Source organism: Cryptomeria japonica, chromosome 4 (genome assembly GCF_030272615.1).
Source record: "Cryptomeria japonica chromosome 4, Sugi_1.0, whole genome shotgun sequence".
NCBI lineage: Eukaryota > Viridiplantae > Streptophyta > Pinopsida > Cupressales > Cupressaceae > Cryptomeria > Cryptomeria japonica.
The window spans coordinates 560,075,775-560,147,863 of record NC_081408.1 but is presented as its reverse complement, the minus strand read 5'-3'; positions in this window follow the sequence as shown (position 1 = coordinate 560,147,863).

Here is a 72,089-nt window from a genome sequence, read left to right as displayed (position 1 = left end):
TGGGTACGTGCAAGGAAACCCTCAAACACATCGATACCTCTTGTACACGAGAGGGTAAGTGTTGATAAACACTAGTACCCAGTCGCTGGTTTATACAAGAGAGATCCAAAATATGCCATGCTATGAAAATATACCCCAGTATGCACCTATTGTAAACATACCTAGATATGGAAAATCCGAGCAGTCATAAATAGATGCAGTCATAGGGAAAAAGATGCAATTCTAAATGAAAAATCCAAGAAAACAAACAAGTCATTCACTCATGACCAACTGATACCTCTTGCCAGAAGTAGGATTGGGATGGAGGATTAAGTTGTCCGACTAGGGAAGGATTCATCCCTAGGGCAAAGGATAAAGCGGGTGGACTTTTTGGATTGGGCAAGTGATCATATGGCCTTGGAGATTAACTTGCAGACTTAGGATTGTTCTAAAGACTTCATGAAGCTCACATAGAGGCACACAATCTTAGTTGATGGGATATTCCTTATTCATGATTTAGGCAAAGACTCATCATCATATGCATGATTTGTTCAGAGGTGGAAGGGAAGGAATGTTGGGATGGGTGGATTGGATGGGAGGGTGATTTGGAGCACCGATTTGATAAACAATGGATCTGGTTTATTTACCTTGGCACTTGCATGGAGGTTTTCACCAAGGTACTTATCCATAGAGCCACAAAGTGGTTTTCACTGATGGATGAATTGGTTTTTTTGTTTTTTCAATTTTTTTTTTTAATTTTTTTTTTGTGTCACAAGGCGCCTGTTTATCAGGTTTTCAGCAGAGTGACGATTTTTTCAGGATCTTTTTCTCATTTTTATGTATTTTTTCATGATTTTTTTATTTTTATTTTTATTGTTCTTTTTTGTGTCACAAGGTGCCTGTTTGCCAGGTTTTCACCAGAGTGACAATTTGTTTTAGGATCTTTTTCTTATTTTTATGTATTTTTCATGATTTTTTTATTTTTTTTATTTTTTGACAATTTAAGACCTTCTGAGGACTAGGCATAGAATCTTTTGAGGTGCATGATATTTATTGGAGCATCCAGAGGATCGCCTTTAGGAGTAGCTAATTGATAAGCTCCTGATCCATATTTTCTTGTGATTACATATGGTCCAAACCAATTAGGCTCAAACTTGCCTTTATTTTCTCTTTCTTGAAGGTTTTTCTGATTCTCCATGAGGACAAGATCACCAATTTGGAATTCTCGGGTTCTGACTTTCTTGTGATAACCCATGCATAGACAATTCTGATATACCCAAAGATGGTTCAAGGCCTTAAGGCACCTTTCATCTAACAATTCTAGGTCTTGTAGGTGGGTAATTATGTATTCTTCATCTGGCAGGATATTTTGCAATGATACCCTTAGAGAGGGGATATTGATCTCAAGGGGGAGTACAACTTCAGAGCCAAAGACAAGGGAATATGGGGTGGCACCTGTGGGTGTGTAGATGGAGGTGCAGTAGGCCCCCAAAGCAGGATGGAGCTAGAGGTGCCAATCACAGCCAGCTTCATTGACTATGTTTTTGAGGATTTTGATTAGGCTTTTATTAGAAGCCTCATCTTGACCATTGCCTTGGGGGTAATATGGGGTGGAGAAGTGATGTTGGATGTTGAATTTCTAGCAGAGTTCTTTGACATCCTATTTTTTAAATTGTCTGCCATTATCTATAATGATAACTTTTGGAATGCCATATCGACAGATCAAGTAGTTCAGGATGAATTTGGATATCTACTTTCTAGTGGTAAAAGTAAGAGGGATAGCCTCTACCCACTTGGTGAAGTACTCGGTGGCGGTGATAATGAATTTATACCCATTGGAGGATGAGGGGTGGATTTTTCCAATGAGATCGAGCCCCCACTATGAGAAGGGCCAAGGTGTAATAAATGGCTGCAATTATTGTGATGGTGCATGAATCTTGTCGCCATGTTGTTGGCAAGGGATGCATTTCTTCACATAGTTATATGCATCTACTTCCATTTTAGGCCAATAATATCTTGTTCTCAAAAGCCTTTTAGCTAAGGTGAGCCCACTTGAGTGTGCCCCACAGATGCCTTCGTGTACTTCACGTAATGCTCGTTCTGCCTCTTGTTTATCTAAACATCTTAGGGGGGGGCATCAAAATGCCTTCTAAATAGGGTGCCTCCAAGGATATTGTAACAAACACATCAATGAATGAAGGTTTGTTGTTGGGTTTTGGTAAGGTGTGGGGGAATGGAGTTGTCTTTTAGGAAATTGAAGGTTTCTTGGTACCAGGGGGACTCGGGACCAACGAGCACACACACCATTTCAGACTCTAGTAGATCGTATACCGGTATGAATAGTTGCTCGACCAAGAACTCACACTTATGTCTATGTGCTAGCATCTGAAGGAGGGAGCCAATGATGGCCATTGCATCTGCAACCCTATTGTTTGTTTGTAGGACTTGATCAAACTTGATTGTTGTGAAGTGTTGCTTAAGATCTTCAACCATGCTACGATAGGGAAGGAGTTTGTCATCTTTTGTTTGGTATTCATCATTGACTTGTTTTATGACAACTTTGGAATCACCATAGACTTGTAATGCCCTTATCTTCCACTAGATAGCCAAGCATAATCCTGTAATGAGTGCCTCATATTCTGCGATGTTGTTGGTACATGCAAAAGATATCTTTTATGACTTTGGGATGCCATCTCCTTGAGGTGTGATCAGCAGTATTCCTGCCCCCGATCCATTTTGGGTGTAAGAGACATCAAAGTACAATTTCCATGTGGAGGATGTGGTGACAGTCATAATGAATTCATCTGGTAATTCTGTGAGAATAGGATGATCACCTAGAAGTGGAGCGTCAGCCAGCTGGTCTACGATGACTTGTCCCTTGATTGCTTTTCTGTCTACATATTCAATCTCAAACTCGCTTAAGAGCATGACCCATTTAGCGGTTCTGCCAGTGAGGGAAGCTCTTGACAAGAGATATTTAAGTGGATCAATCTTAGCAATTAGTTTTGTTTTGTTGTTCAGCATATAGTGTCAGAGTTTCTGTATGCTAAACACCAATGCCAGGCATGCTCTTTCAATGGGGGTATAATTGAGTTCATACCCTACTAGTGTCTGACTGATGTAGTAAATGGCATGTTCCTTCCCTTAATCATCTGTTTGTCCCAACAATACCCCCAATTCCACTACAGTAGCACATATGTATAAAATAAGAGGTTTTCAAAGAGTAGGAGGCATAAGCACTAGAGGTGATTCCAGATAATCTTTTAGTTTTTCAAAGGCCTTTTGACATAAGCAGTCCCATTTGAATTTTGTATCTTTGCGTAATAGGTGTGCAAATGGATGTCACTTATCTACCAGTTGTGAAATAAAACGTCTAACAAATTGGAGTTTTCCCTGGAGGCTGCACAGCTATCTAAGAGTTTTTGGTGGAGGTATTTCCATGATGGCCTTTACCTCTACAGGATTGACCTCGATGCCTCTGCGAGAAACAATGAAACCTAGTAGTTTTCCCAATGTGACCCCAAAAACACACTTCTTAGGATTTAGGCGCAATTTGTATTTTTCCAATCTTTCAAAGATTTGCTTTAAGATAGGGATGTGTTCTTGTCTCGTCTTTGATTTGCCTCGTAGATCATCCACATAGTCCTTCATAATTTTATGCAAGAGGTCATGAAAAATCACTGTCATGGCACACTGATATGTGGCTCCAACAATTTTGAGGCTAAAAGGGATGACTCAGTAACAGAAGATCCCCCATGGTGTTGTGAATGCAGTTTCATGTTGATATTCGTCTGCAATCCTAATTCGATTATATCTAGAGAATCCATCCATAAGCGATAACATCTCATTCCTTGCTATAAGGTCCCCAATCATATCTATGTTGGGAGTGGGAAATCATCTTTAGGACAAGCCTTATTTAGATCTCAGAAATTAGTACAGATGCAGATACTCCCGACAGGTTTGCCAATAGGTACAATGTTGGATACCTATTTAGCGTAGTCTATTGGTTTGATGAATTTTGTGTCCAACATTTTTTGGAGTTCTGCCTTGACTAGGAGTGCAATATGGGGATGCATTTTGCGCAACTTCGGTTTCATAGATTTTGCGTCTGGGCAGACAATGAGATTATGGACCACCAAGTCAAGATCTAAACCTGGCATATCGACATAGGACCATGCAAAATTGATTTTTACCTCTGTAAGGAAATTGATGAAGTCTTGTTTCTCTTTTTCTATGAGGGACTTGGAAATGAGCACATTTTTTGGAATGTCTTCGGTGCCCATGTTGATACTATCTATTTCTTCTATCAGCAAATTTGACCTATCTTGAGGAAGGTCACCAATGGTAGGGAGGTCAAGTCCCTCATCGTAAAGTGCCTTTTTCAGGTTTTCACTTTTGGATATGCCCTTTGTTTTTATTTTTTGCTTATCCAAAGGTGCCTCGGAGAGGTTTTCACCTAGGGAATCATGTTTTTTGCTTTGATTATCTTTTTTGTGGGTAAGGGCATTGACTTGACTACCAAAGTATCCCTTTTCATGTAGTTGAATACTTTCTACTCGATTGCAGTCTTCCAAATTTCGCATAGTCAGGAGAGTAATGAGAGCATTATCAACGGCGCAAATATCTAAAGTGGGTTTGTCTCGTTGGCCCCAGTCTAAGAGTTCAAGATGGACAAGATGTAGTTTGTGTGAAATGGGAGAGGTTACAGGGGTGATGGCATTGATGTGAGTGTCAAAGAAGATATCATTTTTGTATTCATAAGGCATTTCATGGAACTCCTCTTCATCAAAGCTTTCAATATCCAAGGAAGGACTTGAAGGGGCACTAGCAACAGTAATCTTAAGCACCGAGGTGTACCCTAAGCTTATGTTGTACTTGTAGGAGATAAGATTTATGGGTGCTTTTCTTCCTTTCTCCTCTAGTCCCAAGCCGTGTCCTTTGTAACTCATTTTTTCAACTATAGCTGATGCTTTTGGATACATTTTTTTAGATACTCTTGCTGGATCTTCATCTTCTTCCCCATATAACCATGAATAGACATCTGTGTCGAGGCTCTCCTCGTCAAGTGGGCCCCATTGCTGGAAAGTGGTATCTTTTCATTGTATGACTGGCTTCTGATCTTTTTTGAGCTCTTTTGGTTTGTCAAATGACTTAGGAGATAGGGGGAGGTTGCCTATTAATAAGACATCCTCCAATTTATATTCTCCATAGCCATTATCTAAGATCTTGATTTGTGTGTCTCGTTGGGATGAGGTGGAGGCAACATTTGATGTGTCAGACGGAGAAGTTGGCAAGGGTCTATTTACTGGGCAATGATATGGATGTTTCCCCTCTAAGAGCTTGCAATATTGAAAAGGTTGTGGATCACCTTTGATAGTGATCTCTCTTCTATTGAAGGGGAATTTGATGCATTAGTGATAAGTGGAGGGTACGGCTTGCAAGGAGTGAATCCATGGCCAACCGAGGAGGATGTTGTAGGAGAGATCAAGATCTAGTACTTGGCAAGGGGTTTCAATTGTGATAGGGCCCACTTGAAGAGGTAAGGTGATCATGCCCTTTGAAACTCTTTCCGCATCATCATATGCTTTTATTGTGATCCTTCCTAATGTGTCTACCAGGTCCTAAGAAAGTCCCAATTTTTTTATTAACTTGTATGTACATAGATTGAGTCCAGATCCACTGTCTATTGGGATACGTTTGATCTTGTGCTTCTGGATAAGGGCTTTAATGTGAAAATGTTTATTATGGTCTTCATCTGTAGGAGCATCATTGGAAGTGAATACAAGGTGTTGTTGGGCAGCAAGATTTCCAATGAGAGCTTGGAATTGGGTAGCATTGATATTATTAGAAACGCGAGACTCAAGGAGGGCTTGTTCCAAAATTTCTTTGTGGACAGGGGAAGTCTTGAGAACTTATAGAATGGAGATCTATGTGGGGGTCTTCCAAAGTTGGTCGAAGAGGTCATATCGGCGGGTGGAAGACATGGGTGGAGGGTTTGGTGGGGGAGGAGCTCCTTGGATAGTGACTTTACCTCGATGCGTGGTTACATTTGCAGTCATTCTGAGGGTAGGGGGTGGAAGGTGTAGCGCCTTGAATGACTATCCTAGCAGGATTAGGTATTCTTTGGGAAGGGGGAGGATTAACTCCTTGGATAGTTATGACATTTACATGATTGTCTGCGGGCTCAATGTGGCCTACTAAAGAGTCAAAGATGGTTATGTGTTTAGTGTAGTCATAATTCACTGCGTTAGATGGTGAGCCTTTTCCCTTATCATGTTTCGGGAAAGGTTCCTGGTACATTTTGAGTTTGTCATTGTTATTACTAGGTTTTGCATTTGCTACTTCAATTTCACCCCTATCAATGAGGTCTTGTATGTAGATTTTAAGCTTCATGCATTTTTTCGTGTCTCATGCCCCTTGATACGATGGTACTCACAATATTCATTCTCATTATACCACCTAGGTTTGGGTTGATTGGGATCAAATAGGTGAGTGATTAGGAAAACCACTACATCTACTTGAACAAGCTTTTGAAACACCACTTCAATAGGCTCAGCAAGAGGAGTGAAGTCTCTTGGAGTCCTGTTATTGGATCAGGGTGGTTGCCCCTAGACTAAGACATTGTTGTGAGGCTTTTGGGATTGATTTTGATTGTTTAATTGATGATTAGTGGTGGTGGGTTTTGGAGGAGTGGCCATGGTTTGGACCCGTTTTGCATCAGTTACACTGTCATTGACTATGGCCTTGTCCTTGGACCAAAATTTTGGTTTATCATTATGGTAAGAGGAAGAATTTTGAGTTGATCTTTGGTAGTGTTTCAAGGTTCCTTCCTCTAATAAGACACGTTCGAGGGCTAGGCCCTTATCAGTCAAATTTTGGAAAGATTTAATACATTGAGATGTCATAGGTCTTGAAAGTTCAGGCACCAGGTTCTTTTGAAATAGTTCAATTTGGTGTTGTTCTAGCATGTCCCATTGGAATTTATTGATGAGATGTCTCCATATTTTCAAGAAGTTGGCGAAAGTCTCTCTGGGCCTTTGCTTTGTGTTACACAGGTCCATCATGGAAACATCATTAGCCATGTTATAGGCATAGTGAGCCATAAACTTTTATGCCAAGTCTAGAAAGGAGATAATGGAACCTCGTAGTAAGGATGAGAACCATGCCAAGGCATCTCTTGTGAGACTCTTATGGAAGAGCCTTCGAAGGTATAGGTCACTATAGGAGACTTCTTGGCATAGGATGTGAAATTCCCAAACATGGTCATGGGGGTCCCCTTTGCCTTCATACTTGGTGAATTAGGGATCTCAAACCCTGGGGGGGTAGGGTGCAACTGATATAGATGGGTCATAAAGACAAGGACAAAATTCCTCAAATGAGTATAGTTTCCTCTTATTAGTCTCTTCTTTCATGTCCTTGATGATGTGTTTCATGTCCTAAATTTCTTTAATGAGGTCTTGTTGTGGATTTTGGAAATGATGGATTGCATTCGCCCCTAGAATCAGATGAGTCATGGAAGGTGCACCACCACTAATGTATTGATGTGATGAGGAAGCGAGAATGTGAGATGTGATGACCAATTTCACAGGGGCTTGAGTGATGGTTGGTTACGGTCCATAAACTATTGTGACAGGATTAAGTGTGGCCTGAATGAGGTTAGCGACATTATTGACAGGAAGTGAATTTTGTGGAATAGAAATATATGGTTGAGTAGAAGAAGATGGTATAGAGGCATGTTGGAGAATAGATGAGATCGGATTTGATAGTGGTATAGATGGTAAAGAGGAAGAAGGTGGAATGGAGACCACAGGGGGAGGTGTCGCGGGTGTTATTGATTGAGTTTGAGTGATGGGCAGGGCCATGATTGATTGAGTTTGAATAACAGGTGCAACATTCTGCATGGGAGCAAGGTCTCCCTGTGGTTGTTGACCAAGGGTAGATTTATCAAAATAAGGTGGAAGTTGAGCTCCATTTTCAAGGAGGGTCTTTAGAAGCACAGTAGGATTGTGTTGGATAAATTTCTCAATCATCTCTTGGTTATAAGAGTCTTCTAGGAAAGTTTGCACTTCCAGAGAGAGTTCATCTTGTTTAACCATATTAGGATTTTGTGTTTGATTTTGAGTGCTAGGTTGCACACTTTGTGTAGGATCATGTGTAGGATCTTTATATAGGACACTAATGTCCAGCATACCATATTGTTTTTCGTCAATATTTTCTTTTGAGATCTAGTTGTGACCATACAAGAATAACCTTAGAAAAGATTGGAGAAGGAAATCTTTGATGAGAGGACTTAGCGAGACTTTTGGATTTTTGGATTTGTCTTTGATGAAAAGGGATTTTTCTGATTGGTAGGGTCCTTGGATTAGAACATGGATTTGATTAGGATTGACACCTTAGTCCTTGGATGAGGATCTTAGGTGGTAGATGAAACCACAAGTGAGGTAATGATAAATTTGGGTAGAATTTAGACATTGGAATGATGATTAAAAAGCCTTTCTTTCACTAAGGGTTGACTAATAACCCTAAGCAAAGCAAAGGCATAAGTTAAGAGTCTTGATTGACTCAAGGATAAGGCAAAGGTACTTGGAGAGGATTCTTCTTCAAGCACAAAAGCCAAGTGATTAATGATGTGGTCTAAATGGAACTTCACAAGGCATGCAACCTTAATGTGAGGTTAAATAGGATTAAAGGATGATTTGATTTGGATTTTGAGAATTGATTTGATAATTGAAGGTGATTGATTTCATGATTGATTGATGTGCTAAGTCCTTAGGAAAAAGAAGGATGATTGACTAAAGAAGGATGATAGTGATGATTAGAAGAAATTTTGTGACTAGGTTATCCTTGACATGAACATGACTCAATAGATGATTGGTTCGGATGGCAAGTTGTATGGAGGGACATGACCACCTTGATTTTGATGATAGTTGGTGTTGAAAGACAAACTTGAACCTTGATGGAGGGCACATACTTGTTGAAATGTGGCGACTGATCAGCAAAGTACTGTACACTTAGCACGTATCCTCACCGTTTTTCATTGATGAAAACCGACATTGTAATAAAACCCTAAAAAGGCTGACTTTGTTTGTTGCCCTAAAAACGCATGTTATAAGTGGCTAGGATGCTTAAGGCATTGTAAGGTTGATGTACTATTTTTGCTGGATAATAAGAAAGATTGGACGGCTGTGTATGGTGGACGTAACCCATTCTGGGTGAACCACGTTAAATCTTTGTGTTATTTGTGTCCTATTTTATTTCTTTATCTTTTGTATTTAAATCTGCATATAATTGTTAGTTCATATTTGCTTCGGATCTGCTTGAAACCCTAACAATTGGTATCAGAGCGAGGTTTTCTGTAAATTGGCAGGACTTTTAGATTTGAGTGGGAGCAATGGAGGATTCCAAATTCAAGGTCAAAAAGTTTAACGACTAGAATTATCAGTTATGGAAAATGGAGATGGAGGATTACCTGTATCAAAAGGATTTGTGGTGGCCATTGGAAGGAAAGGCAAAGAAACCGACCACAATATCAGATGAAGAGTGGGACATTTTAGATAGAAAGGCACTAGGATCCATTCGATTGTGCCTTGCGTCGTCTATAGCATTCAATATAAAAGAAGCAAAAACAACTATAAATTTGATGGCAACATTGGCTAAGTTGTATGAGAAACCCTCGACTTCGAATAAGGTATTTCTTATGAAGCGTTTGTTTAATTTGAAAATGAGTGAGGGAGGATTTGTAACAGAGCACTTAAATGAATTTAATACAATTACCAGACAATTGTCTTCGGTAAAAATTACCTTTGCAGAAGAGGTTAGGGCTCTCTTGATTTTATGTTCTTTGCTAGAAAGTTGGAATAGCTTGGTTATGGCTTTAAGTAACTCTGTCTCTGGTAAAAATGCTTTGGTATTTGATGATATTGTTGGTGTTATCCTAAGCGAGGAAATGCGAAGGAAAAGCACAGGTGAGACTCCAACATCATCGAGTAGTGTTTTGAATGTGGAGAATAGAGGAAGATCAAAGGAAAGAGGAAAAGGCCCTGGGAATGAGAAGTCACGAGGGAAGTCAAAGAAAGGATGCTCTCAATCTAGAGGAAAGAAAGATTGCTGGTACTGCGGAAAGCTTGGTCATCTAAAGAAAAACTGTTGGTCTCGGAAAAACAAAGAAGGAGACAAAAATGAAAATGATAGTAAGGAAGCTAATATTGCAAGTAATACTTTACAAGATGCTTTAATCTTATGTTTGGATAATGTTAATGATTCTTGGGTAATAGATTCTGGGGCTTCATTTCATGCTACACCCCATAGAAAATATTTTCTAGATTATGTTCAAGGTGATTTTGGACAGGTATATTTGGGTGATGATGAGCCCTGTCAAATTGTTGGAAAAGGAAAGATAAAGATCAAGTTGCAGAATGGTAATGACTAGTTTCTGCAGGAGGTAAGACATGTTCCTAATTTAAGAAGAAATTTAATTTCTGCAGGGCAACTAGGTAGTGAAGGTTGCATAGTTACCTTCTCAGACAGTATGTGGAAGGTCACTAAAGGATCATTAGTAGTAGCTAAAGGTGCGAAGGTAGGCACATTATATCTATGTACTGGTAACACTTACTCTACCTTAGCTGCTACAGATAAAGTTACTGCAGGGACAACAACAATAAAAGTTGCAAGAATAGATTTGATAATGTGGCACCATAGGCTTGGGCACATGAGTGAGAAAGGGATGAAAATCCTTCACTCCAAAAATCTATTGCCAAGACTAAAGAAGATTGATTTAGAGTTCTGTGAAAACTGTGTTTATGGTAAACAGAAAAGAGTCAGATTTCTCAAGGTTGGGAAAGAGAAGAAGAGTGAGAAGTTAGAGCTTGTACATTTAGATGTATGGGGACTAGCTCAGGTATCATCTCTTGGTGGCTCTTGTTATTATGTTATTTTTATTGATGACTCAACCAGAAAAACATGGGTATATTTCCTAAAGAAAAAATCAAATATTTTTGAAACTTTTAAGAAATGGAAAGCTTTGGTTGAGAATGAGACAAGAAAAAGGTTGAAGTGTCTCAGATCAGATAATGGAGGTGACTATTGTAGCAAAGCATTTGAAGATTATTGCTCCTTAAATGGGATTTGAAAGCAGAAGACAGTTCCAAGAACTCCATAGGAAAATGGTGTGTCAGAGAGAATGAATAGGACTATCATGGAATGTGTGAGGAGCATGAGATTGCATGTTGGATTGCCCTTACATTTTTGGGTAGGTGTTGTACATACTGTTGTCTATTTGATAAATAGAGGACCTTCAACCCCTTTGGATGGTGGTATTCCAGAGGAGACATGGACTGGTAGAAAGGTAAATTATTCTTTTCTAAAAACTTTTGGTTGTGAAGCTTTTGTCCATGTTGATAAAGAAAACAGAACCAAGCTTGATGCTAAATCTCAGAAATGTACCTTCATTGGATATGGGATAGATGAATATGGCTATCGGTTATGGGATTTTGAAAATAAGAAAATAATTAGAAGTAGAGATGTTATATTCAATGAGAAGGTTATGTATAAAGAACAGATGCAGGAAAAGAAGCATGAATAGGAAAAACAAAAATATGTGGTGTTGGATGAGATTCCTGAAAATGAAATGCCACAGGTACTTGATCCTCAACAACAATAGATTGTCCCACAAACTCCTGCAAGTGTTAGACGTTCTACGAGGACAAGTAGACCCCCTAAAAGATTTTCTCCTTCTTTGTATTCTATTTTATTAACGGATTCTGGTGAACCAGAAGAATATGAAGAAGCAATGTAGGTAGATGCCAAACAACAGTGGGAGCTAGGCATGAAAGAGGAGATGGACTCCTTGATGAAAAATAAGACTTGGGACTTAGTCCCTTTACCTACAGAAAAAAGAGCCTTTCCTAACAAATGGGTTTATCGGCTGAAGGAGGAGGAAGGAGGTCAGAAAAGATATAAGGCCAGACTTGTGGTAAAAGGTTTTGCACAGAAAAAGGGTATAGATTATGATGAAATATTTTCTCCAGTTGTAAAAATGACTTCAATTAGAACCGTACTTAGTCTTGTGGCTGCAAATGATTTACATCTTGAACAATTAGATGTCAAAACAGCTTTTCTCCATGGAGATTTGGAGGAGGAAATTTACATGTTGCAACCACAGGGATATGAGGTCAAAGGTAAGGAGAACTTAGTGTGCAGGTTGAAGAAAAGTCTGTATGGCCTAAAACAAGCACCCCGACAATGGTATTTAAAATTTGATAGTTTCATGGCTGAACATGGTTGGGTGAACTCACAATAATGGTTCCCACTTTTTTGCCACTTTTGACACTGAGATGTACATTTTTAAAATAATCTTCAACTTCCGAGAACTATAACTTTTAAACTATTAAAAATTTGAAGATGATGTAAATTAGTGATTTCTAGCATTTTATTTGTAGATTCTATATACATTTTTTTAAAAAATTTTTGAAGGATTTTTAAAAAAAATTTCCATCTCCCTCTAAAAGTAGTTTTTTACAACAAACTACATTTTTTAAGAGTGAAGTGCCTCCCGAAACGCATAACTTTTTTTCTATAAATGATAAAAACTCAATTCTTTCGAATTTTGGTTTGTAACATCAATATCCAGGGCTTGCATTTGGTTTTATAGTGATATGTTCAATATTTTTCATTTTATAAAGTTTTGAAGTCCGACTAGTCATAATTCAAACATAGGTTTACGTTTGAACACATAACTTGTTCTATATAAATTGAAATTCAATTTATTTTTTTTTGTTAGAAAGAAGACATCAATACCAGGGGCTTAGATATTTTTCAGAATTTTTTTGAATTAGTTTCTTATTTTTCCCAAGACGTTGAACAGAGAAGTTCATATTCGATGAAAAACCAATTTTCCATCAAATTAAAAAAAAAAGAACATAATAAATTCAAAATATAACAAAATTATACTCGTTAGAAAGCTTTCTTTGAGTTCTACTATCGAATATTTTTGGGTTATCAAGATTATTTCATTCATGTATTGATCCAGAGCTCCGAAGACATTAATTCTTCAGATTTCTAAATTTTTCTGGGAGAAACCCCTAGTTTGCAGTTTCAAACGAACACGAGTTCGAGCGAATTGGGTTCGCTCAAACCCAAAATGGTTCGAGCGAACCCCCATTTGCTCGAACCAATGAGCTCGATTTTGGCTCGCACATTTTTGTAACTGTCATGTTCAAGTGAACCCAACAATTTTTAACTGTCGGCTTTTGTTCGAACTCTGGCCGACGAATTTTTATTTATTTTTTCATTTGTGGAATCGTATAAATATCCATAATTTTTTTTCATTTTTTATCACCCAAATGATTAAAATAATTCGCATTTTTGGATGAAAGAAGACATTTGAAAATTATTTTGAAAGCAATAATTTGAAGGTTTTTTGTAAAAGCATGGGAAACAAGAAGAGAAGGCAAAATAAGACTTCAAGGAATTATTCTCCCGAAACGGAAGAAAGATATCGAGAACAAAGAAGACAAAGATATCATGATGCAAGTATGTATTTTTTAATTTAATATGTATTACGTATCAATTAATTATAATTCAATATTTTTTATCTAATATTTTTAATAGGATTAAAAATAATTTTGTTTTAATTGGAAAGCATAATTAATTTGAGATAATACATGTGTATTTGCAAATTTCAAATTCCATCAACTTGCTTGTTGTGTAATTGTATTTTTCTCCTATATAATTAATTTCATTTATAATAGATAAGACCTATTAAGTCATAAAATTCATAAGACAGGTATTATGTCATAATTTCTAGGTTCTAAATTATATATATTGAATATTTAATCTACATGTACAAGTAATTTCATGTGATAGGTCCTTTAATATCACATAATATATATCTGTCTTAAGGGTAGTTAAGTATATTAATTGTGAAATGTTTTTTCAAATGTGGTCATATTGATTTTAATAATAAGGCCTATTAGGACTATTACATTGATTATAGGTCTTAAATGTGACATAACTTTATAACCTATTAAACATGTTCAATAATTTAGGTGAACTATTTATATTCAACTTCACGTACATGCAAAAACATTTCAGATTAGGAGGTCTATTATGCAATAATAGGTCTTAAATATAAACACATGTGACAAATTATAGTCCACTTACATTATGGTCCATAACAAATTAATATGAGGTCACCTAAGTTATCATATGCATGCATCAAAATATTTGTACTTTTAATTTTCAAAATTGGAATTTCTAATTTATCAAAATTTTATTTTATGTGTTAAATTAGTGCTCAAAATTAGAGATTGAACTTTAATCCTAACCTGAGAACAAATTGAACTTTAAACCTAAACAGGTAATTTAATTAGAGTTATAAGTTCAATAAGGTCCTGAAAGTAATTAAATTTAATAAACCAAATTGAATGGGCTAATTTTAACATGTAAAGCTTTAAGCCAAATTCATCCCTATTCTTAATCCTAATTGAATAATCTCTGATTAATTCAAGAACCTTACACAAACTCTTAAATTATGTGCAGAACGGGCAAACGAACCTGTTGAAGAACACAATATAGTTGATGAACATAGGGAGGAGATTGTCCAAGTTGAACCAATGGAGACCTTTGAAGGAGAGGGGTCAGGCTCCTTACCTCCTACCACTGATATGGATGAGCATATTGTGGATCTAGCTAAACAGGTGAAGAGAAATATTTCTTATAAAAATTTAGATCATTTACTTGAAATGGATGTGGATGAGTTGAAACGTCTCAGTGAAGAACCTAGACATACTAAAAGGAGGTCAATGAATAAAAGTGGAAAAGAAATAATGTCGCATTTCAACAATCTTGATACTACACTAGAAAAAGCTCAATTGTTATCAATTGTACTTACTCATAAAGACTTAATAGATCCGATGAAATTGTTGGGTATAGATACAACAAGTCAAAAGAGGAAATCTTCTCAGCTACAAAAATCTATTGTTGATAATGTTAAGAAAGGTTTGGTGAACATTGGTAAAAAATCTCAAAAACTAGATAAGACCATTTCAAGAAGAGTGATGTTGACATCTTTAGTAAATGAAAGATTGCCTCAAAAAAGACAAATCTCTTCACTGTTAGCTGAGTTTGGTTTTAGTAGAAGGACAATATCTAAATATGTTAAAAGGAGAAAGATTTTGGATGATACTACCTTAGAAGGGAATCGGGCAATTATGTGTAGAGCTCCTCGTTCTAATAGAATTGAAGATGTTGTTAGGAACTTTGTGACAAGTTTATGGAATGATAATACTCGCCCTTCATCAAATAGTAGAGATGTTATCAAGCAAAGGATTGGTCCTGATCGTTATGATCTCCATGTAAAACATTGGATAGACACAACAAAACATGAATTGTATGTATTGTTTACTAAAACAAACCCTCATATAAAGATTGGACAAACCATGTTTGAACAGTTAAGTCCATATTATGTGAAGTTAAACAAAGTTTTCGAAACTTGTTGTTTTCATTATCACATCGAATTTGACTTGTACTATCAGGTGTTTTGAAAGATTAGAGAAGATAATGATGGTTATGAAAATGCTCCTCCTAAATGAACAAGTCAATTCATAGCATCCATCTTATGTGATAAATCAGATGATAATGCAACCGGTCAAATAAATTGCATAAGAGGAATTTGTGGACATGCGGGGACTTGGCTAAATTGCCTTTGAGAGATGAAGATACTGACATGAGGAAGATGGTAAATTGCAAGAGTTACAAGTACCAAAAATTTGAAACAAAATTTGGAAAGGAATCTACAAGACTAGATTATGTAGAAGAGGAAATACCTATTGGAACATTTATGGAAAATTTTCGTAAGTTGATAAAACCATACATATGCCATGGTTTTTTTGCCAAGTGGCAAGCAGAACAATTTAAAAGATTAAGAGACACTTTCCCACTTGGAACTATTCTATCTGTAGTTGACTTCGTAGAGAATTACTATTTTGCACATCAAAAAGAGATTCAATTAGAGTATTACTTTTCAAAGCAAATCACTATTTTTGTACATGTGTGTTATCGACATGCACAAATGAATTTGGATGGTGTTGATAGTACATTTGAAAATCTTGTCATCAAGAAAGAGTACCACTTCTATATCAGTGATGATAAGGAGCATGACACACTTTTTGTACAACATTGCTTTAAGAAGTTTTTTGAATATTTGAAAGATAGAGGCATAACAACAGTTAAACATTTTGTTTGGTCTGATGGATGTGTGGCACAATTTAAATCTTTGAGGCCATTTTATGCACTATGTAGATATCATCGAAATGACAAAATACCACATGTTTGGATTTTTTTTTAGAGTGGTCATAGAAAGGGTGAACATGATGGTGCAGGAGCTTGTATCAAACGTGCTCTAAGAAAGCATCAAATAAAGTACACAGGAGAACGTATAGAAAATGCACATGATGTTGTTGAATGGTGTAAGAAATACTTTGAGCAACCGAATTATCCTGGGGAATCATCATCGAGAACATATAAGCCCATTCCATATAGAGTGTTTTGGGAGATAACTGGTATGTGTTCTCTTTTAGTATTTTATTTAATTTTTTTTAATTTAACAACTTGATCTACATGTACATTCTTGTACACATGTACATTTTGCAAATGTGGATAGAAAATCAATGCATGGATGCAAGAGTGTGGAGAGGACAAGATCTTTGCATTGTGTCATGAGTACAGATAATCGCCCATGGACATTATACACTAGGGATTATTCATGTTTTTGTTTTGAATGCATTTTCGAAAACTATGTTGATTGCAAGAACCAAGAGCTTGGATATGTTAGTGAATGGAAAATGGTGCCACTAGATGTTTCTGACACATACGAGGATTCAAATGAGGATGAAAACTTTGAAGACATTCCTTTGATTTCTGTTGACTACGATCATATTTCAGGATTGATTAAAAAAGGTACATACATGACGTACACATGTAAACATTTCCTTAAAAATGACATATAACTTAGAATTTATTTAACTTGTGTCAAATTGCAGGAGATATTTTTGCAGTCATAGCAGAAGATGGAAATATAGAAGGTGTTAGTTATTATTTATTGCGTTGCACAGAAGAGAGAAAGAAGTTATCAAAATCTGAGATGAGTGATGGAATGTCATTTCCCACAGGTTTGAGTTCTGATTTGAATATGTACATGTACATGTACAAATCGCTTATGTGAAATTTTTTAATTTCTCATGTTTCTTATATACATGTACATGCAGGATCAGTTGTAGTGCAAGGGACATATTTCAAACAAGTTAAAATTGTTCAACATGGGATTCATTTCACTGAATACCAAATTGACAACAAGGTATATCAGTATAGTCACTTGGTCATTGCTATTGGCCTAATTCTTCAAACAGTTCCACGTCGAGGGTGGTCTCAAAAGTGGAGACTAGATAGTGAAGATCATGACAAAATATTAAGTGTTATTGAAGAGCGTTGTGAACCACTTGATGTGGTATGAACTATATATATACATTTAGTAATCCACATGAATTGAATTTTAATGTAAGTTCAAGATAAATTCTAGATCTCAAGTAACTTGTTTTGAAACTAAAGGATAAATATTTTTTAAGTTTATTTATACATTATATCAAATTAGGATGTATTTAAATGTGCATGTTTAATTGTATGTAATTGTATTTGTATTTAATTAAAAAATGCATATTTAAATTAGAATGTAATATGTACATTTGTAAAATTGATATTTAATATGGAATTAGGACATACACATGTTGTGAACTATTTAACTACAATATACATACCTAGAAGCTCACATACCTACACTATACATACCTAGATGTAATATACATGTACTGGATGTGAACTATTCAATACATGACCTATTAAGTTTAGTTTGTTCATTTCATACATACTCTTTTGTTTGAAAATCTTGAAACATGTATAATCATACATACTCTTTTACATTTGAAAATCATTTCATGTATAAATTAAATCTAATAGATAATCAAACATGTATAAATCTAATTAATACAATCAAGATAAATTCTAGATCTCAAGTAACTTGAACATTTGAAACTAAAGGATAAATATTTTTTAAATTTATTTATACATTATATCAAATTAGGATGTATTTAAATGTACACATGTTTAATTGTATGTAATTGTATTTGTATTTAATTAAAAAATGCATATTTAAATTAAAATGTAATATTTACATTTGTAAAATTGATATTTAATATGGAATTAGGACATGCACATGTTGTGAACTATTTAACTACAATATACATACCTAGAAGCTCACATACCTACAATATACATACCTAGATGTAATATACATGTACTGGATGTGAACTATTCAATACATGACCTATTAAGTTTAGTTTGTTCATTTCATACATACTCTTTTGTTTGAAAATCTTGAAACATGTATAATCATACATACTCTTTTACATTTGAAAATCATTTCATGTATAAATTAAATGTAATAGATAATCAAACATGTATAAATCTAATTAATACAATCAAGATAAATTCTAGATCTCAAGTAACTTGAACATTTGAAACTAAAGGATAAATATTTTTTAAGTTTATTTATACATTATATCAAATTAGGAACTACAATATAAATACCTAGAAGCTCACATACCTACAATGTATTCGATGTGAACTATTCAATACATGAACTATTAAGTTTTGTTTGTTCATTTCATGTATAATCTAATATAATCTAATATAATCAAACATGTATAATCTGATCAAACACAAACTAGGTATAAAGTATAATCTAGAGTCTAAACAAGTCGTTGTACATGCATGAAATATACAATCTAATCAAACATGTATTTAAATCTAATTTAATCAAACATCATGTACATAAATCTAGAATATAATCAAACATGTATAAATCTAATATAATCAAACATGTATAAAACTTATAAAGTATAATCTAGAATCTAAACTCCATGTATAAAGTATAAAGTATAATCTAGAGTCTAAACTCCATGTATGTGCATGAATATATATAATATGAAAGTATATAAAAAGATAAATGTAAATGAGCTATAAAGTCTGGAGCAAATCAACAGGGATCATGTCGGCTACGAACTAAGCGACCATCTGAGGGGGAGTCTTACAAAAGTAGAATTTATTTAAATATTAAATATATTATATCTATCTCTCTAGACGTGCATGTACATCAAATATATATACCAAAAACCATAACTAACCTGTACACTAACAGCATCTAAAGAATCTCTCCTACGCACATGCTCAGAGCTCAAGGAAGGAGTGACATGAGCTAACTGTCAATTTAAGGATTAGTCCACAATCAATTTAAATGATCTACAAATTAAAACTTAGAACTCTAGATTATTTATTAAACATGAGATCTATATATATAGATTTATCAGGTACAAATTTGCAATGTATGTATACATATCTTCTAAAATTTTAAACGCACATGTACATGTACATACCTGTGTATCACCTGGAGTAGGCTGTATAGTTTGATCCTGTCCGTGATCATATCAACAACATCACTCGTGCCTGCATATCTCTCTCTAGCTGTACGTATCACTGAGGAGTGCAAGGGGCTAACTAGATGAGTGGGCATCATGGATGAAGTGTCTGACTATAGTAGCATGTCCATAAATCCAGTATGGCTCAAATCTCTTAGCTGATCCTCAAATGAGTCCAAACCCTCATCTATGATATGTACCTGATCAGCTCGTATCTCCTCCTCAAATGAATCCAACCGGCCCTCATCTATGATATGGAGCTGATCAGCTCGTAGCTCCTCCTCTGCAGCAACAGAGTGATCTGTAGGTGGGTCAGTGCCTGAAGCATGCGTAGAGTGATGAGAATGCTGTGACTGCCTCGGGGTATGCATCGATGCCACTGTAGCCTGACCATCTCTGAGAATCTCCTCTCTAACATCACCCAATGGTATCCCAAGTTGAGATGAAATAAAACTATAAGCATGTAGTAGGTCCTTGGCTAAATAGTGCGACATCTGTACATGTCTACTACCTCCGACTATAGCTGCTACCTCATCTGGGGAGGGGATGCTAGTAGAAATATATCGATCATCTGAATCTAAAGCCCCCCCATGACTAGAAGATGCATGATCTATGGATGATCGCAAATGTGGTCGACTCATCATATATCTGCCCACCCTGTTAGAAGATATGGTGGCTGCTGCTGATGCAATCTGTCCAATCCTATCAATTGCTTCCCTCTGAGAAGCAATCACAACGTGATCTGCTATGGGTGCCATGGCTGGGACTACTATAGGAAATCTCTGGCCAATAAGGTCCCTATGTCTAGGTGGAGCTTTATCATGCCTATGATATGCATCTCTATCAGCAATCCTGCCCCTCCCCTGTCCATAATATCCCAGAATATCAAGGTAGTTTGGTTTCATCTGACAATGAACCTCAACAAATACCTATTGTGCAAATTATAATGGAATCTGGTCATTTTTAGGATAACGACCATGGGCTGCTAAGAATTGTGGGTAAATCAGTGATGCAACCTGTGGGTCGATACATCTGGTAACCTGATATCCCCTCACCTTACTCTTCTCCTGATATTGTGGGAAGCGTCTCTCCTTGATGGTCTCCTTCGAGACCACCCCCACCACATCAACAAAAGAATGAGGACCCCTCACCTCACTCCTCAACTATCTATATATATCTTCTATAAGCTTAGGTGAGAATGAGGTATGATATGCTAAGCAGTCCCTCAATGTCCGCAAACTGTCAAAAATGGACGTGCATGTACTCTTGTACATGCCATCAGTACGAGGGTCATCTAGTATGGCCCTCAACCTATGCAACTCCCAATCAGTATAATGAAAAATAGTAGCAATGTCGGGCAAGGGGGGATCCTACTGTGGAGGATCCTGCTGTGGTGGCTCCTGATGTGGAGCCTGTGTAGGTGGATCCTGATGTGGAGCCTGCGCAGGTGGATCCTGATCAAGAGCCTGCGAAGGTGGATCCTGATCAGGAGCCTGCGAAGGTATATCCTGGGATGCCATCTATCTAGGTACATGTCATAAAGTTAAAATAAATACGTAAGTAGAGAGAGAGAGAGAGAGAGAGAGAGATCATTTTCATGAGAGAGAGAGAGAGAGATCATTTTCATTTTCAAAAAATACATGTAAAAATTTCAAATATTTCAGTGAGAGAGAGAGAACATATATTTCAGATCTAGAGATAACATTTATTTCAGAGAGATAGAGAGATCTAACATGTGTACATATTTAAATCTTTGACATACATAAAAAATTCAAGAATAGAGAGATCTAACACGTCATATGTTAGGACACTATATGATCCTAAGGACAACATACGACCCCTTAAGACACTATGTGATGGACTAAGGGGTATGTCATTCACACTTGGATTTTATAAGGGGTCATATGTGGTTCTAACCACATATGACCCCTTAGGACACTATATGATCCTAAGGGGAATGTCATATGTATAGTAGGATGTTATAAGGGGTCATATGTGACCTACTAAGGGGTCACATGTGTGTTAATGCATGTGTGACCCCTTAGGACACTATATGATCCTAAGGGGAATGTCATATGTATAGTAGGATGTTATAAGGGGTCATATGTGACCTACTAAGGGGTCACGTATGTGTTAATGCATGTGTGACCCCTTAGGACACTATATGATCCTAAGGGGAATGTCATATGTATAGTAGGATGTTATAAGGGGTCATATGTGACCTACTAAGGGGTCACACATGTGTTAATGCATGTGTGACCCCTTAGGACACTATATGATCCTAAGGGGAATGTCATATGTATAGTAGGATGTTATAAGGGGTCATATGTGACCTACTAAGGGGTCACGTATGTGTCAATGCATGCATGACCCCTTAGGACCACATACGACCCCTTAAGACACTATGTGATGAACTAAGGGGTATGTCATTCACACTAGGATTTTATAAGGGGTCATATGTGGTTCTAACCACATATGACCCCTTAGGACACTATATGATCCTAAGGGGAATGTCATATGTATAGTAGGATGTTATAAGGGGTCATATGTGACCTACTAAGGGGTCAAACATGTGTTAATGCATGTGTGACCCCTTAAGACAACATACGACCCCTTAAGACACTATGTGATGGACTAAGGGGTATGTCGTTCACACTAGGAATCTATAAGGGGTCATATGTGGTTCTAACCACATATGACCCCTTAGGACACTATATGATCCTAAGGGGAATGTCATATGTATAGTAGGATGTTATAAGGGGTCATATATGACCTACTAAGGGGTCACACATGTGTTAATGCATGCATGACCCCTTAGGACAACATACGACCCCTTAAGACACTCTGTGATGGACTAAGGGGTATGTCATTCACACTAGGAATCTATAAGGGGTCATATGTGGTTCTAACCACATATGACCCCTTAGGACACTATATGATCCTAAGGGGAATGTCATATGTATAGTAGGATGTTATAAGGGGTCATATGTGACCTACTAAGGGGTCATGCATGTGTTAATGCATGCGTGAGCCCTTAGGACCACATATTCAACCCCTTAAGACACTATGTGATGGACTAAGGGGTATGTCGTTCACACTAGGATTCTATAAGGGGTCATATGTGGTTCTAAGGGGTCATGCATATGTTATAACACATGCATGACCTTTCAGGACCACATATGACCCCTTATGACACTATGTGATCCTAAGGGGAATGTCATATGTATAGTAGGATGTTATAAGGGGTCATATGTGACCTACTAAGGGGTCATGCATGTGTTAATGCATGCGTGAGCCCTTAGGACCACATATTCAACCCCTTAGGACACATAGGAAATGTCATATGTACAGTAGGATGTTATAAGGGGTCATATGTGACCTACTAAGGGGTCACACATGTGTCAATGCATGCGTGACCCCTTAGGACCACATACGATCCCTTAAGATACTATGTGATGAACTAAGGGGTATGTCATTCACACTAGGATTTTATAAGGGGTCATATGTGGTTCTAACCACATATGACCCCTTAGGACACTATATGATCCTAAGGGGAATGTCATATGTACAGCAGGATGTTATAAGGGGTCATATGTGACCTACTAAGGGGTCACGCATGTGTTAATGCATGCGTGACCCCTTAGGACAACATACGACCCCTTAAGACACTATGTGATGGACTAAGGGGTATGTCGTTCACACTAGGATTTTATAAGGTGTCATATGCGGTTCTAAGGGGTCATGCATATGTTATAATACATGCATGACCCCTCAGGACTACATATGACCCCTTATACACTATGTGATCCTAAGGGGAATGTCATATGTATAGTAGGATGTTATAAGGGGTCATATGTGACCTACTAAGGGGTCACGCATGTGTTAATGCATGCGTGACCCCTTAGGACCACATATGACCCCTTAAGACACTATGTGATGGACTAAGGGGTATGTCGTTCACAGTAGGATTCTATAAGGGGTCATATGCGGTTCTAAGGGGTCATGCATATGTTATAACACATGCATGACCCCTTAGGACCACATATGACCCCTTATGACACTATGTGATCCTAAGGGGAATGTCATATGTACAGTAGGATGTTATAAGGGGTCATATGTGACCTACTAAGGGGTCATGCATGTGTTAATGCATGCGTGAGCCCTTAGGACCACATATTCAACCCCTTAGGACACATAGGAAATGTCATATGTACAGTAGGATGTTATAAGGGGTCATATGTGACCTACTAAGGAGTCACACATGTGTCAATGCATGCGTGACCCCTTAGGACCACATACGACCCCTTAAGACACTATGTGATGAACTAAGGGGTATGTCATTCACACTAGGATTTTATAAGGGGTCATATGTTGTTCTAACCACATATGACCCCTTAGGACACTATATGATCCTAAGGGGAATGTCATATGTACAGTAGGATGCTATAAGGGGTCATATGTGACCTACTAAGGGGTCACGCATGTGTTAATGCATGTGTGACCCCTTAGGACAACATACGACCCCTTAAGACACTATGTGATGAACTAAGGGGTATGTCGTTCACACTAGGATTTTATAAGGTGTCATATGTAGTTCTAAGGGGTCATGCATATGTTATAACACATGCATGACCCCTTAGGACCACATATGACCCCTTATGACACTATGTGATCCTAAGGGGATTGTCATATGTATAGTAGGATGTTATAAGGGGTCCTATGTGACCTACTAAGGGGTCACGCATGTGTTAATGCATGCGTGACCCCTTAGGATGACATACGACCCCTTAAGATGCTATGTGATGGACTAAGGGGTCTGTCGTTCACACTAGGATTTTATAAAGGGTCATATGCGGTTGTAATAGGTCACGCATGTGTTAAGACACTATTTGATGGACTAAGGGGTATGTCGTTCACACTACAATTTTATAAGGGGTCATATGTGGTTCTAAGGGGTCACGCATGTGTTATAACACATGTGTGACCCCTTAGAACCACATATGACCCCTTAGGACACTAGATGTGATCCTAAAGGGAATGTCATACATGTACACTACTCTGTTATATGTGATCCTCTATGACCTCTTAAGGGAACGTATAGTGTCATATGTGGTCTTAAGGGGTCATGTTGTGCATGTAATAGGATGTGAAAATGGGTCACATTGTAGAGGAAATTTAATTTGTTTAAATTTGTTATCTAGATTTTCTAATGTTTATTTAAATTAATTTTTCTAACGTTTTTCTTTTTTTGCTAATGTTTTTCTAAGTTCTGATTTACTACAGGTTAGTTTTCTATGTTTTTCATAACAATTTTTTAAAATGTCGAAAAAAATATACATCTATACAATTATGTAATTTTAAAAACAAATTGACACATTTCAATCAAAACATTAAATTATCAAACATTTTTCTAAAATAATGAAAAACAATAAATTATCAAACATTTTTCTAAAATGTTGAAAAACAATAACTATATACAATTATTTAATTAAAATAATAAATTAACAAACAAATTATTTACAAATTTAATTAAAAAAAACATTATTAAACCAAACAAAGGGTTATTTTGTGCACCTGATATAACAAAGGTCGAAAACTGAAATAGGAAAGATGCTAACTGCTGTAGACAAAGTTTGGTGAAGTGATGCTGACGATTGGTTCGATCCAACCCCCACCAGACAGAAAAAGTCAAATTTGATAATGACCTTTTAATTGTCATTTTCGATATTTATAAATTTTTTTTAAAAACCCTAACCGCAACGGGTTCGAGCGAATGGGGGGTTCGAGCGAACCCATTAAAATATTAATATTAAAGTGGGTTCGCTCGAACCCAAAAGTTACGCAATGTTCGAGCGAACCCAAGTCAGAAGGTTGGTTCGCTTGGACTACCAGGGGTAGTCCGAGCGAACATTCCCATTTCGCTCGAACACGGGTAAATCCAAAATTCCCACTTTCGCCAAATTCCTTCGTTGGCAAAAGTGGGAACCAGCTTTGTGAATTCACCCGGTTATCATAGATGTCATTCTGATCATTGTGTATATTTTAAGAGATTTGATAATGGCAGTTATATTATCCTATTGCTTTATGTTGATGACATGCTTGTTGCTGGGTCTAACATGCAACATATAAATGATCTTAAACAGAAATTAGCCAGGTCATTTGCTATGAAGGATTTGGGTGCAGCTAAGAAAATTCTCAGTATGAGGATTACATGGGACAGGAAAAATAGAACCTTGAATTTGTCCCAAAGTGAGTATATAAAGAAGGTGTTGAAAAGATTTAACATGCAGGATGCAAAAGCAGTTAGTACACCTTTGGCTAGTCATTTCAAATTGACTAAGGAGATGTGCCCAAAGGCATAGGAAGAGGTTAATAAAATGTCTAACATCCCGTATTCATTAGCTATTGGCAGTCTGATGTATGCAATGGTATGCACAAGGCTAGATATTGCACATGCAGTGGGAGTTGTGAGCAGGTTTATGAGTAATCTGGGTATGGAACATTGGAATGCTGTGAAATGGATTCTTCGGTATTTGAAAGGAACTACTACGAAGGCATTATGTTTCAAAGGATCTAATGTTACTCTAAGTGGATTTGTTGACTCTGATCTGGTGGGTGATAATGATTCACGGAGGAGTACTACAGGGTATGTTTCTACTATAGGGGGAACTGCAGTCAGTTGGATTTCTAGGCTGCAAAAGGTTGTTGCACTTTCAACCACTGAAGCTGAGTATGTTGCTGCTACAGAAGCCAGCAAGGAGATGATTTGGTTGCAATGTTTTCTAAAGGAATTGGGTCAGACACAGGAGGATAGCCCATTGTATACTGATAGCCAGAGTGCCATTCATCTTGCAAAGAACTCTGTTTTTCATTCAAGGACAAAGCACATTCAGCTCAGGTACCACTTCATCCAGACTATTTTGGAGGAAGGTCAGTTACGGCTTGAGAAGATTCACACAAGTGAGAATCCTGCCGATATGTTCACAAAGGCAGTTCCATAGGAGAAGCTGATTTCTTCATCAATTTTTGTTGGTCTTCTTGATTGATAATTGTGGAATTTATACCAGTCAAGTCCTAGTGTTTTATCCAGTGGATGTTGCATGTACAGTGGTGTCGTGTAGTATCAGTCTCCAAGTGGGAGATTGTTGAAATGTGGCAACTGATCAGCAAAGTATTTTTTTTGCCATTTTTCATTGATGAAAACCGACATTGTAATAAAACCCTAAAAAGGCCGACTTTGTTTGTTGCCCTAAAAATGCATGTTATAAGTGGCTGGGATGCTTAAGGCATTGTAAGGTTGATGTACTATTTTTGCTAGATAATAAGAAAGATTGGATGGCTGTGTATGGTGGATGTAACCCATTCTGGGTGAACCACATTAAATCTCTATGTTATTTGTGTCCTATTTTATTTCTTTATCTTTTGTATTTAAATCTACATATAATTGTTAGTTCATATTTGCTTCGGATCTGCTTGAAACCTTAACAGGACTCTTAGTTCATCACTAGTATCAAACTCATTACTATGACCATGGACATAATTGTGGTAATGATGCAAGAATGTCCTATGTTTAAGAAAGAGTTATATTTTGTATACCAAAATTTCCGATGCCTAATGAGTTGTGCTTGTGTGAGCTTCTTTTTCTTGATAGGTCAGTGGATTGACTTCTTAGGATACTTATACAACTTAGGTTTATGAAACATGAAATAGATGGAGTTTTGACGCAATTTGGACTTTGTGTGGATAGTGACTTGGATGATTGTTTGCTTTTAGACAAATGTTTTAGCAAAGTGTTTGAGGATAATGATGTGTTTTTAGTCTACTCTTGGCAAGCAAGTATCAAGCAAAGAAAACACAATGATCAAATGAATTTTATCTCAAAGACACTCATACTCATGTACAACATTCTTAAGGATGGCAAGGACAATAGTCATTGGATCCCAATCGGTTTCCTAGCTACACTTACCCAGAGCGGACACTTAGATGTTTGACCCCACTAGCTCCCATCCATGACACTCACTTCTCTGGGGCAGCCAAACATCAATTCCCATGAACACTCCTCATGGTGAACTTTATGTCTCTACTAAGGGCCGTAAAAATATGGGCGGCTTAGGAGGTCCGACCTCTTGCATCAATGACTAGAAGGTTTTTGACCACTATGCACAAGGTGTTTAATATGTCTTCCTGTTAGGAGCTACCCTTTGCAGTTGCGCAAGCACAATTGAGGCCTATAGCCCAACAAAGCACCAAGAACTTAGTAGTCATGCAAGTGTGATTGAGATCTCTAGAATCCTACTAAGCACCCAATGTGAAAGTGAACTCTCATATAGCCCCAACCTTTGACCCTTTCATCATCAATGGCCTATTTATTATAGTGAGTTGGGAACCCCAAGTCTAGGTGTACTCACTTGGGTCACTCCCCTCTTACCTTCCCAAAGAGAAAGTTGGGAGGGTAGGCCCGCTAAAGGTAAGCATGCAACAAACATGAAAAACTTGGAGGGTCTGGATTTCTGATCATCTAGCTAGATGAGAGCATACTCTCCTACGTTTACTCTTTTCACAAAACACACAAGAAAATGGTTCATCTATCCTTTAATTAAATGTAGGTGTCTAATTAAAAAAAGACACAATATTTAGTTGGAACTCCTAGGCAACCTGCAAAACAGTTCGGATTAGTAGTTTTTTGTGTTTTCTAGGTCTTGGGCAATCGAGAAAAGCTGCAACACTCAAAAAAAGAAATTAGTAGTCACTGGCCTGCACATACAGTGCACGCGCTGAAATGCAGTTAGTCACACTAAAGCGGGCCTGCACAGGTGCCAAAACGCCTGTGTACGTGCTGCAGATGATAGAAGCAAAATAATAATAAGAAATTAAAGTAGACATAATTGTGATTTTTATACTTATCTGTCGCGTTGGTCTAGATTGGTCACACTAAAATGCCTGCGCCCATGCTGAAATGCCTGCAACTCCACTGAAACGCTTGCGACAGCATTAAAATCCTGAAAACAAAGAAAAAAAAGTTAGCAGTTTAAATTTTGAAATTCAAATTTCAAAAACCAAATTTTTGCAAAGGGCCAGAATTTTTGAAAAGGGTCGTGCTGGTTAATTTCCCCTCGTGCCAAAATGTGTCCACCCACGCTAATGCACCTACGCATGTGTCAAACAGACAAAATAGATAGTAATTTTTTTAAAATAAAACAAAAAGTGGGATAAATTTTGAATTTTGAGAACAGTCTCACTGATGCACCTGCGCACACGCTGAAAAGGTATGTCTGTCGCGCCGAACCCAAATCGCTCACACTGATTTGCAGTTTGTCAAGTTGTTCTGATACCTACGACTTGCAAACTCACAAAAAATTAAAAAATATTAGTTTTTAGGGATATGGGTCCCACCAGGCATACTAGAATGAAGACGGGAAATGCAAGCAAGTTGGATTTGGATAGTTAGTATGCAAATCAAAAACACTAAAACATAAGAACATGAAGCATAAATCAAATCACATAAAAAAAATATGAAGACAAATTATTTTTACCTTGCAAAAACTTTACCTTCTCCCTCGGATGGAGCTTGGATGAAGTCAAAGTGCACCCAAGTGCCTCCAATGTGATGTCGATTTGCTCCTAGATTGCTTGATGTGGTTGGCTCTCCAACATTATGCACAAATGGATGTGATGGATTTGAAGGATGAGATGGATAATATGGCTAAGTATGGATGAAGGATAACTTTGGCATGATGAGGGTGCAAAGATGGTTTTCTAGGCACAAACTAACAGCATGAAGTTGCTAAAATTGGAGATGAAATGTGAGAGGATGGAATCCTCAATTTATAGGGAGAGAGGAGGAGAAATGAAGGGCTAGGATTGACCCAAGATGGAGGGTCAGTATTTCTTGTGAGCCCACACAAGGCCCAAGAGGAGGTGTGGAGACCAAGAGATATGTCTTAAAGACATTTATTGTCTCTAGACTCCTCAAGGTACATTGGGAAGACTTCCCAATGTGCCTTGAGAAGAGCAAGGGATGGGACATTTCTTGAGGAATGGAAAGGAAGAATTAAAAATTCTTCAAAAAGGATGCTCATGGGAATTGGAGGAATAAGGAGGAATTAAAAATTCCTTGGAAGATGAGATGCCTAGAGGAATGTGAGAGTTTGAAAATCTCACATTCACCTAGGAAAAGGGAATTTAAGGAGAGTGTTTGGATGGAAGGGATAAGGAGTTGACTTTGTGGCTAATCATGATGATTAGACACTAGAAACTCATTAGGAGAGGGATTAGAGGAAAGATTAGGTGGGATTAGGGTAGATAAGATTTGTAGGAGGATTTGACTGGGAGAGAGAATGAGGGGAGGGAATTAAAAATTAGAAGAATAATGTTAAGTGAGTTTAGGGAGTTTCTAGAAGAATTTATTAGGTTAATTATGGATTAGGAAAAAGTGATTTGTAGGAATCACTTAGGTTAACTAATTAATTGAAATTAATTAGTTAAGAGGAGGAATTTGAGAAGATTTAATATTGAGGATATTTAGAAGAATAAAAGGGGATTGATTTATTAAATAAATCAATCACAGACTATAGTGACAATATTAATTATAATTAATTAATATTGAGGAGAATTAAAAATTGGCATAATTAATAAATCAATTATGTCAGGAGTTTAAAAATAATTAAAGTAATTATTTTTAAGTGTCTACACAAAGAATAAACCAGTACCCTACAATAATTTTAAGGATGTTCCCTTAAATGAAAATATAAAATGCTATAACTATCAAGGGTTTGGACACATAGCAAAGTTTTATAAAAGCTGGAAGATCAATCAAAAGAAGACAAATCCGGATCAAGAGCTGGTAACTGAACCTGAGCTCAATATAGCAGCTGACAAGAAGAAGGAGACCAAACCAGTTTGGGTTGAGAAAGAAAAGGAAAAGGTAGAATCAAGTCTCATAGTATAGACTGCCTTACATGCTGAAAGGAAAAATCTATGGGCAGTAGATAGTGGATGTTCAAACCACATGACTGGTGACAAAAATAAATTCATTAAACTTGAAGACTGGAATGGTGGATTAGTAAGGTTTGGAGACAATTTTTCCATCAAATGTAAGGGAAAAGGAACTCTAAGCATTGATGGAAAACTGAAGGCATATGATGTATATTATGTGGAAGGCCTAAAGCACAATCTACTGAGTGTGAGTTAGATGTGTGACAAAGGTTACAAATTCACCTTTGACTCAACCAGTTGCCAGATAAAGAAAGATAATACTAGTAAAGTTGTAGCAGAAGGAAAGAGAACAAATGAAAATGTTTATAATCTGAAGGAATGCTATGAGTCCCAATGTATGTTAGGACAAGTAGATGAAAGTTGGCTATGGCACCAAAGATTAGGACACATAAATTCTGATAACCTAGTTGCAGTAAGCAAAAAGGGGTGTGTGAGGAATATTCCACCTATCATCAAACCAGTAAACATATTTTGTGATGAATGTGTACAAGGTAAGAAAACTAAAGTGAGCTTCAAGACAAAAGAGCACAACACCTCAAGACCACTTGAAATTATGCACACATATCTATGTGGTCCAACTAGGACAAGAGCACTTGCAGGTGAAAGATATTGTATGCTCTTCATTGATGACTACTCAAGAATGACATGGGTCACCTTTCTGCAAGATAAATCACAAGCATTTGAAAGATTCAAGATCTTTTGAAAGATGGTTGAAAAAGAAAGTGGGTACAGGTTAAAGTGCCTAAGATCAGACAGGGGTGGAGAGTTTACATCAAATGAATTTGAAGATTATTATGAAAAACATGGAATTAGAAGGCAATACTCTGCTCCTAGGATACCACAACAAAATGGTGTGGTAGAAAGGAAGAATGGGACAGTCAAGGAGATGGCCAAAACCATGTTAAATGAGGCCAGTCTACCAAACACATATTGGAAAGAGGTTGTTCATACAACTACATATACCTTAAACCGGGTTCAATTAAGAACAAACAACAAAATGACACCTTATGAGTTGTGGTATGAGCGGAAGCCATCAGTAAAATACTTCAAAGTATTTTGAAGCAAGTGCTTTATCAAAAAGGATATGGATGGTCTAAGAAGTTTTGACTCTAGGAGTGATGAAGGAATTTTCCTTGGTTACTCATCTAAAAATAAGGCCTACAAATACAATAAAAGACTAAGAAGAGTCATTGAGAGTGTGCATGTAAAAGTTGATGAAGATATGCACAAAGGATGTCAACCACATATTAACCAGTATGATAACTCTAGTGATGAAGATGATGAAGTTTAGTCAAATACTGAACCAAAGGTAGCATCCAAGAAGGCCTCCAACTGGTACGTATAGCTGAATCACCCAGAAGAGCAAATTTTGGGAAATAAGAGTGATGGTGTGCAGACTAAAAGAAGACTTGCTCGAAATGATGAACAAGTCAACCAATGCCTCATGACTGAAGTGGAACCTAAAACATTCAAAGAGGCCAGCAAAAGACAAGAATGGATGGATGCCATGGAAGAAGAATTGCAACAGATTGAGAAAAACAAGACTTGGGAATTAGTCCCTAGACCGGAAGATAAGAACATCATTGGCACTAAATGGGTTTATCGGAACAAGATGAATGAAGATGGTAACCAAATGGATGTAAAATTTGCCTTTCTAAATAGAAATTTGGAAGAAGAAGTGTACATGGAGCAACTGGAAGGGTTTCTACTACACGATAATGAGACATTTGTGTGTAGGTTGAAGAAGGCCTTGTATGGTCTAAAGAAAGCTCCTAGAGCATGCTATTCAAGATTAGATCAGTACCTGAAGGAGTAGGGATTCAAAAATGGAAGTGCAGATAGCAATTTGTACATAAAGAAATATGGAAACCACATGATCATTGTGGTTGTGTATGTAGATGACATTATCTTTGGAGGAAACAAGGACACCCTCTGCAAGGAATTTGCTGATCAGATGCAGTCAGAATTTGAGATGTCAATGCTTGGTGAATTGACTTACTTCCTTGGTTTGTAGATACTACAACAAGATAAAAGAATCTTTATCTCACAAATCAAGTATGCAAAGGAGATGTTAAAAAAATTCCAACTGGAAGATTGTAAACCAATAAGTACCCCTATGGTGACTGGAAGCAAATTGAGCAAGAATGATGAATCACCAGTGGTGGATCAGACTCTGTACAGATCCATGATAGGTAGTCTACTGTATCTAACTACTTCAAGATCAGATATAGTTCAGGTAGTATGCATGGTGGCCAGATTCCAAGCTACACTAAAGTAGTCACATATGAATGTTGTAAGCAAAAATTTTAGGTACCTACAAGGGATGCTCAACTATGGTTTGTGGTATCCTAAACAAGGTGATTTTATCTTGGAAGTATACACTAATGCTGATTGGGCAAGTTGCATTAATGATCAAAAGAGCACAAGTGGTGGTGCATTATTTCTAGGTGACCAGTTAGTCTCATGGCATAGCAAGAAGCAGGACTCAGTCTCTCTATCTACTATTGAAGCTGAATACATTGTTGTTGCTACATGTTTCTCTCAGGTGCTTTGGATGAAGAAGACTCTCAAAGATATATAGGTGGACATCACTGATCCTGTTCTCATCAGGTGTGATAATTCAAGTGCAATCAACATAGAAAAGAATCCAGTCATGCATTCCAGAACAAAGCACATTGCTATCAAGTATCACTTTCTCGGAGAGAAGGTTGAAGGACAAGAGGTAAGGATGGATTATGTTCCTGCTGACGAACAAGTAGTAGACATTTTCACCAAACCATTACCGGTAATCACTTTTGAGTACCTCTGACACAAGTTGGGAGTTCTGTCATCTGTCTAGGAAGGCTTTACGTAGTTCAAGGGGAGCTCATAGCAGTCAAAGGGGGAGCTTGGTATGGATCAAAGGGGGAGTGCACAATACCCTTTGTCATTGTGTCAAAGGGGGAGAAATGTACCAATATAATGTCTTGTGAGAAGTTGACATCAATGCCAAAGGGGGAGATTGTTGGATTTTTGGCATTAAGTTGTCATTGATGTCAACCAGTATGATGGATATTCATATGAGTGTGAGCAGAAATAATGAAGGCCTACCAGTAAGGTATAAATTGGTTTGAAGGTTGGTTGTTTGTTTATGATGAAGAGGAAGAATGTGAAAGTTGTCACAAACCACTAGAGGTGAAGATGTGTTACCAGTATGGTGTGCTCTACCAGTTAACAAAAGAAGAAAGTTCTATCGGCAAAGGAATGTATCAGTATGAGCTTGCTGGACCAACTATGTGTTGGTGGGACACATCTTGATCATTGTGATTCCATATGGAGCAGAGGTGGCAAGCATGTTGTGGTCAGTGAAGCCCCATCAACAGGGTCGTTGAAACAGATAATCGCCATTAATGAAACAACCACAAATCATGGGATTGTATCTAACTGTTGCGGCTCGAGGAAGAAACAATGATAGAGGAAGATTAGGGAGTAGTTGGCACCTTGATCACTACAAATAAAATCTGATTTAGGGAGGCCTCGAAAAGGAAAACAGCTGAAGTGTTTTACGTGTCAACAGATTTCAAGGCAGAAGATCTTATTTGAGATTGCTATTTTTAGAAAATATGGATTGGACAATGGAAACCATGTACATATCAATCCTGGAAGGACAAGTGATTGATCCAAGATAGGTTGGATTGGATCTCATGAAGATTGTGTTGGGAAGAGGAAACCCTAACCACTCCAAAGTTTGAATTGCTTTCTAGTGGGAAATCATGGATAAAAAGTGTAGACCTCAAATTAGAGGAGGTTGATTCTACTGAGAAAAGGAAGAGAAAAGAGAGAGAGTTTGTAAAAGAGAATAATTTTCTATCCTCATAAATAGTTGCAGTGTATGTGAGCAAGCATACTAGTGAGAGGTTTCTACCAACATAACTATAGTTTTGCACTTGAGCCTAACTGATAAGGTGTGGCAGAGAAGGCAGCATCCAAGTGTGACATGGAGTGTTGAGAGAATATGTAAGAAAGGGAGAAAAAGTAATCTCACAACCAACAGTGTGAAATTTAATGGAGGAGAAAAGACTGTCAACTGGAAGTGAGTTAGTTGATTGAAGAGTTGTAGAATTCATTTGCAACAAGAAGCCTTAATTGTATTTAATAAGTATTTCAATATACATCACCAAGTTGAAGCTTGGTGCAGGGGTTGGTGCTCCTTGGGTTGGTGCCCTAAATCTTTGTAATTCAGTGCTTTACCTATGAGGCTGGATTGGAGTAGTAATCTCCAACAACTTTTCTCACCGAGGTTTTTCCCGCATTGGGTTTTCCTCATAAATCTGGTGTTAAGAGCTACATGTGTGTGAATGATCTCTTTGGTTATCTTTCTTGTTCTACTGGTTTGATTGTTTAGTGTTTAAGTGAATAACTGATACTCTGGAGTTTGTTTGAAAGTCAAGAAGATTAGGAACCATTGATTCACCCTCCCCCCTCTTAGTGGTACTCTATGTTCAATAGTAGGTCCTAGTGCCTTGAGCCTTTTTGATGTGTCACCTCCAGAGGTCTATGTTGGAGTTCTTATTGGATTTGATGATTTTTCATTTCTTGTTTGTTGTGTTGGTCTTCCTTTAGTTGTTAGGTGTTAGCCTAGATCTAGAGTATGAGTGGGATCTTGTGTCATCTTACAGAATGGGGGGTGGTTCCTTTGGTTCCACATGGTTCGGTGGTTGGTGCTTTTCCACCATTGTGATGTTCTCCATTGGATTCTCTTGCGTGGATGTGGATAGCTTGACTTATCAGCTTAGGATGGATTATTGTAGAAGATTGATGTTAATGATTATATGAAATTATATGTATTGATTCATGATGTAATTCGAATTTAAATAGAACTATGATCCTTGTTGTGAAGGATACTGTATTCATATATGTTGTAATAATATCTTAGGAGAATTGATGATGTAACTCATGATATTGGTTCATTAATGGAAATTGAATTATTATATGCTTATAGTCTTATGTGATGTTGGAAATATGGTAGATTATTTTATGATTAGATATGATGATAGATATGCATAATTAATTGGGAGTAGGAACATTTGGTGTTGTTGTTTTAAAATGAATTTAAAAGGGGATGGTTAGTAATCTTAGTAGATGGATATAATCATGCTATAGATTAGCGAATGGTCATGTATGCATTGAAGGAATAAATAATGCTAGGAATTAGTATGCATTTAGATTATGGTGGTATTTGTGTTATCATGCTTATTATGTTATATTAATTTCTTATGGTTAGTTTAAGTGATGATGTTGAGATGCCCTAGAGGATGCTATGATATGCTATGTTTATTTCCCCTTGCCTTATATTCTTATGTGAATTTATTATGATGGTTAGATGTTATTTGATTAATGGATGGTTATTACATTTGATTAGTGATGGTAATGGTTGTATTAGTTGATGTTTTAAAAAATAATTTCTGTTAAAAAACAATTTATCTCTATTTGCATGTTAGTTAGTGTATTTCTCTAGGGAATTTTGGCGGGAATTACAATCTCACCCCTCTTTATCCCTATCTAGGTCTCTTATATCTCTCTCCCCCACTTGGTATCTTATAACTCTATATGTCCCCTCTCTATTTCTCTTCCTCCCTCTACACCTCTCTCTATCTCATATATCGTGTCTCTATTAAGGCTTAGAGTTTAGGGTTTATGATTTATGATGGATAGTTAAGGTTTACCTCTCACTTCCTCCCTTTCTCTTCCTTGTCTATCTCACCTTTCATCCTTAACCCCATCTATGCCCTTTCATCACTCCCTCTATATCTCCATTCTCTTGATCAATACCTTTACCTCCCAACCTCTCTCCCCCCTCTCTAGGTCTCTCCCTCCCTCCCTTTTTACCTCTATACCTCTCCATCCCTATCTACTTACCCACCTCTCTCTCTTCCTCTATTCTCTAACATCTATCTCTCACCCCTGAGCTCTCTGATCTCTCTCTCTATAAGCTCTTTGTATCTAATGTCTATATCTCTCACCTCTAATTTTTTCCCTCCCTCTCCACCTATCTCCCTCCATCCTTACCCCTCTCTCTTAGTGAACTTGTCTCTCATTTTCTTCTCTTTATTCCTTATTTTTCTACCTCTCTCCTCTCTAGATCTCTCACTCCATGTCTACCTCTCCCTCACTCCCTTTCTATCCCTCTTTATATTTTTTCTCTGAACCCTCTTCTCTCTCTCTTCTCTATGTCATAACCTCTCTCCCCATATAGTTCTCTCACCTCTCTCCCCCCTCTATATCTCTCACCTCTCTATCTGCCACCTCTCTAGTTCCCTCCCTCCCCACTTACCACTCTCCCTTCATTAACTCTCTCATTCTCTTCTCTCTCTTCCTTCACCTCTTTATCTCCTCCTTCCCTAGGTTTATCACTCCCTCCACTCTATTCCCTGAAACCTAACCCTAAATCATTTTTAATACTCTAAACTCTATACCATAAAAATTAGAGGAAGAGGTAATGACATAATGAGGGAAGGGAGGAATAAAAAGAGAGGAAAAAGCACACACACACACACACACACACACACACACACACACACACACATATATATATATATATAGAGAGAGAGAGAGAGATGGAAGAAATGAGGAACCTAGCAAAGGAGGAGATATAGAAGTGAAGTGGGTTAGAAATAATTCATAAAAGAAGAGGGGTAAGGGGGGATGGGTGAGATACCTATAAGGGGAGGGAGAGCTAAGAGACCTATACTAGGAAAGAGACAAGTGATATAGAAGTGAGTAATGATACAAGGATGAAGTAGAGAGGTAGAGAGGGAGTAAGGGAGAAAATTGGAGAGTGGAGAGAGAGAGAAGGTGCAAGCAAGGAGTGATTAATTAGACAATTGAGAGAGAGAATAAGAGAGGAAGAGATAATAAGAAAGAGGGAGCGAGGGAGAGAGATATGGGGGTAAGGAGGGAGGGGGAGATAGGGAGGGAGAGAGGAAGAAAGGGATGTATAGACCTAGAGAGAGGAGTGAGAGATGAGAGAGAAGAGAGAGAAAGAGAGAGGAAGATGGAGATTTAGAGGGAAGTATCAATGCAAGAAATACCCTCAATCATATGTGCCCTAAACCCTCTACCATCAATCTTGTACCCTAAGCCTTATTTCGTACAACCTATTACCTATGCCCTATACAAGGGAGGGACAAGTGATGTCTTAGAGATGGGAGGGAGAGAGAAGAGGAGAGAAGAAGAATAAAGAGAAAGAGTAATGCAAGAGAATCCCATGGTGTAAGGGCAATCCTACATCACCCAAAAAAAATTTCCTTTTTGTTAGTTTTATTTAATGTTTTCACATTTCTGGATACCCATTTGGGCAAATAAGAGATTCCAACTTTTAGAATTGTTCTATTGCACTTTTTCTAGCTGACTTGCTATTTTTAGAAAGTTTTAATCTAAAGGCAAATGGAGACCAAAATTTGCGAGAAGCTTTAGAATGGAAAAATAAGCACTTTGGTGAAAGAATCAGGTTAAAATCATTATCAATTTGAAAGCTATTCAAGTTTTAGTTTCCTAAAAATCTAATAAAAATTCTTCCGAGTCAAATTTGAGGCATTAAACAGCCTCAAACATCCCCAAAAATTGCGAGAATTGATGAACTGAATTATTAATATATTATTCACTCAGAGATTTTAGATGGTTCAAACGATTTGTTAATCTGATTCCCAGATCAAAATTCATAGCTATTGAAAGTTGAACAATTTTTCGGAAAGTTTCCAGTTTTCAAATTTGGCTCAATTTTGAAATTCAAATTGTATGTTTTGGCACTAGACCGCCAAATTTAATTTTAAATTGTAATTTTTTCTCCAAACTGAGGGAAGGATATTTAGGAAACTTGTGGGTTAGTTTTTGGAGTGATTTTTTGGGGTTAAAAAAGTTGGATTGTGAGGGAAGGGTTTTCAAGAATTTTGTGTAAGTTGTTGTGTTGCAATCTGTGAGGATTTAATCCTCTTGATTGTAATTACATGTATTAAATATAGTTTTCAAATAATAATATTAAATTTTTCTACAAATTTTTGTGTTTTCTCTATCTCAGATTCTTCCCTCATCAAGTGGTATCTGAGCAAGTTGTTCCTAAGTGTGTGGATAGATTGTCGAATGTGAGGCAGTTTGCACTAGGACTTGTGGTTGTGGGATTAAAGTCAAGATGCCTCCAAGCATAATATGTGGTAGAAAAAATGCTAGCTGAAGAAATACTTTGGTAGATGATGGTTTTAGGGCCTTCTAGAGACAAATTGATGCACTACAAGAGGAGCTGAGAAGAGGGTTTAATCCAAGAAGAGGAGAAAGTGAAGACGAAGAAGAGGTTGAAGATATGTATCTAAGAAAGGAGTAGAAGAAGCAGTAGATCAAAATCAAGCTCGACTATTAAGGGCTATTTCTCATATTGGGAAGAGACCCAGAATTGAAGTTGTCAATTATTCTGGAAACCTAAACTCGAAAGAGCTAATCGACTGGACTAATGAGATGGAGGAGTATTTTGAGTATGAGGAGATAGAGGACCCATAATGGGTCAAGTTTGCAAAAACAAAGTTAAAGGGTCATGCAAAAATTTGGTGGAAGGAGGTTCAGCTAGAAAGAAATCAAAGAGGAAAGGGAAAAATCACCAGATGGGATCGGATGGTTGAGAAGATGAAGAAACAGTTCATTCCAATGTATTATGAGTTGGATCTGTTGAAAAAGTTTCAAGGATTGAAGAAAGGTAGGAAATCTATCAAGGAGTATACAGAGGAATTTTACAAAATGATCATCAGAATAGGCCATGCAGAAGCTAACAAGGAGAAAGTCACTCGTTACCTTAATGGGTTACAACCAAGTATTCAAGAAGAGTTGAGCCTGGTTAGAATGAATAATATTGAAGATTCTTATCAATTTGCATTAAAAGTGGAAGAGAAATTGAATAAGAGATTTGAAGGAAGCAAAAGGGGAAAGGTCAAGGTGGAAGAGGTAGTGGAAGATCCTTTGGGGATCAAAATGAGGATCAGAAGAAAAATGAAGATGTGGGTACCAGCCGAAATCATAAGGGTGATAATTTCTATCGACCTTGTGATCAAAACAATGGGGAGCAGCGAGGAAGAGGAAGAGGAAGAGGAAGACGAAGACCTAGACAAGGATCCGGGAGAGGTGGTTTTAGAGGAACTTGTTTCTAGTGTGGTGAAGAAGGGAATTGAGCCTATGAATGTCCATAACACCAAGGAAGGACAGAAAGGAGAAATGAAGGCCATGCATGATTTGCACATGTAGATGAAGAAGCTCAGTCTGAGCATTCTGATGATGCTGAAAGGGGAGAAGGCCTAGTTGTTAGGAGAACCCTATTAAAGGAGGAGAAAGAACCAGATCAAAGGAAGAGTGTATTTTGCACCAAATGCAAATGTGAGGATAAGTGTTGTGATGTGATTATTGATAGTGGGAGAACTAATAATCTGGTGTCTAAAGAGATGGTCTCGAAGTTGAGGTTGAAGAGGGAAACACATCCAAATCCATATCGGATTTTCTAGTTGTATAAGGACCACAAATTTTTGGTCAATGAGAAATGCCTGGTGAAATTTAAGATTGGTAGTTACCGTGATGAGTTACTATCTGACATTATAACCATGGATTCATGTCATATGCTATTAGGGAGGCCATGGTAGTTTGATAGGTGTGTTGTACATGATGTCCATGCTAATACTTATACCCTAACGAAGGATGGGGTTCACCATAAAGTGAAGCCCCTAAAGGAGGTGGAAGAAAAGGTATGTAGTAGGGCGTGTGCACAAAGATGGTGGTTATAAAAGTGGACACCACCCAAAAAAAACTTGGAAAAACAAGCAGCGCGAACGCAGTTTAAAAATTTCAAATTCTCGTGTGCGTGCTTAGGTTTGTTCTTCTCGAGCCTAGAAAAGGTAGCACATACGCGCTGCTTTTAGGAAAATGAGTGCGTATGCGCTACGCCTTGGAAAATGAGAGCGTACACGCTGATCATAGCAAAATGAGCACATACGCGCTAATAATCTAAATAGAACTATGTACATGGTGCCTGGTAAAAAAGTTTTTAAAAAAAAAACTGGGTCTCATTTACCCGTAAATCACATTTTTAACTTCGTTTTTTCCCCATTTTCTCACCTAAACCATGAACGGGGAGCTATATTTGTCCTCCAGGCTATGGATCAAGGTTAGTTTTTGTTTATTTTTGTCTTTCTTTCTGGTTTATGCAATTTGTTTTACATTTTGAATTTAATTTCATTAATTTTGATTAGGTATTTTCATTTTTTGTTTCAATAACCAAATTCTTCTAATCTAGAACAAGAACAACCAAATGCACCTCCTGAAAACCCATAAGAACAACCAAAAGCACCTCCTAAAAACACACAAGAATAACCCCCAATTCCTCCTGTTGATCGCATATCCGAAACATAGGAAGAATTAATTAATCAGTTAGGACAAAATACATCTAAAATCAATAGACTGATTGTAAAATTGAAAACTTCTGAACTTGACCATCATCAATCCCTCGCCACTAGCCTAGAAACATTAGCTAGTGGTGCCATAGATGTTTCCACAGAAATTACCAAATGGGGAAGCTTTAGGGATAGATGTCGTCAATTCTATGCCAATGGGCTATCATACGATGGAGTAAAAAACAAAAATATTTCTAAACAACAAATATGTGTCCTTTTTGTTGATCCCAAAACTGGTCAGTCATTACCTCTTAATGCAAAGAGGTTTCCCATACATTGGTGTACCAATGCGCAAATGAAGAATCTTTTTTGGCAGAGGTGGTGGATGGTCTTTGATGATCCACCTTGTAATAATTATGAGGTGCCATTATATTTTTTGAGAAAAATATATTGTGAGTTTGTGCTCAATGTGCGGCCAAACTATTTTGACATGAGAGAGTTTCATGGTAGAGGTAGTGGCTCTTCCCAAGATAGACCTGGAGCCCTTAGACGATTAGCCACAGAGAGTCGCCGCCCCCTAGCACCCAAACCCAAGGTGCATCAGGTTGTCCCATTAGAGCTGAAAGAGTCGATGGAGCTACAGACTCTTCAGGCAGCCACAACATTGATTGGTGCCATCATCCAGCATGGGACATCATTAGCACACCCTATTGTATTGGATGATGAGCCATTAGAGGGCGACAAAGATCTCATCGATCATATGTGTGTCAGTTGCTCAGGGATAGATGATGTAGCCGGTGCAGATGGATACTCATATCATCTGTGCACCATTTGCGGTTGTAGATGTCAAGCTCACACGATTGAGGATGTCATGCTAACAGATGAGTTGGTGGACATGGTGTTTGCCCATGAGCCACAGACACAGGTGTGTTGATTTGAATTCATAACATTTTTATTATCAATCACTTTAAATTTGTAATTACATAAATTAATTTTCATTTATACATCGATTTAAATTGAGACAAATAATATGCATTTTAGGATGCAACAGAGGTATCCCATACACCTCCCCCAGTTACCATAGTTGCAACTTCGATGCCTGAGGTATAAATTTTGTAACATGTTAAAATAGAATAGTACACTTTGAATTCAAAAAAATACAAGATATACTAACTATATTTAATGCTTGGTCCAATTTTTGGTTTGTAGGTGTTGACAAGGGACGAAATGTCCCAGATTCATGACATCACGCTCTCAGTGATCTATTTTGGCCTCTAAGGCTATACGGTATCATATTTTGTACAACTCTTTTTATGTATTATTTTGATGGAATATGCAAGTCATTTCATTTTAGATTTTTAAAATTATGTTTAATTTATTATCTGTACTAATATCTCATGTTAATTTTGTGTTTTTAGGGTATCCCCTCTGCGTCTAGGGCTCGTCCTAAGAAAAAGAATTCCTTGAAGATGCCAAAACATGTGAAGAAGGTAATTGAACACATTTTTAGTTGTACAATTGTTTGAAAATGTTGAAATCAAGTATTAGTGGGGGTTTGTAGATTGATTAGTGTTTTTTGTCTATTTTACATGTACAACGGCCATTGAGCTTTGTGAATATGTTGAATGCACCTGATTCACCCGTGGATAAAGAGAGGGTGGAGGTATGTATCTCTACTTTATTTTTTTGATATCATGATTATATTCACACGTACATGTGAACTTGTGATATATTATAATCTTATAATTTTTTCATACAGGAAATATCCATACCTATTTTGTCAATGGCAAACCCTCCTCCTTACACTGGAGAAGCATCTCAGGATCCAGTACACTTTTGTTTGTTATGTAAAATTAATTGTTTTCAACCTTCAATACTTATCATTATATTAATTGTATTTAATCTTTGTACATTTTTTGTATAGGTAATAGCGATAGTTTCTACATCGATGGTGAGCCATCCTTAGTCCATTGGAGAAGCATCTTAGGCATAGGTACGTCATTGTTCTCTATATTAAAGCTTTTAAGTGTTTTTGATATATTTATGTTAGTACATTGTATTAATTGTATATTTAATCTACAATAGACTCCTTCGCGGTACGGTCATAACGTGGATCCATTTAAGTATGTCTTCAAGAAAACTCCTAAGAGTGACAAGGAGAGGAGAGCAAAGACATTAGCTCTGGATCAGCCGATGAGGTAATCTACATTTCAATTGCAAATGAATTAAAGTTAAATGCATAGTTATGTTGTTAATTGTGAACTATTTTCTACAAAAGAATTCTAACTTGGCTTTTGAATTGTGGTTTTCCAGCCATCTATAGAGCTGCGTACTGCACCGAAGAGGCTTGATTTTGATGATCCACCACAAGTTTAGGATCATATAGTGTTAGTTTTGGTCATAGAATGACCAATACATGCAGATATATTCTACATTTTTATTGTATATCGATTTGCACATGACATATGCCACATTTTTGTAATACTTGTATTGACTTGGTAGACATGCCTTTTTTTATATATATAAATATCAATATTCGATCCAATAAATGTGTAATGAGTTCATTATTTTGTATTCGTTGTATTTTTTGGTTGTCCTTTTATAAATTTAAATGAATATTTGCACGTGTAATCAACAATATGAATATAAACAACAAAAATATATGATATAAAACATTGTAATCGTGGAATATGATTTGATAAAATTTCTAAAATGTTGAATTAACCCTAAAAAACTCCTTGAATTAAGTTCATTATTGTGTATTCGTTGTATTTGGTGGCTGCCCTTTTATAAATTTAAATGAATATTTGCATATGTAATCAACAATATGAATATAAACAACAATGTGTTTGGTGCGAGAGCACCCTCATGCTCGCAATGGTCAAATTTTGTTCATCGTGTACACAAACTGACATTGCAAGCGTGTCTGAGTGGGCAGGTTTATGCTAGGCATGCCCCTAGTGCGCATCCCAAAGCACCAGAACTTCGAGAGTCATACCCTACTGGTGCGATCTCTCAAGTGGCCTGACTGCAAAAAATTGTCAAAATTTGACGGATTGTTTCTTCCAATCCACGACACATATGGTCAATCTGTTTGATCCTGTGGGGTCATGTGAGGCTCCTCTATAACGGACTATGTCAGTTTTTGACGACTCAAAACCATTTTCAATTATTAGCATTTTTTTGCCTACTCCAAAAACCGTCAGTTGCTTCCAAGGAAAAGTTGCAAGATTGGCTAGAATTGATTTTGTTCATCGTGTGCACAAACTGCTGTCGCAAGAATGTCCAAGTGGGAAAGTTTACACTAGGCATACCCCTGTCATGCATCCCAAAGCATCAGAACGTCAAGAGTCATACCCTACCGATGCGATCTCTTAAGTGCCCTGAGTCCAAAAAATTATCAAAATTTGACGGACTGTTTCTTCCAATCCATGACACATACAGTCGATCTGTTTGATCTCATGGGGTTGCGTAAGGCTCCTCTACAATGGCATATCTTAGTTTTTGATGACTCGGAGCCATTTTCAATTAGTAGCATTTTTTCGCCTGCTCCAAAAACTATCAATTGCTTGCAAGGAAAAGTTGCAAGATTGGCTAGAATTGATTTTGTTCGTCGTGTGCACAAACCAACATTGCAAGTGCATTTGGGTGGGCAGGTTTATGCTAGGAATGCCCCTATCATGCATCCCAAAGCACCAAAACGTCGAGAGTCATACCCTACCGGTGCAATCTCTCAAGTGCCCTGAGTCCAAAAAATTTTCAAAATTTGACGGACTATTTCTTCCAATCCACGACACATACAGTTGATTTGTTTGATCCCATAGGGTCACGTGAGGCTCCTCTACAATGGCCTATCTCGGTTTTCAACGACTCAGAGCCATTATCAATTAGTAGTATTTTTTCGCCTGCTCCAAAAACCATCAGTTGCTTGCAAGGAAAAGTTGCAAGGTTGGCTAGAATTGATTTTGTTTGTCCTGTGCACAAAATGACGTCGCAAGCGCATCTGGGTGGGTAGGTTTATACTAGGCATGCCCTTGTCATGCATCCCAAAGCACCAGAACGTCGAGAGTCATACCCTACTGGTGCGATCTCTCAAGTGCCCTGAGTCCAAAAAATTGTCAAAATTTGATAGACTGTTTCTTCCAATCCACGACACATACGGTCGATCTATTTGATCCCATGGGGTTGCACAAGGCTCCTCTACAATGGCCTATCTCATTTTTTGATGACTCGGAGCCATTTTCAATTAGTAGCATTTTTTCGCTTGCTCCAAAAACTGTCAGTTGCTTGCAAGGAAAAGTTGCAAGATTGGCTAGAATTGATTTTGTTTATCGTGTGCACAAATTGACGTCGCGAGCACATCCGAGTGGGTAGGTTTAGGCTAGGCATGCCCCTGTCGTGCATCCCAAAGAACTAGAACTTTGAGAGTCATACCCTACCGATGCGATCTCTTAAGTGCCCTAAGTCCAAAAAATTGTCAAAATTTGATGGATTGTTTCTTCCAATCCATGACACATACGGTCGATCTGTTTGATCCCGTGGGGTCGCGCGAGGCTCCTCTACAATGGCCTATCTTGATTTTGACAACAATGACAATTTTTGCTCAAATTTTATCTAGTCTCAATCTATGACCCCTATGACCCAATAATGACTCAAATAATTATCCATGATTATACAAGAATCAAGAATGCTCATGATTGACCAGGGATACATCACATATACTCAAAACATTGTCACATATTATTCAAAAAATTTGCCTCTAAATATGGTCAAATGAGCTCTTGGCTATTTGATTATACAAAAAATTGTCTTACAAATCATCTCATGGGCTTTTATACAAAATTTTGCATTACAGTATGTGCGATTCAGCTCATCGCCATTTTAATATACAAATCATCTCATGGGCTTTTATACAAAATTTGGCATTACAATATGTGCGATTTAGCGCATCGCCATTTCAATATACAAAATTAGGCATGTACATATGTACAAATCAACTCATTGCCACTTAAATATACAAAATTATGCCCCTAAACATGTAAAAATCAGCTCATGGGCATTTATATATACAAAAAATGAATATAGAACAATTCGTCAACAATTTATACAAAATTCTCAAAATCATTCTACTCTGAACCATAGAATCAGTCAAGTGAGCCTTCAGGATCGGCTCTAACCCATATTGTGTCAAGTATTGCTTCATGGTAAGATTCACGAACTTTCCATAAAATCTTGTTATGAGGTCTACCACAATACTTCATCAAATGAATATTTGTTGCAACAACAAGGTTAGAGAAATGAAGAATATGTCTGTGTGTTTCAAATTCCTCGAACAACCAAACATCATAATTCTTGATAGGGTATCTCTGAAGCCATGTTCTTGTCACGACAACAGACCCTATTGGGTACTCAATACCCTCTCCATCAATGATTGTGGTTGTCAATTTTCTTATAGGCTCAACACAACAACACAAATAGTAATCTGTTCCTTCTTCATTGTTCTCTTCTGCAACAACTCCATACACATTACCTGCATTTTATAAAGTGTTAATTAATACCAAAAATAAAGTATGATGTACAACAAAATGAACCAAAAATAATACTTGCAAAAAAATTAACTCAAAAAATCACCTGAATCCACTAGGTCGGATACATGGTCAAAATCCACTGATGTCTCCATCTGGCTCAAATGTAGTGCTTTGGGAATTTGATATGAATCAATTGGAACCAACAGTCTACAAGACCATTTGTCAACCCACTCTTCTGATTCACATTCTTCCCACAAACAATACATGCATGAAGAGAAAAAACATACCATCTGTCTCGTATAAATTACTAGTGAACTTGAATTTGAACTCATAAATGAATGCATGTCACTCGATCTTGCAACTGTACAACAATCTAGATAGTTTTCAATGTTAGATTAAGTGATCAACCAAAAATATCTATGAACCAATGACGTGCCTGGATTACCTGGACCCATCGTAGACTTACACCATCGCACAATTGTTTCTGCATCTAACAACTCAGCACCACCTTCGTACTTCAATTCTTCCCTGGCTAGGGCTCTTTTCACACATGCTCCTACACCATCGTGCTCTCCCTTACCATGTCCAACCTCAGTGAAATTCCAAAAATGTTGTACACCGTTTGTCACATGCATCCTTGTGAACCAATAAAATGTCCTTGCATTCTTGAATTGTGCGGTGCAATTATCTGACCATATTAAGTGTCAGTTGTATCGTATGTTCCTTTCCCTTAAACTATCATAGAAAACTTTAAAGCATCCTTGTACAAACTCCGATGAATGAGTACGATCATCACTTATGTAGAAGTGATACTCTCTTACAACCTTTCTATCCTCCTCTATTCTATCATCTGCATGCATGAATACTATGTGTATAAAAATAGAAACTTGTGTAGAGTGATAATACATGGATTGCACTTCATTTTGAGGTTGTAGTGTATAAATTTCAGCGAAATCAATGATAGAGACAATGGTGCCAAGAGGAAATGTGTCCTTACATAACTTGAATTGCTCATCTAACCATCAAGCTCTATGTGTATGCATTATGTACTCATAAACTAGTTTCTCTTGAAACATTTTCATAAATTGAGCTACACATATATCATTTTTCACTAGCTCACATCTCTTCAAATTTTTTCCATCTTTTACTCCATATGTGACTGTCTTGTATTTTCCGAAAGAAACTAGTTTTGTACCAATTTCATGTGTGCTCTCTAAATGTATGCATCTTGGTAAACGTTGCAAACCACCACATATAGGACAAGAACCTTCCAAACAAGGCTTCTTATAATAAATGCAGCCATCATGTCTATTACATAGCACACTTGAAATAAATTCTCTTGCTGACTTAGGAGGTGCTTGTATATTACATTCCTGCAAAACATCATTAGTGTGTAAAGTAGAACAAATATGACGAAAAATATCATAATGCATGGAAAATTCAATATGCATCCTACAACAACATGTGTTGTGTACATGATTAATCTTAATATAAAAGGGTTTTGACATTTCAAAAAATCTTTGAGAAATTTTTATTTGAGGAAACTTTTGAAGGAATCTTTCATAAAATTTAGTTTGAGTCATATCCAAATAGTGTTTCGCATGTGGCTCATGATTTTTAGACCCAATTCGTCTTCTAGCAACATCTCTTTGGTTGGGCGATACTCTTGTGTTGTCATGCCAAAAAATTTCAATTAATGTTTTTAGTGCATCTACAACAACCTTGTCTTTGCATGGTAGTCTACTCGAGAATGCCCAAAGAGAATTATTGTTAGGTTCCACTATTTGTTCTCGCCTCTTTAATGCTTTACTTAATGTTGTTCTACTAATGTTTAATGACTTACTTGTTTTTCTTATCAAATGATCTTTTTTTATTTTCTTGCTCATTATGGTTGATGTAATGACACGTTGAGTAGCATTAGAATCTTTACTACGTGATTTTGAACCAATAGATTGATATGCATCAAATATATTTCTGACAATAGTTCTTTCATTGTTAATTTCAGATGATCTTAGGCCAAGAATTTTTATTGTCTCTCTAAAATTCAAATTTTTAATCATTTGAACAATTAATTGACATCTTGTGGTTTGATTTAATTTTTTAAAATAGTTTTTCCATATTCTTTTAACCATTCTCCTACAAGTTCGTTCATTCATTTTATCGGGCATTGACTTCAATATATTCTCATCAATGTCAATTAGATACTTTGGTTTCCTACGAATGATTCTAGGAGGTATTAACATCGGTGCATTATGTACATTCAATTCATCAAGTAGAAAAGGTGTAATATGTTCATCATTTAATTGATTATTCAATGTGGTATCTTCTTCAATTGCATTAGGTTCAAACGGTAAATTATCAAATGTTTCTTCTTCAATTGCATTAGGTGCAATATATTCATTTGGTAAATCGAATTGAGATGTTGAGGATGACACACCTTCTTCTCCCATTGTTCTTATGTCATGCAATTTCTTTATACATTGCCTTTGTCTTTCCTTTTGAGTCTCTTGTTGTTCCATTGTTCCTTGCTTGTTCTTTCCCATGGTTGATATCGGTTGACCAAAATAGAATCATATTACATATATATGTAAAGAAAAGCTCAAAAATAAATAAAGAACCATAAATATGAATCTTATCACTATTTTTTGGAATCAAACTATTAAACAATCACAATTCAATCATTTGAAACCATGCAAAAATAAAAACTAATAAAAACAACAATTCAATCATTTGAAATCATGAAAAAACAAAAAATTCACTTACTTTTATGTATACAATAGTGATAGAAGTGTAGACACAGTTCCAGTGGAGCCTTCAACAACCTCAAAAACTTCTTTTGAGGTCGTTGAGGCTCTTGGGCAACTAAAACTATGTCTATAAACCGCATACATGCTACATTAATAACTGCGTATGCACTGTTAGACCATAAAATGTTGACAAGCTCAACGGTATCCTTTTTTCCCATTCTGGGCTAATAAGTAGCGCGTACGTGCTACTAAGCCTAAAAATGTTATCACAGGGTGATGAATAATGGGAATAGTACCTCGTATGTGCTTATGAGTAATAAGTACTGTGTACATGCTACTAAGCCGTAAAAAAGTTATGGCAGGGTAGGGAACTAATAGTTTCAGTACCTCGTACGCACTCTTGAGAGAGGTAGAGGGAGGGAGAGAGACACACAGAGAGAGAGAGAGAGAAGAGGGGGGTGGGAGAGAAGAAGGGTTATGGAGGAAGGGGGAGGGAGAGAGAGAGAAGAGGGGGGAAGGGAGAGAGATGAGAGGGAGAGAGAGAGGGAGAGAGGGAAGGAGGGAGAGGGAGAGAGAGGGAGAGAGATAGAGACAGAGATAGAGAGAGAAGAGGGGGGTGGGAGAGAAGAAGGGGTATGGAGGAAGGGAGAGGGAGAGAGAGAGAGAGAAGAGGGGGGAAGGGAGAGAGAGAGAGAGAGAGAGAGAGAGAGAGAGAGAGAGAGAGAGAGAGAGAGAGAGAGAGAAGAGGGGGGTGGGAGATAAGAAGGGGTATGGAGGAAGGGAGAGGGAGAGAGAGAGATAAGAGGGGGGAAAGGAGAGAGAGGGAGAGAAGAGGGGGGAAGAGAGAGAGAGGGAGAGAAGAGAGGGAAGGGAGAGAGAGGGGGAGAGAGAGAGAGAGAGGTAGAGGAAGGGAGAGAGAGAGAGAGATAAAGAGAGAGAGGGTGAGAGAGAGAGAGAGGGGATAGGGAGGGAGAGGAGAGGAGAGAGGGAGAGAAGAGGGGGGAAGGGAGAGGTAGAGGGAGGGAGAGAGGGAGAGAAGAGGGGGGAGGGAAGGTAGAGAGAGAGAAGAGGAGGGTGGGAGAGAGAGAAGAGAGGGTGGGAGAGAGAGAGAGAGAGAGAGAGAGAGAGAGAGGGTGAGAGGGTGAGAGAGGGAGAAGAGGGGGGAAGGGAGAGGTAGAGGGAGGGAGAGAGGGAGAGAAGAGGGGGGAGGGAAGGTAGAGAGAGGGAGAGAAGAGGGGGGAGGGAAGGTAGAGAGAGGGAGAGAGGTAGAGGGGGTGGGAGAGAGAGAGAAGAGGGGGTGGGAGAGAGAGAGAGGGAGAGAGGGAGAGAAGAGGGGGGAAGGGAGGGAGAGGGAGGGAGAGGGGAGAGGGAGAGAGAGGGAGAGGAGAGGGGAGAGGGTGAGAGAGGGAGAGAGGGAGAGAAGAGGGGGGGAAGGGAGAGGTAGAGGGGGGAGGGAAGGTAGAGAGGGAGGGAGGTAGAGGAGGAGGTGAGAGAGGAGAGAGAGGGTGAGAGGGAGGAGGACGAGAGAGAGGTATGGAGGAGGGTGAGAGAGAGAGAGGAGAAGAGAAGAGAGATGAGAGAGAGAGAGACTGAGAGAGAGAGAGAGAGAGAAGAGAGAGAGAGAGGAGATGAGGGGGGTGGGAGAGAAGAAGGGGTATGGAGAGAGAGAGAGAGAGAGAGAGAGAGAGAGAGAGAGAGAGAGAGAGAGAGAGAGAGAGAGAGAGAGGGGAGAGTAGGGGGGAGGGAAAGAGGAGGGGTGTTAAGGGGTCACAGGATACCATATGACCTCTTAGGAAACAATTCAACCTCTAATGGCACCTAAGGGGTCATATGGTGGGCTAATAAAATGATATATTAAATTTAAAGTTATGAATAGAACATCATACAATGAGACTCCAAGCGAACAAACAGTGAGGCTTCACTAAAAAGGAAGTGTAAGAGCTTGACCTAACCCTAAGAGTACTGCCTAAGTTCTAAAACATATGATGCTATTAAAATTGCAAGGTTATAAGATTGATCTTGATTGTGACTATAGGAATCACACACTTGATTTCTTTCATGGGTATGTACCATTCCAAGCTATTTGACAAGTGATGATCATCATATACTACCACTACCATGCGCACAACAAACCTTAATTTCTTTAGGTGACAGGGGTTGTGTAACAACATGGGAACTCTCGCATGCCCACCACTATCATTCTACAGGACATCATCTGTGTTACTCTCCCTCATGCTCTTTCTACTTGTTGTTTTCTTCTGAAAAACATATTGCAGGTACTCTGACTCATCATGTTGCTTTGTTGGCGCTATTTTCCACATCTGCTCTACTCATTAAAAAAACATTCAAGAAGAATATTGCTATAGGTTTCCTTGTTTGTCACGGTAATACACCCGTGGTTCAATTTCAAACCCTATTCCTCCTATTCAATATACACACAAAAATCCATTAGTCAATTTTTTTAGGAGAGGATACATGATAAAAATCAAAGAGGAAGTTGCAGACAAGAAATAAATTCACTTACTTCTATAGAAGTGTAGACATAGTTGTAGTGGGGTATGGAGAGAGAGAAGAGAAAGAGGGATGGGGTATGGAGAGAGAGAGAGAGAGAGAGAGAGAGAGATTGTATGCATTTGAGAGGGAGAGACGATACACTTACATGTGTATATATATGTTTAATATATTATATATATACATATATTATATGTATATGTATATACACATATTATACAGAGAATATCATATTATAAAATTGCGCTACGCACTGTTTATAGTAAAGGAAGCGTGTACATGCTGCTTACACTATAAGTACCCCGTATGCGCTTTTTAAACCATAAGTACCCTGTATACGCTTTTGACTATTTACGCTTGGAAATAGGCCTGGATGACAAAGCTACGGATTGGAAGTTTGATTCCCCTCCATTTCTCTCATTTTTGATGTGTTTTATTTTATCAACTTGGTTTATCGACTTTGTCATCATCAGATTTACACTTCATAAAGTGGGTATTTCTAAAATTGCCACCATATTTTCACCCATCTTCTGAGCTTTCTAACCATATAATTTGTTTTCAATTTGAACAACAACAACATATTATTATTGAATTTCTTTTACTAGTGTCTCCATAGTTCTCACAGACATAGGTGCACCATTTTTTGAATATCTTTTGATATACTTATCCAAATTTTTTAAAAATTATATATTATTGTAGTGCACTTGATTTTATACAATTTTAAAAAAAAATTGTATTTTCGATTTGTTTAGTGCAACTTATGCTTCGTGCATGAATAGGTACCTAATTTTGAGGATGTGCTCGATTGGAAAAATCATAAAAAACAAAATACTGAACAAAAAATTACAAAAAAATACACATCTTCTAGTGCTCACTCTTAACTATATTTCTGCCAAAGGATTTGTCAAAATACTAAATCTAACTATGACATTTTTGATGCGCACGTCAGACACTATGTTATGTTTTTTAGAAAAAATCAGGGTCAGTTTTTCATGCACGAAGGATTTGACCCCCTTAATCTTATCCAATTTTGAAAAAGTTTAGTAGTTTGGAAACTAGATTCAGAGTACTACAATAGTTGTTCTTTTATTATCTTCATATCTTGAGTAGATGGCTTTCAAATTTTTCCTCCAAGTTCAAGTTCACCTGATTTAAGAAAAAAAAGTGTCCACTTATACCCCCCTTTTTTACCACCATCTTTGTACACTTACCCAGTAGTGTTATATTGTGTTTTGTTGATGCAAGAATTTTTTTGGAAGATGAACGTATGTGTTATGATCTAATTCCTAGATTGGATAGAGAAGACATTAAAGAGGTGCATGTAGAGGTTTTAGTGGTGCAGAGGTAAGTGTGGTGGACTGAGAGATTCAAACCAATCAGACATATAAGGGAGATACAAGGTTTCAAAGCCCTTCCCCAAACAAGATCAAATGGCATAAAAGACACAAAATGGATTTCAAACACCCCGAGGCACTCACCTATGGTTAAGACACTTCATGACACCTTACACAAAGCAATTGAATAGGTCTTGGTGGACTTTGAGACCTAAAACCCAAAGGAGCACTCAAACACCAAGAATTGCCAAAGAGGCCTAATTGCCCCTCTTGTAGCCCTGTAGCGACCTTCTAGAGAAACTAACTCAAAAATTTTCCAAAGAACTGGACAAAGTGTTTGGCTTTTCAGATACCCTTTTTTAATTTCTTCAACATATGTGAAACTTGATAGGGGTTGTTTTGGACCATGTCTCTGCTGCTACAACTTTTGGACTGCAAAATGGCATAAAAGTGGGTCATTTAACAAAGGAACACCCCTCAAATATTAACCCCTAAACTCCATCTCTTTGACAGTGGCAATATATGTTATAAAATTCTTAAATATGAGAGGAATTAGACTCAAACCACCTGCAACATAGAAAGCCCCAAATTTGAGCATGTAGACCCTAGGAAACTAGGGCTTGGTCAATGTCTGACCTCCAAGCACATTAACATCAAATTGATGGACCCTACACCATCCCTAGGACCTTCCTAGATGGTTTCCTTCATAAAAAGGTACCCTCCTTAAGGTAGATTGGTCAAACCAATACCCTACCAAGCATCTTCATCATGCTTAACCCTGCAAATCTACAACTTTCAAGGATGTCAACCCTGCAAAACCTCAAACCAATGGTTTGATAAGGTAATATACATCTTCCCCAAGCCCCTTGCCAATTTTGGGGTCAAGACATGCAGTGAAATGAAAAAAAATTACATTTACAAGCCTGCTGCTTACCCTAAATCTGGGTTTTAACCGATTATAACTTATTCAAATGGACACCAAATCAATCAATCTTGGTATCAAAATGAAGCTAATAAATCATAGATCAACCTCCAATCAATTTTGAACAGAAATCAATTCACAAATGCATGGAAAATTAAAGAGTTTAAGACTGCCACCTGATAAAATGCAGAAAAACAAGGTTATTTCACCTTTATTGAAGCATCAAAACTTGTATTTCGGTCTCCAATCCTCTCTCTCTATTTTTTAGGGATTTATTAAAAGGTTTATATAATTTTTTGATCATCCCAAACCAAATCCAAATGGATAACTACCCTCTAACCACCAAAAATGCAATTTTGCAACTTTTGACAACAAAAAAATGCACAAAAAGTTGTCATGTTGTCACACAAAGTTGTCAACTTTCTCAAATGGCTTATCCAATGCATGGAATCAGTCCCTATGGTAATTATATGACACTCCAAACCTATTTTACTCATAAAATTCATCTCCTACCCAAAAACCAAGTTCTAGGCCAAAATTGTCAATTTTGCACATATTGGCAATTTTCAACTTTTGGGTTTCCTATTACATTTTTCCAATTTGGTTGGCTCTAATGGCCATTATTACATCATGTGAGGACCTTATAGGTCTCCTTTCTTCATTGGATGACTTTTTACCATTCTTCACCTTGGTACCTTGAATGCCTTGAATGGATGCTCCTGCATCATACACCCCAACACAAAAAGAACTCTTGTCCCAAGAGTCAGATCTCTAAGATGGATTTGTCTTCCTCTTCCTGGGTGGTGTACTACATGAAACTCCTCTCTGAAGCTGCATTAATGTTCCCTTTGTCCCTGCAACAAACTTGTCAGACAACAAAGGCAAAAACACATCATTTTGTCTTTTTAGGACTGCACTTTTGGGATAGTCATGAATTTGCTGCAGTATGGGCTCTGAAAGCTAGTTCAAATGGTCAAAGGTGACTGAATTCCTGCCCTCCAAGGATAGACCTTCCATTTCTTCCATTGGTGGCACCCAAGGACACCAAACTTGCCCAATCATGACCCCATTGCTCTTCTCATCAACCTGGTTATGTGTACTTTTGTCATGCTCGCCAAAACACTCTGATTTCTGCACCAACAAGGACTACTCCACCTTAGGCATGGCGTTGAAGATCTCATCCTTCTGTTGGACCTGCAAATCAATACTCTCCTTCCTACCAAAATAGATGACTCTTGGCTCCTTGAATCCATCACTTGGTAGAGGTGCAAGTATGAATCACCTTCCATCCTTGTGAACAGCATAGGTGTTATTGTACCCATCATGTAAAGTCCTCCTCAAGGCTTGCCATGGTCTCCCCAAAAGGATATGACAACATGTCATAGGCACAATGTCACATAGCACCTTATCATGGTAGTTTCCAACTGAAAACTCTACAAATGCTTGTTCCTACACAACTACATTTTGTTCATTAGTAATCCAAGAAATCTTATAAGGACTAGGATGTGGAATCTTTTGCAAATGAAGTTTATTAACCATCTCATATGACACTAGATTGTCAAAGGAACCAGAATCTATTATCACCTTACAAACTTTGCCATAACATTTGCAATTAGTCCTAAAGATTGATACCTTGGGTGTATGCTGACTTGAAGATCTTCCCACCATAAGACATTCTTCGACTTCTGGATGTGCATAATGATGGTGTCCTTCCCCTTCATCTTCATCTTGCTGCTTCTCATCTTGAGCCAAAGCAACTCTTTTCTCATTCTTCCTTGCTTCTCTTAGAGGACACTTGTAGAATGGGTGCCCATCTTCTCCACACTTGTAGCACTTGCTAGAGAAGCTCTTCTTCCCATTCTTCTGGTCTCCTCTAGGATCAGTCACTTTGTCCTTGCCTTTTTCAATTTGTTCATGGCTTGAACTGCCACTCTTGCCCTTGTTCTGGACTCCTCTTGAAGCACTTGTCTTCTCTTGCCTCCTCTTCAACTTTTCTTCAGCCTTCATGGCCAAATGGAAGCATTCTTCAAGAGTATTGGGCATAGCCATGCTCATCTCATCTCGAATATTATACCTTAATCCTCCAAGGTACCTTGTCACTTTCTCTTCCACATCTTCATCATGATAAACTCTGATGTCAAGTTTGTGGAACTCCTCAGTATACCAAGAGACATCCATCTCCTTTTGCCTCAGTCCATGCATTCTCTTGAACAACTAAACTTTGTAATCTTCAGGAAGGAACTTGTCCTTCATCCTCTCCATAATCCTTGTCCATGATGAGATCTTAGGCCAACCTTTCTTCACCCTATCAACCTGCAAGTTATCCCACCATAACAATGCATGCCTCTTCAACCTAGACTTGGCAATCTTAACTTTGTGTTTGTCAGCAATATCATCACATTCAAAGTAGTTTTCTATAGCACTGAACCAATCCAACAAGACTTCATCATTCATGTTTCCATCATAAAAAGGAAGTTCAACTTTTACCTTAGAGTCTCCAAGCCTTACTACCTTCAAGATCCTCTCCAATCTTGCATCTTCTGGATCAACTGGCTCTGTCCTTGTTGCTGCAATTTCTTCATTGTCACTTTCTTCCTCATGAATCATGCTCTGTCTGACTATCTTGTCATTCATCTTTGCCATATCTTCTTTGACCTTCTTGTTTTCTACCATGAGTTCTCTCACTATCTTAGCAAGTTCTGCATTGGTGACCCTATGAGGTAGTGTATCATCCTCTCCTTCTGACATCTTTGCTGCTCCAAAGGAATGAACACTTCAAGGGTTGATTTCTAGTTTTGTGCAACCAATCCACTCAAAGATCTTCTCAACTCCTTCCTCCTAGGCCGTTCCTAGGCTCTGATACCACTTGGTGCAAAGGTAAGTGTGGTGGACTGAGAGATTCAAACCAATCAGACATATAAGGGAAATACAAGGTTTCAAAGCCCTTCCCCAAACAAGATCAAATGGCATAAAAGACACAAAATGGATTTCAAACACCTCGAGGCACTCACCTATGGTTAAGACACTTCATGACACCTTACACAAAGCAATTGAACAGGTCTTGGTGGACTTTGAGACCTAAAACCCAAAGGAGCACTCAAACACCAAGAATTGCCAAAGAGGCCTAATTGCCCCTCTTGTAGCCCTGTAGCGACCTTCTAGAGCAACTAACTCAAAACTTTTCCAAAGAACTGGACAAAGTGTTTGGCTTTTTCGATACCCTTTTTTAATTTCTTCAACATATGTGAAACTTGATAGGGGTTGTTTTGGACCATGTCTCTGCTGCTACAACTTTTGGACTGCAAAATGGCATAAAAGTGAGTCATTTAACAAAGGAACACCCCTCAAATATTAACCCCTAAACTCCATCTCTTGGAAAGTGGCAATATATGTTATAAAATTCTTAAATGTGAGAGGAATTAGACTCAAACCACCTGCAACATAGAAAGCCCCAAATTTGAGCATGTAGACCCTAGGAAACTAGGGCTTGGTCAATGTCTGACCTCTAGGAACCTTACCATCAAATTGATGGACCCTACACAATCCCTAGGACCTTCCTAGATGATTTACTTCATAAAAAGGTACCCTCCTTAAGGTATATTGGTCAAACTAATACCCTACCAAGCATCTTCATCATGCTTAACCCTGCAAATCTACAACTTTCAAGGATGTCAACCTTGAAAAACCTCAAACCAATGGTTTGAAAAGGTAATATACATCTTCCCCAAGCCCCTTTCCAAGTTTGGGGTCAAGACATGCAATGAAATGAAAAAAAATTACATTTACAAGTCTGTTGCTTACCCTAAATCTGGGTTTTAACTGGTTATAGAAAAATGCTTATAACTTATTCAAATGGACACCAAATAAATCAATCTTGGTATCAAAATGAAACTAAGACATCATATATCAACCTCCAATCAGGTTTTAATAGAAATAAATTCACAAATGCATGGAAAATTAAAGAGTTTCAGACTGTCACATGATAAAATGCAGAAAACAGGGTTATTTCACCTTTATTGAAGCATCAAAACTTGTATTTCGGTCTCCAATCCCATCTCTCTCTTTTTTATGGATTGATTACAAGGTTTATATATAATTTGGATCATCCCAAACTGAATCCAAATGGATAACTACCCTCTAACCACCAAAAATGCAATTTTGCAACTTTTGACAACAAAAAAATGCACAAAAAGTTGTCATGTTGTCACACAAAGTTGTCAACTTGCTCAATTGGCTTATCCAATGCATGGAATCAGTCCCTATGGTCATTATATGACCCTCCCAACCTATTTTACTCATAAAATTCATCTCCTACCCAAAAACCAAGTTCTAGGCCAAAATTGTCAATTTTGCACATATTGGCAATTTTCAACTTTTGGGTTTCCTATTACATTTTTCCAATTTGGTTGGCTCTAATGGCCATTATTACATCATGTGAGGACCTTATAGGTCTCCTTTCTTCATTGGATGAATTTTTACCATTCTTCACCTTGGTACCCTGAATGCCTTGAATAGATGCTCCTGCATCATTCAGGTTTGTTGAATGAGTTTCAGGACATTTTGTCTAATAATGTTCCCGAGGGTTTACTAAGTGGAAGGTCTAATAGAGTTGCAGATACCTTAAGTTAGAGGTAGGTTTTGTTGACAGAGATGTAGTTTGAAGTTGTTGGGTTCAATGAACTCAAGAGCTTGTATTCCAAGGATCCTGATTTTGCAAAGACTTGGAAAGATTGCAAGGAGCCTGTTACTTTGGACATGACAAGATGGTTGGATTTTATAATCCAAGATGGCATGTTGTTTAAGGGAATCTAGTTGTGTATACTAAGGAGCTCAATGAGAGAGAAATTGATTAAGGAAAAGCACAATGGAGGAATGGTAGGACATTTTGGTTGAGATAAGACCATTGCCATAATAAGTGAGCAATATTATTGGCCTCAGTTATCACATGATGTGAAGAAATTAATGCAATGTTGTAGAGTGTGTCAATTGGCCAAAGGAGTAAGTCAGAATACAAGGCTATATCAGCCATTAACTATATTAGAGAGGATATGGAATGATATAAGCATGGATTTTGTTCTTGGTTTACCAAGGACACGGAGGGGAAAAGATTCAATTTTTGTGGTGGTTGATAGGTTTTAAAAATGGCACATTTAATTCCATGCTAGAAGACCCATGATGTTGTCCACATTGCTGATTTATTCTTTAGAGAGGTGGTGAGACTACATGGTCTACCAAAAAGTATTGTTTTAGATCGTGATACCAAGTTTGTTGGATAATTTTGGAGGACCTTGTGGAAGAAGTTGAAAACAAAGTTGAAGTTAAGTTCTACACACCATCTGTAGACCGATGGGCAGACTGAAGTAGTGAACATGAGTTTGGGTAACCTACTAAGATGCTTGGTAGGAGATAAACCCAAGGGATGGGATCTGATGTTACCATAGGAAGAATTTTCTTACCAAAATTCTATCAATAGGAGCATTGGTAGATGATCATTCCAAATTGTATATGGAGGTAGTCCAAGGATCACTCCAAAATTAAGGCAGATGTACTAGGAAAAGCATACAAGTGTCGAAGCTGAAGACTTTGTAGAACACATCAAGAATATACATGAAGAGGTAAAGAAGAACATTAAAAAGGTGAACCTGCAGTATAGGGCAAAGGCAGATCAGAATATGAGGTATAAAGAATTCCATATTGGTGACGAGGTGATGGTCCATTTGAGGAAAAAAAGGTTTTGATGTAGGAGCATCTGATGGTATAAGGGAAATCTTGCATCACCCAAAAAAATATTTCCGTTTTATTAGTTTTCTTTAATGTTTTTGCATTTTTGGATAACCATTTGGGTAAATAAGAGATTCCAACTTTTAGAATTGTTTTGCTTCTTTTTCTAGCTGACCTACTATTTTTAAAAAGTTTTAATTTGAATGTGGATGGAGCCCAAAATTTGTGGGAAGATTTAGAATGGAAACATATGCACATTGGCAAAATAATCAAGTTAAAATCATTAATGGATTGAAAGTTATTCAAGTTTTAGTTTCTCAAAAATCTGATAAAAATTATTTCGAGTCAGATTTGAGGCATTAAATGGCCTCGAACGGCCCCAAAAATGGTGGGAATTAGCAAAGGAATATTCTTAGCATATTCTTCACTTTGATTTTTTCAACAATTCAAATGGTGTGTTAATCTGATTCCCAAATCAAAAGCTATGGCTACTAGAAGTTGGACAATTTTTCAAAAAGTTTTTAGTTTTCAAATTTGGCTCAATTTCGAAATTCAAATTGTATGTTTTGGTGCTAGACCACCAAATTTAATTTCTGAATTGTAATTTTGGCTCCAAACCAGGGGAGAGCTATTTAGGAAACTTGCGGGTCAGAATTTGGAGTGAGTTTTTTGGGGTTAGAAAAGTTGGATTATGAGGGAAGGGTTTTCGAGAATTTTGTGTAAGCTGTTGTGTTGTAGCCTATGAGGATTTAATCCTATTGATTGTAATTGCATGTATTGAAAATAGTTTTTAAATAATAATAATAAAAACTTTCGTTACAAATTGTTGTGTTTTATGTGTCTTGGGTTTTGCCCTCATCAAAGAGGACTAAGAAGAAAGGGAGAGGTGGATAGTGAGTGAATGAGAGACCTAGAGAGGGAAGAGATAGAGAGGTGGGGGAGAGAGAGAGAGAGAGAGAGATAAGTTCACAAAAAGAGAAATATGGGTACGGAAGCAGAGAGAAGGAGGTGGAGATGGTGGGAAAGAACTAGAGGATAGAGATAGAGGTGAGATACCTAGAGCCTAGGGAGAGAGGGGTGATAAATCTAGGGTGGAGAGATAGAGTGGGAGAGAGAGGTGGGTAATGAGACAAAGTGGCAGTGGTAGAGAGGTAAAGATGGAGGGAGGGAGAGACATAGGGATGGAGAGATAGGTCAAGAGGGAGAGGTGGTGATCATTAGAGTGGAGAGAGAGTGGAGAAAAATCATAAGAGGGGAAGAGAGATGGATATAGGTAGGGATATAAATGGAGGGAAGGTGAGGGAGAGAGTGTGGGAGATACCAAAAGAGGGGAGAGAGAGGAGAGGGATATTAATAGGTCTAAAGTTTGGGGGAGATAAAGAGGTGAGGGGAGAGAGAGAGAGAAGCAAAGGAGAGTTTGTAAATGCAGAGGGGTAAGGGGTGATGGAGAGAGAGGTGGAGAGCGAGGGAGAGAACTAGAGAGGTGATATATCTAGAGGGTGAGAGAGAGGTTAGATACCTAGATGGGGTGAGAGAGGAGAGAGATACAAAGAGGTTGATAGAGAGATCTACCTTATGAGACATGGATGGAGAGGTATAGAGCTAGAGAGGGAGAAAGGTAGAAACCTAGAGAGAGAGAGAGAGAGAGAGTAGGGGAGGAAGATAGATATGGGGGTAAAGAGGGAGGGGGAGATAGAGAGGGAGGAGAGACCTAGAGATGGGAGATAGGTGTGTGTGTGAGAGAGAGAAAGGTATCAATATGGGAAATATTTTCAACCGTATGTACCCTAAACCTTGTATCATCAATCTTGTACACTCTATACCAATACCCTCAACCCTATAACTAAACCCTATATTTTACTCTATTCCCTAAACCTTACAAAAGGGATGGAGAGGTGATGATTGAGAGAGGGGAGGGAGAGACAAAATGAGAGATAGAAGAACAAAGAGAAAGAGATGGATGAGGAGGGAGGGAGGTAGAGGTAGACATTGAGTGATTGAGAGATGTATAGAGGAAAGAGGTATAGAAGTAAGGGAGAGAAAAGTTTACAAAGAGAGATAGAGGGGTAAGGAAGCATGGAGATAGGTGGAGAGGGTGGTCAAGAACTAGAGAAGGGAGAGATATGGAGGTGAGAGTCATAGAGCCTAGAGAGAGAGGAGTGAGAGACATAGGAGGAGAGATAGAATGAGAGAGATAGAGGGGGAGAGAGAGGTGGGTAATGATATTAATGAACTTCTCTTTATCACCTATCATATGGTTTGAGAAACTAGAGTCAATGATCAAAGCCTTCAGTTCAACTTTAGCATGCAAAGAAGCCTTTCCTTTTACAAAGTTTTCATTGATTCTGAAAATTACTTCTCAAAAAGGTAATAGAATCTTATGGGAGGCTCAATAAATGGGGACCTAAATTTATGATTTACTAAGAAACCTCTGGAATTATAGAAGCTGACTCTTCTCTTTTGGGTTTTTGATGAAATAGGGAGAGAGAAATTCAAAATAACATCTAATACTAGGGCGATTCACCACAATATTTTGATAACAAGCATCACCAATAGGATGACAAATATGGTATTTCACAAATAAGCATATAACATTGTTACCTTTTCATAGTCTGAGAGAGAGATAAAGAAAAGTTTAAGATTTACAAACACAACAACTAGATATTTTAATCTCTCAATGGGAATATGTTCTAAGACTCATTGAAATACACATCATTCATCTATTTATGAATACTAAGATAACGATTTGATCAAATTGACGTGATAAAACAACAAAATCTCTATTAGAAATATTAAAAAGAGAGAAACATGATTCAATTACTCATACCAATGAAATTAAAATTATAAGAGTCAAAAATTCATTCATCATTCACTCCTTTTAACATAAAATTCAAATCAAATATGAAAAAAAAAGGCCATTTGTGCATAGTCTACTTATGTCTCTTGAATCAAATAGAAGTCTGAGCATATATCATAATAAAACTTTAAGATCAGATCATGAAGGTTGTTGTAACTACTTATCCTCCAGCTTGATCATGACATGTTATTCCTTTTTGCATGTGTACCAAAGATGTCTAATACCACCACTTAATTCTATTGCATTGGTTCATGATGTCGATTCCTTCCATTACTTTGTAGTGTCCATATTTTTTGGATCAACTTGAAAAGTATAATTCTCTTGGGGAAAAGGGATGAAAATTTTGTCCACATTTGGACATTCCAAATATGTGGCATCGAAGCGCATATCACTAATTTATTTTATTTTTGATGCCCCTAGAAATCCTATGGGGAAGCCTCATGGTTGTCAAAATAGCTCTTTGAAGTTGATGGGCTCTCTTTTGATCTAGGATAGAAAACCTGGTATGCGGCTGCATTACAGAGCTTTGGGGAACATAAAAAAAATAACCTCATGCAAAACGCTATAGATATAACACATGTCATTCTCTAGCTCCATCTATACCACATGTCATTCTCTAGCTCCATCAAAAATTCAAAAGTTGTGAGGATGACCATGAGAAACAGCACTTAAAGAAAATCAAAATTTGCAACCCGCGTGACTTCATTTACAGCTATGGCAGCTTTTAGGGGTTCTCTTCCTGCAGGGAAAGAAAAATCAAACTCTCTAGTTTCCCGTTGAGACTTAAGAAAAGGAAAATTCTAACTTCAAGGATGCGGCCTGCAAGAATTCCTAGTCAACATCTGAAGGGGTTTAATGATGTTGCAAGTCTTCAAATGCTATATCTAGGGTGATAATGTCCCGAAAATGGATGATAATTAGAGTAGGAAACTTGGAGTCAAGCTGAAAAATTAAGCTTGGTGAGGGGGTGTAAGGTTTTCTTGACTTTCAAGACATTGGCTCCAATCTGAAGTGCCTATAGGAAAGACTGATCTTATTGTTTCTGGTCTAGTAACTCCCCAATTTGATTCTTGTCAAGTACTGTTCTATCTAGTAAGAAAGGGAAAGGGAGGCCAAGTTAGACAAGTTGAAAAATTCACCCTCTCACTTGAGCCATAGAAAAATTAAGGGTCATTAAAGCATATTTTCTTCTAAGAGCACATGTGTTGCACTTAATGAATTCATTACCCTTTTTTTGTCGCTTCTCATGTCACTAATTCCTATAACTATCAATGCATCATTATCCATTACATATAACTTTTCAATAATGGCCCATGACGCAGTCACTTTGGAAGAAATATTCTACAACCTTTCAATTATTGTTATTTCAGCTTTCATTTCCAACTCTTGAGCATTTGCAATGAACTGGAAAGTTGGCTACAAGGAGGTAAGAACACTTAATTTTCTCCTAGTAAGACACATATGACTACTAAATCATGGGGAGGAAATTATCTTGCTAGCTAGAAGAAGCTATTGATGACTGTAACTATGAGATTTGTAACTCTTTTTTTTTAATTTCTTCCTTTAACTGATCTATTTCCAAAAGAGTAGCATTATATCCTTGCCTAGATTCAATCAACTCCTCTACCCTTGCTTGGAGTGTTGATTTAGCTGAAATCCTACTCTACTTTTCTACATCAATGATTACACGGGCCTCTTGCAGTTCCTTTTGTAGCTACTCTTCCATTTCTTGAAACTGTTTTTTCAACCTAATTTTTGGTATTGTTCTCCTCTAGCCATTTGTTTTGTAATTTAGTTAAATCATTTGAGAGCTTATTTTATCTTCTTGGGCCTTTTGTAACAATTCTTGTTACCTAAATTGTAGCTATTGGATGAACTTTTCCTTTTCTTTATTTTCAAACTCTGCCATAGGGGTCTTTTCTTGCAATTCATTACATAGGCAAGCTCTTTCTGCACTTCCCTCTTGAAGGGCATTTGTTAATTTTGCTTCCCAATCCTTCTTGAGCTCACCAATTTTTGAATTCTTCACCCTAAGCTTAGTGTCCTTTCTGTTCAAGGTGGCCTCTATGTTCTATAGCTACATTTCCAACTTGGCATACCTTTGGCTTAGTCCGAGGAAATTAGTTACTACTTTCTGAGTCTCTTCCATCAATTCAACTTTATCTTCTAGCCAAAATGAAATCAAATCCACTCCCACAACATGAACATAATATTCATTAGATAACATATTGTTGAAAACACACTAGATGTTAAGAGGGGGGCGAATCATCATAGATTAAAATTCTGAACTACAAACTTATATCAATAGATTAATCCCAGATATGCACAACATAAAGGAAAAATCATAAATTATCCACACAAGAACACCAATATTTTATTTGTGGAAAACATGAATTGGGAAAAACCACGGTGAGTGTCAAATCACAAGATAATCTGCTATAAATAGAAATGATTACAAAAGAGAGAAATCACAACTCTAGACTTGCAGACCAATGCTATCTGCTCATGGTGCAAGATACAAAAAGGACTTGCAAACTTGAAGCTAACTTCAATAGGGCAAGATACAGATTTACAACTTTCAAGAATAGAATTGTATAAATAAAAGTATCTCCTTATGTTGATTACAATCACTATTAAACAACAATCTCTGATCTTATTGAAATGTCCAGACCACTAGATCTTCTGAATTACTGCATCTACATCCACTATCACTTTTGCACTATGACGACAACTCAAATCACATCAACATCCTTACATCAAGTCACATATACTCACTATTGAATCCAGTTCACTCGCATCTCAAACATATCTCTCTCTATTGTTTTTTTCAACAAATCATCATATATATATATATACCAAACCAGGACAAAACATTCTCACCAAGTTGGCCAAAAGAAAGATTGTAACGTCTACACATATTTCTAATTCAAGATATACAAATGGACCAAAATATAAAATGTGGAACATAAGAAAAAGATAAGCCAACATCCAATGAGCAACACCGAACCAATAGAATACATCACATGGGATCACCAAACCAAGGAACATATGTCAACACATGCATTGAAAGAGTCCAAACCAAAATAGGCAACATCTAGACCATACAGGTAAAGCTTCCAACTATCCTCACCTTTAATATCAACCAGAACAATTGCCAATGCAATCTATCTATATCCAATCCAAAAAAACCAATCATAACAACCTCTAGTACAAACATAATCATAACAACTGGTACAAAAGCATAACTACAGATACTTCAATGAAATACTTCAACACTAAATCCTGCACAACATATGTCTAATCCCACACAACAGATGTCTGGACCATAACATATTTGGACCACACTATTTGACATCAATGACAACAAAGCACACATTTGTAACAATCTCCCCCTTTGTCATTGATGGAAAATAACTAAAAATTGTGTGGGGAAAAAGTGACACTTAAGCAAACATGCCCTAATCTCACTTTCGATCACACACTTGTGGAATACGAAAGAGCCTAGAGGTATCACACAATTGGCTACTTCTTTTTGTGGAAGAGAGAGCCACGGGCTACCTATTAGGATTTCTATTCCTTTGTTGCAAATGATAGATAAAATGATGCAAGTTCAACTACTAGCCCTAGAGTGCAAGTATGAACTAGTAACAAGATTGCAAGATTGAGATTAAGTGATGAAAAGCTGTAAACACAAGGATAAAAGGAGAATGCAGATGTGTACCTGGGGTTAAAATCTGAGTGAAAATGTTCGGGACGAGGGCGCGGGCGCCACTGTCCTGATTCTGCTCCTGAAACTACTATTTTGCAACCTGAAAAGCTGTCGGAAAAATGCTGAAACTTGCTGTCTGACAGACGGACCAGGGCGCCCAGCGCCCCTATCCCAGGGACCAGGGCGCCCAGCGCCCCTGTCCCAGGGACTAGGGCGCCCAACGCCCCTGTCCTGGCAGGACCAGGGTGCCCCACACCCCTGTCCTGGCCTTTTGCTCTGAAATTTGGTGTGTTGTTCCGTCTCAGTCTGCTTCCGTCGAATCTGCAACTTGCGGCGTCGTCCGAATCCCGAAACCTGCACTTATATCTGAAAAGGTATGGTGGGTGGCTATATAGGGTTTTGCCTTAGTCAAACCCCTGCTTTGGTGATTTCCACCTCCACGAATAGCCAAGTTATATAGTAAAAGTTGTGTGTGCAGACCTTGTGTGTGTGCAAGATCCTAAAATGCAAGTAAGCAAACTAGAGCAACCTAGAAAGTAAACCCTAATTGCTTGTAAATGATAATGTAAATGCTCCAAATCAAGATGCAAAGTGATCTAAAGCATGAATACAAATGATATGATGAAGCTTATGCAAAGACATGAAAACAACATGAAATCATACCCAACCCCAAGGGAGGGGTACAAGCCAATCTTCAGTCGGTGATCCCCTATTGCTCTTCAATGTCTTCAAAGCCCTAAATGGATGAATGAAATTGATGAATGCTTGATGGGTGGATGTTGAATGTTGTTGAAGTCTTCAAAGATCTGCTCTTTCGCTGCATAGAAGGCCCCTTGAAACCAAAATTCTGATCCTTTCAAACGAAGAAAGAGAGCTCTTATGTATGAAACCCTAGGTCTTAATTTCAACTTTTGGCCGACCTAGAGATTGAATCTCCTGCCAATATCTTGGGGTTAAGCTTTATTTTATGATTGGATTGCACTCCTGAAAATTCAGAAAAATGTCCGGGACCATGTGCACGCTGGGCGCCATGGTCCCGACAACTTTTCACCAAATTTTCAAGGCTGTCAGATATGATGATTTTAGAGAGAATCCAGAAGTTACAGGTGATTTCGAGATGTTTTGACCCCCGAAATCAAGCCCCCAAGTTCAAAATAGGACCTAATTAGGGTTTTTGATTAAATGATGTATTGGAAGAATAAAATGAAAGGGGCACACTTTAATGAAAAGGGCCCAACTTTATGATATGGAAGATGATAAAATAGAACCTTAGACCTAATTAATTTAATTAATTAAGTGCTAAAGGGGAAATGCAATGCAAAATGCAAAATGTGCCAAGGCGGGTGCTAAACTAGGTGTGAAATTGTACCACCCTAGCAAGTGCGTACAATTTACGACGCTACATTTAGCCCCCACTTTAGCGGTCATATGAACACTACGTGTATATGCAAGCTAAAGTACAAAAAAGTAAACATTATTTGAAAAAGGATATATCCATAAGTCTGTCGAACGAAGCCCCCAGCGGTATCTGCAGTACACAGTTAGGAACCACAACCTACAAAACCACATGTTAGATCACAAAATCACCTAATGCTTACTAAGGAAGGTGATGAAAATTCGAGGGTAGCTATATGCCCCCCCCCCTGTTTCGGCTTGCTAATTTTAGTGAGTTGAAACAGGGTATCATGTTTACCACTTCGAATTGTTAAAGAATATTGATGACAAATGCTCACAAGAGGATTCGATATGAGATCAAAAAGTAATGGAGAATCATTTGGTAAGAAAGAGGACCAAATCTCAATTCCAACACAACAAAGAGTGTGAGGATTTGAGAGTTCTCTAACACAAGATGAAGGATGTAAATGGAAACAAAATGCAAAGAGAAGAAAAGAAAGGAAAAAAAAGCATGAATACACACATTGGTGATCCATGAGAAGAATAGTGAGAGAGAAAACATGAACTTCTCGCCCCTAGATCTTGTCTAGGTGATCCATGGGAAAAAGGACATGGAAAACTAGCCCCTAGAGTCTGTCTAGGTGATCCATGTAAGGGAGGAGAGTGAGAAAGCCTAGCCTTATGCTGCTAGTTCCACTCAACCTCGTGCATGTGTGTGTAAGGGAGGTTAGAAGCACCTCATAGGAGTCTATGCCCGAGTATGCTACAACCTACATATGTATAGTACAAAAGCATGACATCTCACTCTAAGAGTCTATGCTCTGGTTCCGAGAATAATCACCGTGCATAAAAGAAAAATGGAGACATCTCACTCTAAGAGTCTGTGCTCTGGTTTCGAGAATAATCACCCATTGCTCAAAAAGTGTAATGTTTATGTCATAAGCAAAGTAGAACAAGGATACCTACCTTCATCACAAAATAAGATACCCCAAAAATGCAACAATGTCATAGATCCAAGCAAGAGAGTTTTGCACTCTTTAAGCAAGGATAAGATAGTTGAAAAGGGATATCTTGTAGTATGCGTAAAGGAGATCCTTAGAGGAGAAGAGATCTTTGTACAAAAGATAGCTATCCCTGAGAGGAATTGTTTTAGACAAATATAACACCTTCTAGAATAAAACAAAGCAGAGAATAAGAATGCAATACTTCCTTCTTTTGCGAGGTGAAAGTGATTCTTAATGAAGGATGACGCTCTTTTTAACCCAATTGGGAGAGTGAATTCATTATGGATGTATTTGACCAAGTGCAAAAGAGGTTGTAGTCAAGGACTTACACCTCTTGTAAGAAAGAATCCTTGAACAAACAACAACAAATACATACAAGGAATAACATCAAGTAATAAAGTTCACACCATCCACGAAATAGGAAAAAGTGGATCCTTAGATAAAAATAAGGAAAGATCATTGCCTCCCAAGGATAAGGACAATGAGAAGGACTTACACAATCTTCTAGGGAGAGATTTAGACATAAGCAAAATGTACTACATACTCACATGAGTTCATGCAAGCAAGACATTAGTGTATGTAAAATGCTCCTCACAAGAAGTGGGTAAGGTAAGAAAGAGAATACACATCTTCTCCCATATCTAGGAAAAAAGGATTCTAAAGAAAAGATGATCAATATTTCCACACTATTACCCCATAGGAACAAGAGATAACATAGAAAAATTAGGCTATTATGTTGCTTCAAAAATATGATTGCACTTGAAATTGTACCATCATGAATGACAATGAGCCCCCAGTAAATGAGCTACCAATGTCACATAATGATGAACAACATAATAGCCATTAATGTTATTTAAAGACATGATAGATTGAATGAGGTATTTGAATATGACATGCTGAATGCTCAACTATAAGTGAGATCAAAAACATGTATAAAATGATAAAAATTGAAGAAGGAAAGTTACGAGAAATCTTAGAAGAGAGATGAGTGTAATTTATTAGAGCCTTATCCCTGGAGGAAAGGACTTTATGATGAATGGGAGATAAAGATTCATAAGTGGATTTAGAAATTTGAGGGGAATCATAAAGAGATTTGTTCATCGCCAAGATTTCCTTATGAGGGGAATGAGAGTTGATAAAAGTAGAAGATGATTTAGTTGAAGTGAGATCATCATCACTACTAAATATAGTATTCACATTGAGAGATGGTCTTTTAGATGCTTTGGTGGGCTTAGAAAGATTATATCCAAGTCCAAATGAATATTCTTGCATGTTATGTTCTAAAGGAACTTTAATTCATTGTTCATTTGCGCCACAACCATTTCCACTATAGCCACTCTTAGCCAAAATATGGAAACCACGACCATAACGATTAGCCATTTCAGAAAGAAAAGGTGGTTTTTCATAAGACAAAGAATCAAATCCTTCAGAATTAGAGGTGTGAGGAGAAGAAGTTTGAGAAGCGGCCACAAAATTATTGCTCATAGGTTTAGGTAAGACTGATTGATCTCTAGTTTCTTCCTTCTTTTTAACTTTAAGCTCTCTAGGAGGAACCCTATACTCACCTACAAAGGTGGGATTGAAATCAAGAGATCCCCAATCGTCTTCTACGAGAACCTTCTCAGGGTCAAAAGCCTTTTCATGTAGAGATTCAAGTTGAGAAGAATCTTCTTCAGGAACTTCACACTCATCCAAAGAATTTTGATTATCAGAGGGTGATGATTCATCCATAGGTATCTTGTTTAACGAGTCATCACTAGAAGAGGAAGGCTTAGAAGAACTCCCTTTGGAAGTAGATGTTTGCAAACAAGCTTGAAAATTAGTATCACCTATCAAGGTATATGTCTTATTATTATAAATAAATTTAACTTGTCTATGCAATGTAGAGGGGACAACTTGCATACTGTGAATCCAAGGTCTCCCTAATAACAAGTTGTATGTTAGATTTCCTGACATAACATGGATAGGAGTAGGCAAAGTAACAGGTCCCACTGTGACGGGTAAGGTGATAATACCTAATGAAGACTCAGCCACATTATCAAAGCCTCAGATGGGATGAGAGTCAGGCTCAATAAGGGATGTATCCACATTCATCTTATGCAATAGATTAATGCTACACACATTAAGGCCAAAACCATTATCTACTAGTGTTCGTCTTATAGCAGTGTCATTCATGATAACCACAATCATCAAGGGATCATATTGATGTTGAATTTCGCTAGTAGGCAACTCATCTTGAGTAAACACAATTTGAGCTTTAGGATTCATCACAGAGTTAACCAAAGACACTATATTACTAGATGTATTAGGTGGAGGAACATTCAAATCTTTCAAGGCATCTTGTAACATTCCATGATGAGCGGAAGAAGTTTGGATCAAATCCCAAAGGGATATCTTAGCAGGGGTAGCTTTAAGTTGTTCTATGAGATCATATTCCTTACCAAGAACTTGTGAAATACGCTTGAGGAAGAATAGGTTGGGAAGGAGGAAGTGAAGTTGGGATACCTGGAGGAGGATTAGGCTGCCTATTATTTCTAGTATTATAGGTATGAGCAACCGCATTATAACTCTCTCTAGTTAGTTGCTTAGCATACTCATAAGGGCTCTTAGTAGAATAACCTCCTTGCATAGTAATAATAGGTTTCTTAGGAGTGCAAAAAGAATCATTAGCATAACCACCTTGAACCACTAAGATAGGCTTATTTAAAGGTTGAGAATTTTGAGAAGGACAAGCACCTTGGATAGTGAAGAGAGGTTTGTTAGGCGTTTCATTCACATGTATCAAATTGATTGAGGATGGTTTAGAGGAATGAACAAAAGTGTTGGAAGAATTGTTGATAGTCTTCTCTTGCACTAAAATCTTATCACAGATTAAATCAATTTTAGGAGAAAGACAAGGGGTAGGCATTGATGTTCCAGTAGGAAGAGTAATACTAGGAAAGGTCATATCATCCTCTATCATCAAAGGATCTACATGGGGAATAAACTCTCTAGGAGAAGGATCAACACTACTCTCTAAAGTCTCACTTTTGAGAGGGAGATCTTTGAAAGAGATGTTAACCATCTTGCTTTGAACTAGGGTTTCCTTATGAGTAGAACCAAGTTGAGGAGAGGGAGAATAATTGAGATTCAAGGAAGGTGAGAAACTATCAAGGGAGTTTTCAATCTTGATTTCATCCCCTTTGGCTAGGGTTCTCTCATGGGGTAGAGAATAATCTACACCTTCTTCTAATGGTTCATCCCAAATAGCGAAGTTGTTGAAAGGAATGTTTGAAGTATTGTCAATTTCGGGAGAGGAGATAACATTGTTTATTAATTCCTCATCCTTAGGAGGGAGAGCATCAATAGATGTGTTAAACTCATCCTCTTTCCTCAAAATATGTTCAATATGATCTTTAGGGGAGAGAGAATTAAGGAAATTGCTTATTATTTCATCTTCTTTCTCTAAGGGATGCTTATGA